General features: G+C 44.4%; 3 protein-coding genes and 1 pseudogene across 6 annotated transcripts; all 4 read right to left on the bottom strand.

Moving 5' to 3' along the window:
• Positions 1 to 14839: 14839 nt before the first annotated feature.
• On the bottom strand, positions 14840 to 17976 carry LOC136521499 (protein RDM1-like). Of its 2 annotated transcripts, none has more exons than XM_066515250.1 (4): positions 17866 to 17976; positions 17639 to 17776; positions 17147 to 17296; positions 14840 to 15515 (listed from the first exon to the last, which is right to left on the bottom strand). In XM_066515250.1, the coding sequence occupies exons 2-4, from the start codon at positions 17772 to 17774 to the stop codon at positions 15118 to 15120; spliced, it is 684 nt and encodes a 227-aa protein (XP_066371347.1). In that variant the 5' UTR covers positions 17775 to 17776; positions 17866 to 17976; the 3' UTR covers positions 14840 to 15117. The 2 variants fall into 2 exon arrangements, with proteins under 2 accessions (XP_066371347.1, XP_066371348.1); XM_066515251.1 differs by lacking the exon at positions 14840 to 15515 and adding an exon at positions 15606 to 16086.
• Positions 17977 to 19724: 1748 nt separating this feature from the next.
• LOC136521971 (uncharacterized) lies at positions 19725 to 24131 on the bottom strand. Of its 3 annotated transcripts, none has more exons than XM_066515762.1 (6): positions 23740 to 24131; positions 21473 to 21815; positions 21149 to 21365; positions 20473 to 21010; positions 20272 to 20370; positions 19725 to 20148 (listed from the first exon to the last, which is right to left on the bottom strand). In XM_066515762.1, exons 1-6 carry the CDS (start codon positions 23792 to 23794, stop codon positions 19898 to 19900), a joined length of 1503 nt encoding a protein of 500 aa, XP_066371859.1. In that variant the 5' UTR covers positions 23795 to 24131; the 3' UTR covers positions 19725 to 19897. The 3 variants fall into 3 exon arrangements, with proteins under 3 accessions (XP_066371859.1, XP_066371860.1, XP_066371858.1); XM_066515763.1 differs by having other exon boundaries at positions 21473 to 21812; XM_066515761.1 differs by having other exon boundaries at positions 19726 to 20148; positions 21473 to 21818.
• Positions 24132 to 37327: 13196 nt separating this feature from the next.
• Positions 37328 to 38973, bottom strand: LOC136524186 (vegetative cell wall protein gp1-like). Its single transcript, XM_066517642.1, has 3 exons — positions 38942 to 38973; positions 37770 to 38293; positions 37328 to 37425 (listed from the first exon to the last, which is right to left on the bottom strand). Exons 1-3 carry the CDS (start codon positions 38971 to 38973, stop codon positions 37328 to 37330), a joined length of 654 nt encoding a protein of 217 aa, XP_066373739.1.
• Positions 38974 to 45839: 6866 nt separating this feature from the next.
• Positions 45840 to 47405, bottom strand: LOC136524185 (putative B3 domain-containing protein Os06g0632500; annotated as a pseudogene).
• Between the last annotated feature and the right edge of the window lie 24316 nt (positions 47406 to 71721).

Raw genomic sequence — 71721 nt, 5'->3', positions numbered from 1 at the left:
GGCCGGGAGGCGCGGGCACAGTCCTTGGCGGGCAGCCGCCGTGCGTGGCCGAAGGGGGTGGCGCGCTGGCGTGCGGGCTCGGCGGCCGCACCGGGCGAGCGGCGGCCGTGCCGTGCTCGGCGGCGGGCTAGCACGGGCGGGCTGACTGCCACGGGCGGACGCAGCCGCGGCGGCCGGCGGGCTCGACGGCGGGCTGGCGCGGGCGAATGCGGGTGTGGCGGCCAGGCGGCCTTGCTGCGCTGCTCGGACAACGGTGGCTGCTCGGCCACTGGCGAACACGGGCCGCGGTGGGGGTTTTATTCGGCTTTACCGCGCCACAGATCAGGGCGCGACAGTGCCGCGCCAAGATCGGTGGCGCGGCAAGCCCTACCCCATAAGTGGTCAGTGATTCCGGTCGCCGCCACGTTAGCCCTCTGCCGCGCCACCATACATGGCGCGGCACAGGCATTTGGCCGCGCCAGGACAATAGGGGGCGGCCAAAAGTGTTAGTTTAAAAAAACCGACCGTGTTAGATTTGAAATTAGTTTCCAAAAAGTGTTAAAATTAAAAAAAATCCAAATTGCACCATGCCTCCTCCATTTCAAAACACTTGGCAATTTTTTACCAAGCCACGCTTATACCAAGATGATCCATTTTTTTACAATAAAATAACTAGAGTACTCTTCTACGGTTATAGTTTAAATGTTTCTAGGACATTCATGTAGTACTTTTATAGGGGGGCAAACAAGGGGAAAACTGGTATTTGAAGCTCCATGAATTTGAAACAAATAAAGTGGTATAATTTAAATGTTTCTAGGACATTCATGTAGTAATTTTATAGGTGAAAGGTCCTAATAGTTAGAGGGGGGGTGAATAGCCTATAAAAATTTTTATAACAACACTAAGCAATGTGGTTAGACAAATATGAGGCGAAGCAATTCTTACGCTAGCCTACTAAAATGCAATCCACCTACCATAATTCTAGTATCTATAGTCTCTAAGCACACAAAAGGGCTATGTCACTACCACTAAGTTAGTGAGCTCTCAAAGACTAACTAAAGAGCCTCACTAACCACTAGACCCGATATAAGCTAGCTCTCAAAACTAATTATACTAAAGAGCTTAGCTACACTAGGAATGTAAGTACAAGAGCAAGGTAGTGAAGTTATACCATCGTGGCGAGAGACAATCAATCAATCACAATGAAATCTAATGAAATCCTCGGAGACAATGATGACACAAGATTTTTTTCACCGAGGTTTATTTGCTTGCCGACAAGCTAGTCCCCGTTGTGGTGATTCACTCACTTGGAGGTTCACGCGCTTATAGGTATCACACGCCTAACCTGCAATCAGGTGCTGCACAACCAACATAAGATGAGGATCACACAAGTCACAAGCAATCCACTACAGTACCTTTTGGCTCTCCACCGGAGAAAGGTCAAGAACCCCTCACAATCACCATGATCGGAGCCAGAGACAAGGACCTTCCGAAAGGTCCTAGTATGGCTAGAGGAGGGGGGTGAATAGCCTATTTAAAAATCTACAAATCAACTAGAGCAATTTGATTAGTATGACAAAAGGCGAAATGCAAACTTGCTCTAGCTCTACAAGGGTTGCAAGCCACCTATCCAACAATTCTAGTTGCAATAATTACTAGGCACACAACTTATAATGTTACTACTCACTAAGAGCTCTCAAACTTGCTACTCTAAAGAGCTCCACTAAATGAACTTAAAACAACAAAGCAAGCTCTTAATTCTAATTACACTAAAGAGCTTGCCACAACTAGTTTGCAAGTGTATAAATGAGTGAGTAGGATGATTATACCGCCTTATAGAGAAATGAACCAATCACAAGATGAAGATTAAGTCAATCACTGGGAGAATGCAAATAACAAGAGACAACCGATTTTCTCCCGAGGTTCACGTGCTTGCCAACACGCTACGTCCCCGTTGTGTCGACCAACACTTGGTGGTTCGGCGGCTAAGAGGTGTTTCACAAACCTCATCCATACGATTGGACACCGCAAGAACCTCCCCACAAGTGAGGTAACTCAATGACACGAGCAATTTACTAGAGTTACCTTTCAGCACTCCGCTGGGGAAGGTACAACTCCCCTCACAATCACCAAAGGTGACCACGTACAATCCCCAACTTGTGCCGATCCTCCACCGCTGCACCAAGCCGTCTAGGTGGTGGCAACCACCAAGAGTAACAAGCGAAATCCGTAGTGCAACACGAATACCAAGTGCCTCTAGATGCAATCACTCAAGCAATGCACTTGGATTCTCTCCCAATCTCACAAAGATGATGGATCAATGATGGAGATGAGTGGGAGTGCTTTGGCTAAGCTCACAAGATTGCTATGTCAATGAAAATGTGCAAGAGTGTGAGCTTCAACCGGCCATGGGGCTTAAATAGACGCCCCCACGAAATAGAGTTGTTGTACCCCTTTACTGGGCACAACGTGGGCTGACTGGATGCTCCGGTCAGTTGACCGGACGCTGAGCCCCCAGTGTCCGGTCGCTCGTAGTCAGCCATGTGTCCTGACTTCAACGGTCATTAGTCTTGACCGGACACTGCGCTTGAGTTGACCGGACGCTGAACACCAGCGTCCGGTCGTTTATAGTAAGGTTCCAAAATCGACTTTTGCCGACCGGACGTGTTCGGTCATGCTCGACCGGACCCTGCCAGCGTCCGGTCACACTGTGACTACTTGCTGTGCTGACTGACAACACGACTAGATGCAGCCCTTTAGCGTCTGGTCGCTTAGCGACCCAGCGTCCGGTCAGTTGACCGACGCCAGCATCTTTGCGACCAACTCCATTTCACCTCTAACTTCTTTACCCTTGCTCAAATGTGCCAACCACCAAGTGTATCACCTTATGCACATGTGTTAGCATATTTTCATAAACATTTTCAAGGGTGTTAGTACCTCACTAGATCCTAAATGCATATGCAATGAATTAGAGCAACTAGTGGCACTTTGATAACCGCATTTCGATACGAGTTTCACTCCTCTTAATAGTACGGCTATCTATCCTAAATGTGATCACACTCACTAAGTGTCTTGATCACTAAAACAAAATGGCTCCTACATTTTATACCTTTGCCTTGAGCCTTTTGTTTTTCTCTTTCTTCTTTTCCAAGTTCAAGCCTTTGAGCATAACCATGCCATCACCATTGTCATGATCTTCGTCATTGCTTCAACACTTGGAATAGTGCTACCTATCTCATAACCACTTTGATAAACTAGGTTAGCACTTAGGGTTTCATCAATTAACCAAAACCAAACTAGTGCTTTCAATCTCTCCCTTTTTGGTAATTGATGACAACCCTTACACAAAGATATGAAATAAGATTCAATTGAATTCATGTTGCTTGCCCAAGCATATTTACCATGTGTAAAGGATATGGACAAGTTTCATGAACTCCATATGGTAGCAATTGCTCCCCCTACATATGTGGTAAGAGTTTGGATTGTAGCTTTGCATATATGCTTAGATAGGAAATATAGGAGACAATTTCTACCAAATGATGCCAAGGTATAAGAGATGGACCTTTGAAGCGTGATACCAATCGGAGTGCACCATTATACCATCCTTAGCACCATTAGTAACTAGACATACATAAAAACTAGAATACCCCATAAGATCAATATTACAAGTAAGGCTCTAGTTTCCATATGATGAACATAAGTCTAATTACTTTAGTTAAATACCATTTAATAGCTAGATACCACTTGTAAATACATGGGAATGAAATCATTAGATATCCTTATGCATGCTAGTTTTTTTTTCATTTTATCATTCAAACCTACAACTAGCATACACCACATAAGCATGGATATTTGAAATTTAAAACTTGTGCCATGCAAGCAAACATATGAAATGCATATTCAAATGCACATACAAGTTCATGAGCTTGCTCCCCCTACTTGTGTGCTCAAGATTTTAATTGATCCCCTTCCTTTGTCATATCTTATCTCTCTACACTATTTCTCCCCTTATCACTTATCTTTGTTTCTCTCCCCCTTTGTCATTAATGACCACAAAGGCTTAAAGTAGAGATAGGTTCAAATTATGTGAAACTTATCGTTGGGGTGAAACCATGTGAAATGAGGATCATTTTTCAATTTGGTTCAATCTAGTTTACTTGCAAAAGATATTTAACTTGGTTTGATCCAAGGACAAGCTTCTTCACACCTCCAAATAAGGGTTATCTTGTACCATGTTGAGTTAAACACTTATAGCTTATTTTATAGATCAAACACTAGGTTTACAAGCCCACAAACATGTCATATGTTACCACTAGATCATTTCAAGCACACAAGCAATAGTGGTACCATATAAGCATCAAATTCATTTGATTTTCATGAATGAGCCTATTCAAATGTGAAATATGTCTAGATGCACTAATCATGTTCTTAGCAAGGATAAATGTCATGCCAATCAATTTATACCTTGTATTGCTCGAAGGAGAGGCATGTCATATAATGGGGTTGCATCAACACATATTGGTGAAGTCAAGTATGTTCAATTTATTCCTTAGCTTGTAAAACCTCTTCTCATCAAGTGGCTTGGTGAATATGCCGATAAGTTGATCTTCGGTGCCTACAATCTCTATGCAAATGTCCCCTTTTTGTTGGTGATCTCTTATAAAATGATGTCGAACATCAATATGCTTTGTTCTTGAGTGTTGAACCAGGTTGTTTGTGAGTTTGATGGCACTCTCATTGTCATATAGCAATGGCACTTGTTTGATCCTAATTCCAAAATCACTCAAAGTAGCCTTCATCCAAAGCAATTGAGCACAACAACTACCGGCCAAAATGTATTCCGCTTCAGCGATTGAAAGTGCTATACTGTTTTGCTTCTTTGATGACCAAGATACAAGTGATCTTTCCAATAGTTGACATGTGCCCGATGTGCTCTTTCTCTCAACTTTGCATCCTGCATAATCAGAGTCCGAATATCCAATCAACTCAAACCTTGCTCCTTTGGGATATCACAACCCAACATTTTGTGTATGCTTCAAGTACCTCAATATCCTTTTAGTTGCCTTCAAATGACTTTCTCTTGGTGAGGCTTGAAATCTAGCACACATGCATACACTAAACATCACATCCGGTCTTGATGCGGTCACATAGAGTAGGCTTCCAATCATAGACCGATATATCTTTTGATCCACCATGTTGCCACTTGCATCACTATCCAAGCTTCCACTTGTCCTTATTGGTATACTAATAGCTTTACTATCATCTATTCCAAACTTCTTGAGCATGTCCTTGATATACTTGCCTTGACTCATAAATGTGCCATTCTTCATTTGCTTGATTTGAAGACCAAGGAAGTAACTAAGTTCTCCAATCATGAACATCTCAAACTCACTTGCCATCATCTTGCCAAAGTCCTCACAAAAATCTTGATTTGTTGACCCAAATATGATATCATCAATATAGATTTGCATTATAAACAAGTCATTTCCAAGCTTCTTGGTGAAGAGAGTGGTGTCAACCTTTCCCATCTTGAATCCCATAGAGAGTAGGAAATCCCTCAATCTCTCATACCATGCTCTAGGTGCTTGTTTCAATCCATACAAAGCCTTTCTCAACTTGTAAACATGGTTGGGTTTCTTTTCATCTTCAAAACCAGGAGGTTGCTCAACATACACAAGCTCATTGATGTACCCATTGAGAAATGCACTCTTTATATCTATTTGGTACAACTTGATGTTGTGGGCACAAGCATAGGCTAACAAGATCCTAATTGCTTCCAATCTTGCAACCGGGGCATATGTTTCCCCAAAGTCAAGACCTTCAACTTGAGTGTAGCCTTGAGCCACTAATCTTGCTTTGTTCCTTATTACTATCCCATCTTGATCTTGCTTGTTCCGAAAGACCCACTTGGTTCCAATCACATTATGATCCTTAGGCCTCTCAACTAACTCCTATACTTGGTTTCTTGTGAAGTTGTTTAGCTCTTCATGCATAGCATTGACCCAATCAACATCCTTCAAAGCTTCATCTATCTTCTTAGGCTCAATGGATGACACAAATGAGAAATGCTCACAAAATGAAGCCAATTTTGATCTAGTTTGAACACCTCTTGAAATGTCACCAATGACAGTGTCCAATGGATGATCTCTTGCAACATTGATTGGTTGAAGCACTTGCACTTGATTGCTAGCATTTGATTGATCACTTGGTTGAGATGGTGAACTAGCCACTTGTTGATCTTACACATTGCCATCACTAGTGCTTGCTTGGATTTGATCATGAGAACCACTAGCTTGCACATTTGAGTTAGAGAGTACTTGATTCATGTCATCTTCAATATCAATCACCTCTCTAGGCCTTAACTCACCAATGTCCATATTTCTCATTGCCTTGATCAATTGAGTGTCTTTCACATCATCTAGATTCTCATCTTCCTCTTGGGAACCATTTGTTTCATCAAACTCCACATCATGAACCTCCTCAAGAGTACCACTAGCCAAATTCCAAACTCTATAAGCCTTGCTAGTAGTGGAGTAACCAAGCAAGAAACCTTCATCACATTTCTTTTCAAACTTGCTCAATCTAGTGCCTTTCTTCAATATGTAGCATTTACAACCAAATACCCGAAAGTATGCTATGTTTGGCTTTCTTCTATTCAATAGCTTATAAGGTGTCTTCTCCATCATGGGATGACAATAGAGTCGGTTGCTATAGTAACAAGCCGTGTTGATTGCTTTGGCCCAAAATGAATGACTCACATTGTACTCACTCAACATTGATCTTGCCATATCAATTAAGGTTCTATTCTTTCTTTCAACTAACCCATTTGATTGAGGAGTATACTTGGCCGAGAATTGATGTCTAATTCCAAATTCATCATACAACTCATCAATTCTAGTATTCTTGAATTCACTACCATTATCACTTCTAACTTTCTTAATGGTTGTTTCAAACTCATTGTGAACACCCTTGACAAAAGATTTGAATATTGCAAACACATCACTCTTGTCACCAAGAAAGAAGACCCATGTGTATCTAGTGAAATCATCCACAATCACAAATCCATATTTATTTCCACCTATGCTAGTGTATATGGTTGGTCCAAACAAGTCCATGTGCATCAACTCAAATGCCTTAGATGTGCTCATCATGCTCTTCTTAGGATGTGTGTTACCAACTTATTTTCCAGCTTGACATGCACTACATAGCTTGTCTTTCTCAAAAGTGACATCTTTCAAGCCTCTAACTAAGTCATGCTTAATCAACTTGTTCAATTGTTTCATTCCAACATGACCAAGCCTCCTATGCCATAACCAACCCATGCTAGATTTAGTGATCAAACATGTTGACAATTGAGCTTCTCTAGCATTGAAATCAACTAAGTATAGATTCTCATATCTAAATCCTTTGAATATCAAGTTAGATCCATCTACACTTATGATCTCTACATCATCCACACTAAATATGCACTTAAAACAAAGATCACATAATTGAGCTACCGATAAAAGGTTGAAGTTCAAGCTCTCTACTAGTAGCACATTTGAAATGCCCAAGTCATTGGATATTGCAATCTTACCAAACCCTTTGACCTTGCCTTTTCCATTGTCACCAAATATGATACTATCAAACCCATTGCTCTTGTTTTCATTAATTGAATTGAACATTCTTGAATCACCGGTCATGTGCTGTGTGCACCCACTATCAAGCACCCAATGCCTTCCTCCGGCTTTATAATTCACCTACAAAAGAAGATCAATTCCTTTTAGGTACCCAAACTTGCTTGGGTCCTTGTAGGTTAGTCACCAAGGTCTTTGGTACCCAAATGGCCTTCTTCTTTGGGCCTACAATTGGTGTACCAATGAACTTAGCCTTCACACCGTTGGCACCCTTATAAAGCATGTAACAAGAATCAAATTTGATTGAGGATACATTAGGTAGCTTATTCTTGTTAGTCTTGCAATTTTGCTCTATATGCCCAACTTGCTTGCATCTATTGAAAAACCGACCATTGTCTTTCATAAAGCTAGCTTTGGGAGTGACAAAGGCAACCTTGCCTTTCTTGGGGGTATAGCCTAATTCCTCTTTGTTTTGAGAAAACCTTTGGCTATCCAAGCACTTTAGCAAGCGAGCTTCTCCACCATAGGCATTGCCTAAGGCATGAGTGAGCTCATTCACCTCCTTCTTGAGGGTCTTATTTTCCACTTTTAGTGAGGCATCACAAGTGGTGGTGCTACAAGGAGTGTTAGTGGGAGCAACAAAAATAGATTCATCAATAAGATCATATGTTAGTCCCACATCACATGATATGATCACTTGCTCCTTCTTGGCTTCCTCTACTTTGTATTGCTCAATGAGAGAGGAGTGAGCCTTTTCAAGCTTAGAGTGAGCTTTGCCAAGCTTCTCATGGGCCTCCATTAGCCTCTCATGAGTAGCATTTAGCTCATCAAAGGATGGCTCAAGAAGTTTTACTTTCTTGCATAATTCTTTGCACTCCTTTCTCTTTATCTCATTGCAAGCGTGCACTTGCTCACACATGTCCAAGAGCTCCTCCTTGGTGTACTCTTCATCATCATCATCATCATTATTCCTACAAGAGTCACTTTCACATTCATCATCATCACTCTCATCATATTTTACCTTGGTAGGCTTTGTCATGAGGCATGTCGATGGAGTGTCAAAGATGGAGAGCTTCTTGTTGATGGCGATGCTTGCAAGTGCTCTTTTGATAGATTTCTTGTCATCGTCACTAGAGCTATCACCATCTGAGGAACCATCACTATCCCAAGTGACTACATAGCCTCCACCTTTCTTCTTCTTTTGGAATGTCATTCTCTTCTCCTTCTTTTTATTTTTATCTTTCTTGTGCTTCTTCTTCTCATCTTCATCATTATCACTATTGTAGGGGTAATTTGCTACAACATGATCAGGGCTCTTGCAATTGTAGCATCTTCTCGCATATTCTTTGCTCTTGGTGTGATCTCTTCTCTTTCTTGCACCATAGCCCTTCTTCTTCATGAATTTGCCCATCTTGCGCACAAATAGAGCCATGGCTTCATCATCAATATCACTAAGATCATCATCATCTCTTGATTCTTTCTTGGACTTGCCCTTGTTCTTGGATGATGATGAGCTAGCCTTGAATGCTATACTCTTCTTCTTCTTATCCTCTTCTTCCTTCTTGTCATCCCCCTCCCTTTCCACATGGTATGTCTCTTGTGTCATGACATCACCTAGTACTTGGTTGGGGGTAATGTCCTTCAATCCTCCTCTTATGATGAGCAATCTCAACATCTCAAATCTTGGAGGTAAGCACATCAAGAATCGATAAGAGACATCATCATCCTTGATCTTCTCTCCCAATACCTTCAAGTCGTTGACAATGACTTGCAATTGATGGAACATCTCCGGAATGCTCTCATCATCCTTCATCTTGAAACTTGTCAACTTGTCCTTGAGGATGTACAACTTGGCACTCTTCACCGCCGGTGTGCCCTCATATGTTTTCTCTAATCTCCTCCACACTTCATTTGCTCTTTCACAATCTTTGATTTGCTCAAACACCTTGGAATCAATAGCATTGTATATGGTGTTGAGAGCCATTGTGTTACATTGCTTGTTGATCTTGTCTTGGTTGGTGGGATCATCGGGATCGATGATAGCATAGTCATTCTTGGTCACTTCCCATACTTGATCATTCATTAAACCAAGATATATTCTCATCTTTCTCTTCCAATAATCATAGGATGTGCCATCAAAGAATGGTGGTTTGCCCCCCATATGGTTGAACACAACTTGAGCCATAATTTGACACCGAGGTTGTTAAGCCTTCAATCAAACGGTGACCACGGCTCTGATACCACTTGAAAGGTCCTAGTATGGCTAGAGAGGGGTGAATAGCCTATTTAAAAATCTACAAATCAACTAGAGCAATTTGATTAGTATGACAAAAGGCAAAATGCATAATTGCTCTAGCTCTATAAGGGTTGCAAGCCACCTATCCAATAATTCTAGTTGCAATGAGCTCTCAAACTTGCTACTCTAAAGAGCTCCACTAAATGAACTTAAAACAACAAAGCAAGCTCTCAATTCTAATTACACTAAAGAGCTTGCCACAACTAGTTTGCAAGTGTATAAATGAGTGAGTATGATGATTATACCGCCTTATAGAGGAATGAACCAATCACAAGATGAAGATTAAGTCAATCACTGGGAGAATGCAAATAACAAGAGACAACCGATTTTCTCCTGAGGTTCACGTGCTTGCCAACACGCTACGTCCCCGTTGTGTCGACCAACACTTGGTGGTTCGGCGGCTAAGAGGTGTTTCAAAAACCTCGTCCACACGATTGGACACCGCAAGAACCTCCCCACAAGTGAGGTAACTCAATGACACGAGCAATTTACTAGAGTTACCTTTCGGCACTCCACTGGGGAAGGTACAACTCCCCTCATAATCACCAAAGGCGGCCACGAACAATCACCAACTCATGCCGATCCTCCACCGCTGCACCAAGCCATCTAGGTGGTGGCAACCACCAAGAGTAACAAGCAAAATTCGTAGCGCAACACGAATACCAAGTGTCTCTAGATGCAATCACTCAAGCAATGCACTTGGATTCTCTCTCAATCTCACAAAGATGATGGATCAATGATGGAGATGAGTGAGAGTGCTTTGGCTAAGCTCACAAGATTGCTATGTCAATGAAAATGTGTAAGAGTGTGAGGTTCAACCGGCCATGGGGCTTAAATAGACGCCCCCATGAAATAGAGTCGTTATACCCCTTCTCTAGGCACAACGCGGGCTGACCGGACGCTCCGATCAGTTGACCAGACGCTGAGCCCCTAGTGTCCGGTCACTCGCAGTCAGCCATGTGTCCTGACTTCAACGGTCATCAGTCTTGACTAGACACTGTGCTTGAGTTGACCGGACGCTGAACACCAGCGTCCGGTCGTTTACAGTAAGGTTCCAAAACCGACTTTTGCCGACCGGATGCGTCCGGTCATGCTCGACCGGACCCTGCCAGCGTCCGGTCATACTGTGACTACTTGCTGTGCTGACTGACAACACGACCAGATGCAGCCCTTTAGCATCTGGTCGCTTAGCGACCCAGCGTCCGGTCAGTTGACCAACGCCAGCATCTTTGCGACCAACTCCATTTCACCTCTAACTTCTTTACCCTTGCTCAAATGTGCCAACCACCAAGTGTATCACCTTGTGCACATGTGTTAGCATATTTTCACAAACATTTTCAAGGGTGTTAGTACCCCACTAGATCCTAAATGCATATGCAATGAATTAGAGCAACTAGTGGCACTTTGATAACCGCATTTCGATACGAGTTTCACTCCTCTTAATAGTACGGCTATCTATCCTAAATGTGATCACACTCACTAAGTGTCTTGATCACTAAAACGAAATAGCTCCTGCATTTTATACCTTTGCCTTGAGCCTTTTGTTTTTCTCTTTCTTCTTTTCCAAGTTCAAGCCTTTGATCATAACCATGCCATCACCATTGTCATGATCTTCGTCATTGCTTCAACACTTGGAATAGTGCTACCTATCTCATGACCACATTGATAAACTAGGTTAGCACTTAGGGTTTCATCAATTAACCAAAACCAAACTAGAGCTTTCACCTTCCTCCGCTTGACGATCCTTGCTGCATCAAGCCGTCTAGGTGGTGGCAACCACCAAGAGAAACAAAGCGAAATCCACAGCGAAACACAATCACCAAGTACCTCTAGATGAAATCACTTAAGCAATGCACTTAGATTCACTTCCAATCTCACAAAGATGATGAATCTATGATGGAGATGAGTGGGAGGCTTTGACTAAGCTCACAAGGTTGCTATGTCAGTGCAAATGGCCAAGAGAGTGAGCTAGAGCCAGCCTAACGCCTTATATAGGCGTTGATGTAGACAAGGCCCGATCTTTCGAAAGGTATGATAGCGTCGATTGGTGGAGACTCGACGTTCATGATCTAGGCTTCGAACCAAGACTGATTTGAACCCCCGCAACCGTTACACCACTGCTCCATTGGTTATCAACCATGCGAACGCGATTGACCTCGTCAAGAAGGCTTTCCTACAAACGAATCGAGAACACAAGCAAGAACGGGATGAACGCAATCTGAAATTGCAAATAAATATGAGGTTTATGAAAACAAGAAGGAGTTCAAGTCTTTATTCGAAAGGACTAATCGCCACAGGCGAACAAGATCAAGAACTGAGGCCCTGGTTCACAGCAAGCAGCCTTGGTGGCACAGTTGCAGCAAAACGACTTCTGTTTCACGAGGAAATCAAGAACTAAACAAAACCCCAAACCCTAAGAAGAGCAATGGCTGCTAATTATAGAGTCTTGGGCGTCACCCCCCTGGACGTGCAACCTAATGGGCCCAAACACGATACACGGTCCAACCGACCAAAAGACGGTGTCGCGGCACCCTGGCAGATTCTGTACGCTGACTTGTTTCGACGATTCCTGTTGATTCCGAAGGACTTTTGATGTGAGACCACTTGCATTGGCTTTCTTATCTAATTAGCTTTCCATCCATATGTGGATCATAAAAACGGAGCCTGGACGCGCCCGTGTGATCAGTTTTATGACAGACTGGTCCTGGAACCCGAGATGGGCTCCAACTTCAGTTGGACTGGGCCTCCACCATGAGAAAGATGAATTGGACGCCCATGCTAGACCTCCTCCTCTCCTTGGCTTGTATGTGACGGAGTGATGTCCACATCAGGTGTTCCCTCGAAATTGAGCCGTTGGCTCTCTGTCAGCACCTTTCTCAGGCGACCGGACGCGCAGGTCTAACCGACCGGATGCACGTCCACCAGTGTCCGGTCGTTGGATGTCGTCCACGTGTCCCCCGCTTCAAACCACGTTCGTCGATATCCAACGGTCGATTCCAGCCGCGCCAATGAGACAAGTGACGACTGGACGCGCCGAACACAGGATCGGGCATGCCGGTGCCAGCCCTGCCCGCGCGCGCCCACGCCACCAAGCACTGACCGGACGCGCTGCTCCCAGTAGCTTCCCAGCATCAGGTCACTTCTAGTAAGCATCCAGAGAGAAAAATCTGTGACCGGACGCGTCCGTTCATAGGCGACCGGACGCAGCCCCAAGTCCGGTCCTCTCTGGCTCGCGAAGATGCACACATCAACGTACGTCACCTGTGATCGGACGCAGGCCCTGCGCATCCAGACACAAACACTGTTCAGCGTCCGGTCGTTCACAAAGACAACGCCTCCACTGCTCAACACTAACCGGACGTAGGCACAGAGTTTGGTCGCTGCGAGAGCAGCGTCCGATCACTGAAAAATAGTGCCTCAACTTCACCAACTTCTCCACCCTTACTCAAATGTGCCAACCACCAAGTGTATCACCTTGTGCACGTGTGTTAGCATATTTTTACAAAATATTTTCAAGGGTGTTAGCACTCACTAGAATCTAAATGCATATGCAATGAGTTAAACCATCTAATGGCACTTTGATAACCGCATTTCACGATGAGTTTTACTCCTCTTAATAGTACAACTATCTTTCCTAAATGTGATCACACCCACTAGGTGTTTTGATCACCAAAATAAAATGGCCTTATGGATTTTATCTTTGCCTTGAGCCCATTTTATTTTTCTCTTTCTTCTTTTTTAAGCCCGGGCACTTGATCATAACTATGGCCATAACACCATCATCATGATTTTCACCAATTGCTCCATAACTTGGAATGTGCTACATATCTCATGATTACTAGAGCAATAGGTTAGCACTTAGGGTTTCATTAATTCACCAAAACTAAACTAGAGCTTTCAATAGGGGCAAACAAGAAAAAATGGTATCCAAAGCACCATGAATTTGAAACAAATAAGGTGGTCAAAAAGTATAGTTTTGTGAATCGGATGTTAGTATTTATTTGACGCAAATTCTGGTCAACACATAGAACCGAGGGTGTGGAACTTAAATATTTTTAAGTGAACCTCATCAAATATTTTTTGACTCTTAATCGTATTGTCATTCAATCCACCGAAAACTCACGTAGAACCTAAAATACACTTTCGAAGTTGTTTGTGTCAATCATGATATTGGAGAAAACTACATAAATACTCCCTCCATCCTAGAATCTATAGCATAACATAAATTGTAAGGCGCATTAAGAGCTAATACAAAAGACACATGTACCATCACTTCATTTTCTAATCGATTTAATTCACGTATTGGATATTACATTTGTAGTAGTTTTTATGACTACAAAAAATGATCGTGGGATATTACATGCTATTACAAATATAACTGTATTAAGTTTGTATTTTAATAGTTGGGCAAATTATTATCAGTCAAAAATTGTAATCCTTGAACCTTGATAGGCTTGCTAATAGACCTAGGCCAGCCAATAATTATTTCATTAGCTAGTGGAAGGGCTAACAGGTGCCAATAATCCTTTGTACCTCCAACCAACTATCCAACAACATACAGCCTGTTCGGGAGGCCGTATCGTATCGTGGATTATTTACTGCTGGCTGGTTTGATGTGAAAGAAAAACACTGTTTCTGGCTGAAAATTTATGATCGTTTACGAGCAAGCGAACAGGCTGATATCAATCAGCCCCGCTAATAATTAGGGCTTCATCTTAATGTTCTTATTAGTAATGCCAATGTTCTTATCAGTAATGCATACATGGATAATGGATTATGCCACAGAAGCAGAATGACATGCCATAGCTCTGTGAGTTTGCGAAGAGCTTTAACTATCCGTATAAGTTTGTAAACTCTTCATATAAGTGTGATGGACAGCATGGTAGACTACTCACTGAGCAAGCCAGTAAACTCTGACATCAAAGGTAACTTCCAATTTCAAGCAAAAACTTTTTGAATTCAAAATTGATGTCAATCATTGCGGCAACTCGCAAATGCAGCAAGACATGACATACAGAATATGGCAGTGGTGCTATTTGACCACAAGTCCGCAATACATAGCCACATCCAAAGCCCAAACTAAACACAACCCCAATCAGCTCCCCAGTACACACCGAAGGGTCAACTTACCAGCCACACAAAAACAGCCAAAGCACACGATGAAAGCTAATCCTCAGTAGGCATACATACATGTTAAAAGTCTTGCTGTATTTGTACCTGGTACTGTTAAGTATCAAAGCCAGAGTACACGCCGCTCCCCCTCAGGAGCCGCTTCTCCTCCTCAACATAGTTCTTCCCCCTGCTGGCTTGCCCACGGTCCCTCTTCCGCTTCTCCTTCTGTGAGAAGGAAGCATCCTTCTTGTCTTTCTCTAATAATAACTGGTTGGGGGGCGCGTTCTGCAGACCGATAAGCTTCTCTCCTTCGGTCACTGCAGCCCTGGTCCGCTCGCGTTCTTCATAGGACTCAGGTGCATCTTCTTTGTCATTGCGGTCTTTCCCAGTGGACCAAGACCAGTTAGCTTCCTCTACTGGACGAACTGTCAAGACAGATGGGCCACCATGGTATCCATGCCGGCTCAAAGCACTAAAATCCACACCAGTTTTCTTCTTCTTTGACTTGGCCGCTGTTCATAGAGCTAAAATTAATGTTAAAATAAACTCAACAACAAGATATCATACTCAGAAGTCAGAACAAGCATCATCTGGAATTCATATCACTGTATTGGTACTTGCTATTTAGCAAATCAAACTGTGTCAGGCTTACAACATGGAAACCCCAAAATAGACAGAATAAGAAGACCCAACTCGTAAACGTCTGCTAGTCCAACTTTATGGAAGGAAACACTGGATCTACGTAAGCATGGTACATGGGATCCGAGGCCCAGAGACTAGCTAAGTGCTGGCCAGAGGTGGTCAGCCTATGGACCTCTTCAGTGGTCCAAATTAGGGTCTCAGCTCTGACAGGGTGGATGATAGCATCCAGACGCCGGTGCTCATCATCACTCCCAATCCTTTGCTGATCCCACTTTTTTAGGAGGACATTGGTGAGGTAATGCAAGGGTTGTTCATACAACTGCTTCAGCGATCCAGCGAGTCCCAGCCATGATGTGAATGTGATTACAGAATCACAGTAAGCAGGAACAGGAATGTGCTTCATGTATTGCTGATACATTTCGGCCCTCCTGATCAGAGCACCTGCATGATCCCATTACCGCATTAGAAAGATCATCATTCCCGAGGATCGATGACAGCTCAGTCCATGTCTCAGAGGTGCCCAGTTAAAAAACTAGTTTTTTTTTTCTCAACGGACATTTATAAATCTAAGAATTTAATCTTAGTTGTAATAACTGAATTGAGGGTTGTAGTTACCAAAAAAAAGTTGCAACAAAAAACACTAAAGCCATATTTTAAAAGCATCTTCCTTATTTGCACAAACTATTCCTTGGAAAAATTCAGGAACAAATTTCCTAAATAAACCAGTTAACCAGATACAGGTGTTGACTGGTAAACCGGCAGCTGCAGCTGAAAGCGAAACTTTGGGGTAAGGTAAGGCGAGCTTGTTTAGTGCCATTGCAATTGCAATCTGTAAAAAAGAATAGGAAACCTAATCTTTCCCAAAAATCCAAGCTGCTGTATTAATATGCTGACCATCAGTTTGGGAAACTCAAAACTTCAACTATCCAATTAACTCAAGGACAAGACTACATATAAGCTGACAACTTTCCATGGAAAACAAGTCAATACACCAGAGTTCACTCAATCACATGAAGACCACCATGTTCAAAGAGAGCTCTTGTTATGGTGATTACGTTGCTTAAGTAGCTTTCTTCATTTTTTAAGCAAAACTTGTTCAGCCTATTTTTCAGTTGCAAACCAACTTTTGTAAGGCAAATAAATATCAACTAAGCAAATCTCTCCAGTAACTAGCTTTTTATTATTCCCTCTACATTCAATTTGATCTGAGAAGACCACAGTCCTAGACCAATAAGCAGTAGTCTTCATACAGGGTTTCCAAACAGTAGTGTTCATGTATTGATGCAAATATAAGTCTTATGACCTGAGCTGCATCATTGAGAAGGTGAAACCTGGAGACTAGCCTACTAAAAAATCAGGTGTCAACTTAGGTCCAATCCACAATACACAGAACTTCAACAGTCACAGTACATCATCAATCAGCCATATCAATTCGTCGCCTAGTCCTATCCACAAGTGAAACACACAAAAGCGAAGTCATTCACGAATCAAAAGATCTCACCTTCTGCCACCGAAGAAGCATTGGAGGAATTGGGCAGCCCAAAGGCACTCCAACCATTCCCCTTCCCAGCACCGTCGTCAGAATCCGAGCTCAAGTCATCATCGGAAGATACGTCATCGGATTCCTTATGTAGCACCACCCTCTTCGTATCTTATAATCAGAAACAAGGTCAGCGCCACTCCATTAGGAGACAATCTTCATAGATGGTTAAAAGGTAACCTTTATATATTAGTTTGTTAATATTAAACCTATGGCAGTATGGCCTATGTTGCATCTATGGAAAGGTGAAAACTGAACAATAAGCACTACGTGACCACACTCATAATTGGGCAATCAATCATCTCAGGGCCAATGGAGACTAAATAAAGGTTTCAACAGTCACAGTGAACCAGCAATCAACCATACGAAGGCATCAGCCTATCCGCGAGTGAAACACCCATATGCAATGAGATTAGCGGATCTAGAGTCAGCAAACAACAGGAGAGCTCTCACCTTCTCCCGCAGCAGCAGCAGAAGCTTTGGAGGCGCTCCCGCCCTTCTCCTTCCCGCCTAATTGGTCGGAATCCGAACCCGAGGAGTCGCCGGAAGACACGTCGAGTGGCTCCACCGACGGCGCCGCCCTCTTCATATCTGATACCCGCAAACCCGCAAACGCGGTCAGCGCCACTCAATCCGAAGTCCGCAGAGAACGCAGAGGAGCAGGGGGTTTGGGGACTCACCTATATGGGAGCGGAGAAACCTCGCCGGATGGGGGTGAGGTTGAGGACAAGGCGGAGGACTTGGTGGCCGGTGGGTGGTGGCTTGGAGGCGTTTTGGCCTTGTGGAGGAGAGTAGAGACTGGCTGATTATATTCTTGGGCTCAGTAGACGACTTTGGCCCATATGGATCGATTGTCTTTCGATAATGCTCCATCACGGGCCCGCCTCGCTGCTCCCGCCCGCGCCGCTCCCTCACACCCGCATGCGACATGGCTCCTCTGCACTGTTTGGTTAGCTGGTTCGTATCGTCACTGGTTCGTGAATAAGTATTATTGGTTGGTTTGTGTGAGAGAAAAATAATATTCCGGCTGAAAATTTATGATTGTTTATGACAAGCCACAGCCAAACGAACAGGCTACTTGTCGCCCCGCCTCCACTGCGCCCCGTGCTCGGAATCGCGTCTCCTGCTCGGACTAGCGCTGCCCTTGAAGCTGCGTGCGTCATTCGCCTGCTGAAACCACTGTCGAGGCCCGTGCCTCGCACGCCGGACTAGTGCCGCCCTCCGCGTCACCGTAGCATCGAACTCCGCACCGGCATCAAGCTCCGTGTCAATGAGCCTTTTGCAACCATATGTTTCACGCGTTTCAATCTGTATGTTTCATGTGTTTTATGTGTTTCATCTGGATGTTACAAAAGGATCTGACGTTGCATATGTTGCAATAGCTATACACGTATGTTTCCAGTGTATGTTTCACATGTTTCAGTTGTTTCATGCGTATGTTGCAAATGTATATTCCATATGTTTTAGCTGTTTTCAGACGCATGTTGCAAGCGTTCATCTGGATGTTGCAGTGACTATACATATATGTTTCAAGAGTATACTGCATATGTTGCAACAGTCGGATGGATGTTGTAGACAAGATGAGACATTAGGACAGGGAAGGGCGCGGCGGGGGATGGCGCGGCGGCGAGGGGAGAGTGGCACGACGGGGGGAGGAGCGCGGCATGGTTGGGATGGAGGTGGCTGGCTTGACGCGGGGGCGCAGCCGTGGTGGGTTTGAGGCGCGGGATGGGGCGTGTAGACGGACGCAGTCACTAGCGTGAGTTGGGTGGCAGGCTACCGAACGCAATCGCTGGCGCAGGATCTGTGCGAGCGCGGAGGCGTCCGATATGCCGTGGGTGTAGGCGCCGTTAGCCCCGCCCGTTGTCTTTCGGGCGTAGAAAGCTGTTAATTTGGTTCATACATGGTCTGCATATGAGGGTCATTTTGGACTCTGAAGGGAGGGCTTCTCCCAGCTACAGTCAGTATTCGACGACTTGCGTCTTGCGGAAGGGAAAAACAAGATGCTCCTTTAGGGCACGTTCGTTTCACACGGAATGGAGTGCCGGAACAGATCCGGCTAGAAACGTTGATGTATTTTATACGAGCCAACAAGCACCGGGAAGTATTCTGGTCGGGAAAACGAACGGGCCCTTACCAATACGGTTTTCATCTGATTAAAAAAATCGGTTTTCATCAGTACGGTTTTATCAGTACGCAGTTACTAGTTCAATTTACTTTTTAAAGATGAAATGGTCAAAATCAGCCTGTTCGCTTGTTGGTTTCAGCCAGCCCAAACCAGCCCAGAAACTAACCAGCGAACAGGCCGAATGCCCCAGCCTGTGTTTTTTTACTGGTTTTCATAAAGGCAAAATAGGAAAGTGTTTTTGATACGTAAATTGCCAAGTATTTTCTAACAAATAAAGTGGTAAAAAGCGTCAAGTATTTGAAACTAAATCTTAGTATATTAGGTATGAGATGCTATTGGGTTTCTTTTTAAAAGATAGCATCTCAAGTTTAGTGTTCAAACTAAAAAGTGTATAGTGTATCAAATAATGCCCTCAAAAAGAAAGATCAAGCATATCCATGAATAGGATAAATTAATCCTTTTATTGAAATTTTATTCATGCATTTCATATGGAACGCAAGTATCTCAGCTGCCAAAATCCACTGCCGATGGATCACCACAAGATTCAAGAACGCGATATCAGCGGATCATTTGCTCCGATGCCATCAGACTTTGGGCACGGCGGCGAGGGAGGCCTCCAGCTTCTCCGCCGGGTGCGAGAGATCGACCATGTCGCCCCTCAGGTACTTCTCGTACGCGGCGAGGTCGAAGTGGCCGTGGCCGCACATGGCCATCAGGATGACCTTCTCCTCCCCGGTCCGCTTGCACTCCAGCGCCTCCCTGATCGCCGCCGCGATCGCGTGCGTCGGCTCCGGCGCCGGGATGATGCCCTCCGTCCTGGCGAATTGCAAGGCAGCTGCTCCACAGTTCATCAACAAACAAGTGACGCCAATGTCATGGTGTTGTTCTTCTTTCATCCATTTCCTTGTTGAAATAAAAGTCTCATTGTCATTGACGAAAGGTAGAGTAAGTAGGATACCTTGGAAGCATTCAGTCTGCTGTATAGCGATGGCATCCATGAAGCCCAGCTCGTAGACATGCGAGATCAGAGGTGCCATTCCATGGTAGCGAAGCCCACCTGCGAATTGAAGTGCCTCACCTCGATCAGCAAGAAGAAGAAGAAGAACAAACAGCAGACCGAGTAATCGAGGAGGCAAGAAAGCGTGTGAAGAAAAGAAACCTGCATGGATCGGGTCAGGGACGAAGCCGTGGCCGAGGGTGTGCATCTTCATCAGTGGCGTGAGCCCGGCCGTGTCGCCGAAGTCGTAGGCGTAGACGCCCTTGGTGAGCGTGGGGCACGCCGCGGGCTCCACGGCCCTGAACGCGGGGCTCATGTTGCCGCGCAGCTTCTCGCGCAAGAACGGGAACGCGAGCCCGCCGAAGTTGGACCCGCCGCCGGTGCAGCCGATGACGACGTCGGGCGTCTCGCCGAGCGCCGCCAGCTGCTCCAGGCACTCCTCCCCGATGACGGTCTGGTGGAGCAGGACGTGGTTGAGCACGCTGCCCAGGCAGTACTTGGTGTCGGCGTTGGTGGCCGCCACCTCCACCGCCTCGGAGATGGCGATCCCGAGGCTGCCGGGGCTGGACGGATCCTCCTCCAGGATCTTCTTGCCGGCCTCCGTCGCCGTCGACGGCGACGGGTGCACCTTGGCGCCCCACGTCTCCATCATCAGCCTCCGGTACGGCTTCTGGTCGAACGACGCGCGCACTTGCCACACCTGCATTCGTCAGTAGCGCCGGCGCCACCATCGCAAAATTCAGCAATGAACCTAATGTTGCTCGAGCAATCAATCGATCACGAACAGAGGAGAGGAGTGGCCACGCGATCTCGCGGCGAGAAAGAAACGCGCGCTCACCTCGCAGTTGAGGCCGAAGAGGCTGCTGGCGAAGGACAGCGCGCTGCCCCACTGGCCGGCACCGGTCTCGGTGACCACGTTCTTCACCCCTGCCGCGGCGTTGTACCACGCCTGCGGCACGGCGGTGTTGGGCTTGTGGGACCCCGCCGGGCTGGTCCCCTCGTACTTGTAGTAGATCTTCGCCGGCGTGCCGAGCAGCTTCTCCAGCCTCCTGGCCCTGAACGTTGCCAGCATTGTTTTCACTCACTCCATACTCTGAAAGTCTGAATCTCTGATCGCAACAGCAGCTATTGATCGACACAGAAAAAAAAAGTCATGAAGTACCTGATCAGAGGCGTCGGGCGCCAGAGCTTGTACACGTCGATGACCTCCTCGGGTATGTCAACGAAGCGCTCGTCGGTGACCTCCTGCCTGATCAGCTCGTCGGGGAACAGAGGGGAGAGGTCGCTGGGATTCAGAGGCTGGTGCGTCTGCGGGTGCAGCGGTGGCGGTGGCTTCACCGGCAGGTCGGCGATGAGGTTATACCATTGCTTCGGGATGCTCACCTTGGCGCCCGGATTCGAGCTGGCCCTAGCGGTGAATCTCAAGCTTCTCCTGCTGGCACTGGCAACCACTCGGTGTCGGTGCTTCGGTGTGCACAGCAGTGAAGCTCTCTGCTCTGGCCCTGCTGCTGCGTAAGAATGTATGTCATCACTCATCAGGTCGGTGTTTGCACTGTCATCCACCAAGATTAACAAGATTTAACGAAACTAGTCATCAGTAGGACCAACTATTTTTCCAATGTCGATAAAAGCTCTAGTCTATCCTTGTAGTTTTTTAGAATTCTAAGGACAAATCCCTGGTCCATAATGTGTTGCAAAACAAGGCTAAGAATACTAAGTGTTTACACAACTCGGCCTCGCTTTGCTAGTAGCACTGAAGTATTCCTTAACCCTCCTTGTAAGATCATCTCGAGTAATTGCAAATCAAATGTTGTATGGCAACAAATCTGAATTGTTAGATTATAAAAATCAGCTAAAATAATTTAATGGTGATCAAAACATAAAAGATTACTATGTGATAAATTATGACTGTACAATCCAAGCATCAGAATATAGTAATTTTGTAATCCACTTGAGACCTACTGATTGGAGTTTTATTTTTGCAAATACTGAGAGGAGATTATGAACTCTAAAAAACAACAACTTGCCCCTCCATCCTTGGCACCACAAGAAAAAGCTGCAGTATGCAAGGGCAACTAATGTAGTTCAAGAATCCAAACAGTTTATAGTGTCATAATCCATAATCTAGATTGTTATAATTATATTGTAATCTAGATTGGGATCCAAACATGTATACGCCTGGTCTCAAATCAGACTAGTGATGGTAATGCCCTTTCACAGCCAATTCAACCATTTAACCATTTTGAGGCCTGTTTGGTAGGACTATTCTCTGCTTTGGATCCTCCCCAAACGATTTAGTAGGATGAGCCGTTTGGAGTCTTTTTTAATATCTGACTCCTCCGGATGATCCCTTAAGGAGGAGCCCCTAGCTCCCAAATATGTAAAAAATTCAACCCGGTTTATTTTGAACCTAAAATTCTTGAAATTTGTCGGCCAACTTTTAATGCCTGGCCTAGCTACGACCCAACTACATATTTATGAAGTATCCAACTATCCGATCAGAACACAAAAATGGTCCCTTCTGCGACTTGGGTTTAGTATTCCAAAGTCGTCAAAACTCCACCCCATGCTTTATGCAATCATGGATGCAACCTAAACATGCTTCTGAAATCGTCAAAAATTTGAACCGTCCTTTATGCAATCATGGATGCAACCATGCAATGGTTCCTGTTATCCGATACTCCCCAACTATATATCTGATGAAGAAACAGACACGGTACTACAAATAATAATAATATTCAGATGCGTTGAACAACTAGATATTATGGCTTTTTTTTTTTTTTTTTTTGCTTTAGCTCCACGAACAGTTCCACCGGTGGAGCTGAAGCGATTTTGGTAAACCGTTTGGCAAAATGGCTTCCCAGTGAGAGCATGTTTTTAGAGGCCTGGAGGAGGAGCCGGGAGAAGCCACTTTTTTTTTTTGGCTCCATCCCACCCCAAATCACTGTGAGAGCATGTTTTTAGGGGCTTCACAAGTGAAGCTATTTTACTTTACCCTGTTTGATAGAAAATAGCTTCAAACGACTCCTGAAGCCGGTGGAGAAGCCCTGCCAAACGGGGCCTATATATTGCTACTGGATGCTGGGATGGGGAGTGGCCAACAAACAGCATCAAAAGTTCAAAACGATAACATAGTATACTCCTGGAGATTTGTGTTGGCAGAAAGAAAGCTAAAAAAATTGCAAGGGCGGCACAAGTTTGCCCAAGCTGAACCTGACCGAGCTAGGTAGAGAAGAAGAGGTTCTTGCTCCCACCTATCCAAAGAAGAAAGACGAAGCAAGAAGTACCTGGGAAGGTTAATGAGGTCGACGAGCTACTATCCAAGGTCATCAATAAAACTAGCCAGGATCGGAGTGACGGAGTCGGAGAAACAAAGCAAACGAATCGGCGGGAGGATGGTGAAGCGGGTGTGTGTATCCATGGGCGCACCTTGGGAGAGAGCAGGACGAAGGGTGGAGGTTGAGGCTGCGGCGGCGGCGGCCATTCTCGACTCCTGGAGCTGTGACTGCCTGCCTGCCTCCTGGGAGAAGGTGGTAGTTCAGCTGCTGGTCTGATGCTCGCGGCCGGTGACTGCCGAGTGGTTTAATTACCGCGTCTCACGGTCACGGAGCGCGCGGGCGGACGCAGAAATTTTTATGCGGATTACGGTGTAGTAGTAGTTTATTCAGAGGTTGCTTCAGGGAATCAGGGGCTCCCTTTGGAGAGGAGACCCGAAGAGAAGAGGAGCGATCCACCAGTCTGAGTGACCGCTGACCAGCCTGTCGACGTCGCTGTCCCCGCGCCTGCGCTTTCAATGGCACGGCGGCTGCGGCAGGGCACTTTCGTACCAAGCACACGCCGTCCGGCAAACGGAGTCCGTGGATGCGCACTTTGACCCGCTCGCCCCTCCATTGCATGCTCTGACCCCAACGAACTCGCCGGCGGCGGCGGCGGAGTAGGGCCGCAGGCGTATCGGTTGTTCGCTTCCTTTTTGCCCCCCACCCGCCCGCGGTTGGTGCAGCAGTTAACCGCGCAGGTTTACGCCCGTTGGCTTCGCCTGTAAGCCGTATTTTTTTTTTTACCAATGAATAGTATTTTTCTCTCACTACATATTAGCCAACAGCCGCCATGACTTATCAGTCAAGCGAACGGAGCATTAGGCTGAAGGAAAAATGTCGAAACTAAACTCGCGGTTTTTTTAAGATGTGTTGAGGTGTAAAATTTTAGAATGGATTGTGATAGGTGTCTCCAAAACAAGCAAGTCCTCGTTATGCTACGGTTAAAATTAAAAGTTGTGCACGTTTCGAAACACAGTGGAGAGATGCGCATGTCTGTGCGTCGAAAGGAACGGAGTGCGACCGTCGTCGGTTGGGCGTTGAATTTTTACGCTCACGATGGAGCATGGACCACGGTCATTGGATGATGCATGCCACGTGACGTCGAAGAAGGGTTCAAGCAGGCCACACGTCACCTGGCTTCCTTTCTTTCTTTTTTTTGGCATTGTCCGCAAATTTTAGCTCTCGTTTTCTGGTTTTTTTTAGCAACTGTTAGCTCTCGTTTTCTTCTCCGTGTCATCTTGTGGAAGGCTGGCAGCAACAAAGGAGCCAAACACCAGGAATCCGCCATTGCTCTGGACAAGTCAAAACTAGGATGGAAACGGTTGGGAAAATGTCTTAACCATTTTTGCTCCTGTATTTTTTTTTTTGCTGAAAACGGGAATGGGAACAGGAAGGTCAGACGGGAAAACAAATCCGGTATTACGGGATATCGGGAACGGAATATTTCGAACAGGAACGTGTCGATTACGATCAGGAAGCGGTAACACAAGACGGGAACATCGATATATGTAACCACTTGAAACATTGAGCTCGATGCAACAATAGCAACCATGTATAATCCATATGCAAACAATAGCAAACAGTGCGCGTCTCCGTGGCATAGAAATAAAAATTTGCACGGATGACGGATGATCGTTGCAAATTAGGCAATTAGCAATTAAAAAAATTTAGAAATCGTATCATATAGTTTATACTTACTTTGCGGCTGCTTGCACCTTGCACAGTTGCGCTTGCGTCTGCAGATTTGCTTGCTCACAGAGTCGCAGCGAATCAGTGGTCGCTCGGGCTCAGCTGCTTGGTGCTCGCTATTGGCGGCCGCCGGCCGGACGCAGGCACGACGGCGCAACACAGACTGCAGCTCTGCCTCTGATGTCTGCCTGTCCTCAGTCCGCTCCGCTTCTGAATGACTGAATCGCTGATCGGGATCGCTCGCGGGGAACTGGAAGCGACGCCGAGGCGAGTAGCGAGGCGTGAGGCGCCGCCGCCGCCGTTAATTTCCTCGCTGCGACTCCTGTGAGTCGTCTGCGGCCTTAAAAACAGGAATTTCCCGCGGGAGTTTTCCTGACCAAATACGGGATCCGCTAATTCGGTCGGGAAATCACTCTAACCGATTTCGATCCCGGATTCGCCGAATTTTCCTAGATTTCTTCCCGAATCCGTTTTTCCCGAGAAAATGATATCCGGTCGAGAATTCCGGTGTTCGGTGTCGGTCGGTACAGGAATTTCCCGTTCCCGCTTTCATCCCTAGTCAAAACATTAGCTCGCCGGTTTTCTTAACAACTCCCCCCTTCATCAATGGGCCATAGGTTTAGGGGGGAAAGTATGGGCTAACCTGAGCCCAAAGGCCGAGATAAAAATTGCTCCATCCATTTATTAAAATCCTTGTTATATTGAACCCATGACCGCCCAGCCCAATAGATTGCTCTTCCTGGGTATCGCCCATGTCCCATCGTTTTTTTTTTGTTATTATTTATAGAAATTTCCAGGGGCGGAGCCCGTACACATAGAGGATGTATTAAAATTAAATTAGCAGATCTATAACCTTCACCTAATCAATCTAACTCCTAGGACAAAAAGAATCACGATAAGAAGATATGGAAGATAACAGGAAGAAGGATCCTAAATAATATAGATGCCATTAGAGATCAATTCGGAGAGAGCAAACAAGGAAAGGACTAACTACAATTAACTAGCTAATTAGAGGGTGTACAGACCAATTAGATGTTTAATAAAAAAATACAAATTGCATCATTAACTAGCTGATTGTATAAGATGCTATAGAGAGTCTAATATGGAGAGACAAAAGAGATGGAGAAAAAAATAGAATGACCTAATTCTTAATTATATAAGATGCTATTAGAGACTAATATGGAGAAAGGATATGGAAACAAACACAAATAGCATCATCAACTAATTATTAAGTAGCTAACTAAGAATATGCATTATGGGGGCATAGAAATGATGGAGGGGTGATTAGCCCCCTTAGTCCGCCTTCCCTCCACCAATGCTCTCTTCAACTATAGTAAGAGTTTGGGTTCCCCTTTAAACTACAGATTTTGGTACTCCTCTGACTATCTAAACCATGTAAATAATCTCCGATCCTTTTTCAAAAGTGGTTTTGCTCTAATGTGGTACTGACACTCCACGTGGCATTAACGACTTCCCCTTAGTCGCCAACATCTCCCGTGCCACCACCAAGTGAGAGCTGCTAGCGTCCGACTAGTCGAAGGCAAGTAAGCCTCTGGCCATACATGTTTCTTTGACTATTTTTTTCTTTCCACCAAACTAAGTTGCAAACATATCATGCATACATCATCATATCTCAGGAATTCTAGATACAGGAAAATAAAATTCTAAGTTTAGGTGAATGATATTACATAATATTTATGTCTAGTAGTAGAAAAAAGAAATCTCATAGAGCATCTCATGAATACTATAACAATTCAAATATCTCATTGAACATCCCATGGATATAGTATATAAAAAGCATAAAATATAACATAGAACATCTCATGGATATGTTTTGTATGAACAATTAGAAACATATCATGGAACGTCCTATAAATACTATGCGAACATCCTTTTAGTCATTCATCCAAACAATCTTTCAAGAGCATTTATCTAGATTCTAGCTAATACGTATTGCCGACCACTTAGGGCACAACATACACACCTCTATTAGGATCGATGAGCCAACTAGAGGGAGGGGGTGAATAGCTGTTTCTAAAATTTAATCGCAAGTCTTGGTCGAATCAAATACGGAATTAAACTAATGAGTCGGCTAAGCAATGTGGCGACTAGGGTACTAGCAAGAGCTCCTACATAGGTTTAGTTTACAAGGTCAATCAGTCTAAGCAACTAGAACAACAAGGCACATAAGAGCTCCTACTCATCTTGTGCTTTCTTCAACTCATCTTGTGCGTTCTTCAACTGCTCTATCTCTTCTATCTGCCTGCGTCTTTCATTTTCTGATTCCTCTACCTTCTTCTTCAAAGTCTCCAACTGATCCTTAAGTTCTTCTTTGTCTTGCTTCCTAGCTGCAACTTCTACTTCAAGTTCTATAACTCGTGCATCATTAATGGCTTTGGAGCTTCTCTTGGGGGATGGTAGCTAAAGGCCGAAATTTTAAAGAAATTTTGATTTCGGCAATAGTTGAGCAACAACTTTAGCAGGGGTCTTTGATACTTGGCCTTCTTTTGTAGGTGTAGCCTCGATGGATTCCATTGTAGCCTAAGAATATCAACATATCAATGACTTCTGAAATTAATATACCAACTAATGTGCTAGGATCGGAAGTGATATATCTCAATTAAGCTTCCACATTTATATTGTGTACTTAGGTTGTGTGCTTACTATTCTAGTTTAGCTTGCTAGGCTAGTTGATAGGATTTGAACCTAGGTTGCATAACTCTTTTACGGTAGAGATAACAACACACTTAGCAAAATCTTAGTTGCACATCTAGATAGATTACTTTCTTGCATAGGTATTGATAAGTGGAATTAGTGGCCAAGTTTAGAGTAGAAGTTTTTAGAAAACTCAATTCACCCCCACTCTTAGGCATCATGATCCCTTAGATAGTACGACTATCTATGCTAAACCTAACCAATGCTCTACTCTAAACACCTTAAGTTGATGAAATGAAATGCCCTACAAGTACCTTTGTCTTGCGCATTTCCATTTCATCTCCATTTTTGTAATGCCCACGAGCATCCACTCTCCATATCATCATCTTCCATATGATAAACAATGGTCAGCATTATGTGTGGCCAACCTTGCCACTCGACTATTGTCCATTGCATGGATAGCTCCTCCATCTTCACTCCATCAAGCCATTTGATATCTTCACATATCACAACTTGGCTTGATATCCATAAAACAATATGGTCCTCTTCATAGCTTCACATGGCTTTCATAGTCCATCGATCGTAGCCTTGCTTGCTCTTCTCCATTGCCTTGGTCCATTGGCACCAATCCTCTACTCACACTTCACTGCCCAATGGTTCGTCGTGTCCGGAGCTCTAGCTTGCCCTCCACCCTTGCACACGGTCTATCGAGCCAAGCCTTGCCTTGATCTTCACCAGCTTGCCATATGAGACTATGTCATGTCCCATATTCAATATGCTTCTATCATATATTGATCTTCCATCAGCTCTTCACTAGTTGAGCCTTCACATGCACATGCACATGCCATGCATCTCTCCGCACCATGGCCTTCATGTTGCCCAGTTAGCTTTGTAGACTAATCACTTGTCCATCTCACATGAAACCTTATTAGTCCATCTAAGGTTGTCACTCAATTACCAAAATTAAACTGGGACTTTTAACTTCGCTCTTCGACTAGACCACTAGACATAGGGCGTCTTGCACAAACCAATATAGATATTTGTGTCATGTGTGATATCCGTTGGGAACCCATGCTTGAAATTAAAATTTACTTGGCTGTGATATGAAATACCGATAAATGGCGCGCTTGGTAGGGGCTTGTAGCTTTTAAATTCATGGATCCCAACCCATGGGTTTCTCCTTCGCAATGCCAACGGTCTTGCTCCTGGCAACTGTATGTCCTTCGACAGCTTGGATTTCGCCACCTTATTGTCTCACCCCCATCTTTGCCCCACACCAAGCCTTCCGCTTCAAAATCCTAGACTTCTTCGACCGGCTCGGCAAACTCTGTCTCGGTGTCACAACCGGCCACGCCCATCTAACAGGACGAGCTTGTCCATCGGATAGAGATTATATAGAGTATTTCCATATGCCAATGACATCTTTGATTCTAGGAGATGAAGAGCAGCCATGCTCGGTTGAGTTAATAACGGTTAGGCTGGTCAAGTTATCATTAGTTCAAATATTGGCCGCTTATTCTAGGAGATTATACAGAGTATTTTATGGGCCGGCCTCGTTAACTGTGACCAAGCAATCGTTCAAATATTGGTCCTTGTCTCATTTCTCAATTTATTCACATAGTTCATCGAGGAAGAATCTATGAACACTAGCTATTGCAATGAGGAGTATTTTTAGCAATATGGTACTCATTGAGGCAGACCCTCAACACTGGCTAGTGCAGGTTTAAAAAAAACACTAGCTAGTAATAGCGTCAATCTAAGAAACTTATAAAGTATAAACAGCACTAATTTCCTCCGATCTGAGTTTATAAATAAATATCGATCATGCAAGAAATTAGAAATAAAGCTCAGCCGGTCCTCACCAGTTCTCACTGTATGCTGCCGCCGTTATCTCGGCGCGAAAACCAGCCCTTAGCCACAGCCTCATCACAGGCTTACCCATCTGTAGACAGTTTTGTTCAGTATCGTTGCGCTGTTTGCGTCTTAGCCCCTCTGCCGCAGATGTACTGTACAATTGAGTATGGTCGATGAGGTTGCGTTGCACGGTGGCCGCCGTGACTCATGGATCGTTACGTCGCCGTCGTGATTGAGACGTGGCCGTACGTGGTGAGGGCATCGTTAGATGCCTGCTACAATATGCGGCAGCGGCGCCCGTAGTAGGGGACTGCCGGGCATCGGCATAGTTACAAATCTACAGTATTTTTCTCTCGTAATAAAATAGTTTTAGTTAGCTTATCAGTCGACTTTAATACCAGCCGAATAGGAAATCCAGTAAGGCTAAAAACATTTAATTTGAAATTGATTTACAGTAACACTACTTGAAAGCGACATGGCTATATCTATCTCCAACAAACATAAACTAACTTCAACTGATGATATATATAGGACACAAACTACTCGTTGCTTATATAGTTTAGAAGCCATGCTCATAGAATCTGGTTGAAGTGGCTCGGTGACACTAGGGAAAGGTGGTCAAGGACATTTTTCCCGTACGTGCGTGATGATCTAGTCTACGGATTGATAATCACTATACTCTGCCTATGTAGTATTTGTTTTATTCGAAACTATGTGTGTAATAATTGTTATAAAAAAGGTACGAACACAAATACAAGTTTTGGAAGGTCCAAAAAAAATCTAACCAGCTCATCCATAGTAAACACGTCCAAATATAAAGTTGGAGGAAAATCTTAGATGTTGCAGCACTGGCTGTATACTATAGCAGAATAGAGAACGCCGCCCAAAAGGGTTTTGAGGTTTGAACTCTATCCGAACCTAGGGGAATAATTAACTTCTAGGTTACCGATCGACTTGTGGCATTCACACAAAACCTATCCGAACATTATATCAGCAAAAGAGGAACTAACCAGAAAAAAGCAAGCATACGAAAAGCAATTTTTGAGTGGCGAGGTAAAAGGAAAGCATCTTTTGGAGCAAGTAGCAGCGAAGCTACTTTGGGAATTGGTGAGCCTAGAAAAGCTTACTTCGTTCCTAAATCCTCTTTGTCCACAGGTGTTGCTTTATTCGTCTCTCTCCAGGAAGGCCAAATTCCCAAATGTAGTTGTTGGCCAACAACCGTTTTGCTTCTCATCTTATAATTTCTTTTGTATATATAAATTTCTCATCGTATAGTTAGACACCATATCAGAAATTCAATTTAAGTCCAAGCAAAAAAAACAACGTCCCGGTCAAACCCAATGCAAATGACTAATGTCCAATTCAAATACTCTTAAGTCTAAGTCTACCAAAGATGATCTAATCTTATCATTACTAATTGAAGGCCCTAACGGAGCCTCCATATTAATTCTCACGATACGCGCTAGAAAAAAGATTTAGGTCTTGTTTGGATGCAAAGTATTTTAAGAATTTTAGAAAATACCATAGTTTTATGAAATTCTTTGGTTTTAGAGTGACGTGAAATATTTGGATGCAACAAATTTTAGAGTTTTGAATACAATAGTATTGCTAAAATTGTAGTCTTTTAGGAGTTTTAAAAACTCTAGACCACTTTTTTTCTAACGATAATGATACCCCCAGGGCGTTTGGACGGATGGACGGGATGGACCTGCGTCGCACCGTGCGCCCCTGCGCCTCACGCAGTCGCGCCTCACACCGGACCTGCCTAGCGCCGTGCGCCCCGCGCCTCGTGCCTCGTGCCACGCACCATGCTCATGCATCGCGCTGCGCGCTGTCCACGCCTTGTGCCTCACACCCCCGCTCGTGCCTCGTGCCGTGCGCCGCCCGCACCTCGCGCTGCGCTCCACCGCACCGCGTCAACTAGCCTCCATTGGGCGGTAGCGAGTAGATGAGCACATGTTGCAACCGTATCTTTCATGCATTTCAGATTTATGTTGCATATGTTTCATCTGGATGTTGCAAAAGCAGATCTGGTGTTGCTTATGTTGTAATGGCTATACACATATGTTGCAAATGTATATTTTAAATGTTTCAGCTGTCTCAAACGTATGTTACAAAGAGTTTTATCTGGATGTTGCATATGTTGCAATGGCCATACACGTATGTTTCAAACATTTCATCTGTTTCAGTGGCTATACACATGTGTTGTAAGCGTTTATTTAAAATGTTTTATCTATTTCAAAAGTATGTTGTAAGCGTATTTATCTAGATATTGTAGTTGCTATACACATATGTTGCAAACGTATGTTTATAAATGTTTCACCTGTTTCAGACGTATGTTGCAGAAGTATTTCATGTTGCAACATTAGCAGGCGTAGGAAGCAGGTCCCCACAGATGTAGCAGTCCCCAGGTGCACGGCAAGCGAAGCGGGCGTGGATGGTCCATAGTAAACACGTCCGAGTATAAAGTTGAAGGAAAATCTTAGATGTTGCAGGGCTCAAACTACACTGGCTGTATGCTATAGCAGAATAGAGAACGCCGCCCAAAAGGGTTTTGAGGTTTGAACTCTATCCGAACCTAGGGGAATAATTAACTTCTAGGTTACCGATCGACTTGTGGCATTCACACAAAACCTATCCGAACATTATACCAGCAAAAGAGGAACTAACAAGAAAAAAGCAAGCACATGAAAAGCAATTTTTGAGTGGCGAGGTAAAAGGAATGTATCTTTTGGAGCAAGTAGCAGCGAAGCTACTCTGGGAATTGGTGAGCCTAGAAAAGCTTACTTCGTTGCTAAATTCTTCTATCAAAAAATTATATTTGTAATATTATGGTTTTATTGTCATAGAATTTTAATGTAATTTAAACTAAATTGCAGTGTCATTCAACCTAGTTTGTTAAGGGAACATTTTCTTTTCAATATCGATAAACTATAATATATACTTGGTATACATATGGTGACATACTGACATATAGCATTTATGTTTACTTTGAATTTAACAAGGGCAAGCCGAGTAAGTTAGAACAATATAAAGTGTACTTTATAGCTATTTAATCATCAATTCAAGCTCTAGCGCTAATTTTGAGCATAGTGGTGAAGCTTAAATGATTGTTTATGTCATTCTAGTAACAAACTATGCAAACTACTATCTAAAATTCTTACGTTTAAAAAAGTACAAAAATAAAGTTCTGAATAAATACAATAAGAATAAGTTTCATGGTATTATGAGACCTGTTATTCAACAAGAGCCACCATAACTTACGTTAAAGTTTGCCATACAGAGGGAGAAAAACTGTGGATATCGATGGAAAAAAACATACATATTTATTGATAAGTTTACCACACCCAGAGATTATAGAGTATTTATATACCTATTGTGTTAGAAAATGAACATGGTGACACATAGCATTTATGTTGTGACAAACTAGCACATGTAAAGATTTTCCATGTACAAATCTAGTTGACGAGAAAGATCTCCACTCCTTCAAATTCTTTCTTTCAGTGCGTGCTGTCTGTCCGAGCCTCCAAAGGCCGCAAGGTTTGCATAACACTATGACAGCATATACGAGGGACTCATCTAGTGCCTGATCTTTTATAATGACAGCTGGAGATCAAAACAGACAAATAGAATTGGTGCAACTTCAACCCAAATAAATATATATAGCTAAAGCAACCTAGCTACAAATAAATATATCTATCAACTACTATGTCCATCTACACGCATAGCTCTCGCCTAACACTATTATGGACCTCCTGACGATCAAGAGCTCACGATCACAGGATTCTGCCCAAAAGTTGCCATCTTAAAGCATTGTGGTTACAGCGTGCACTGCATTACCATGCACTGGTTATACATTCATTCATTTAGGCGTGTAGGAGAGGAGCCAACGCAAGCCGTGCAAGTACTCTTTCTCAAAAGGTTGCAGCTAGGCAGGCATCAGGGGTCGCAACTTGCACTTTGCAAATGGGATTATTAGTGGCAGCTTTTGGGAAGTTTTGTTCTTCTTTTGACTGGTCCTACCAAACTATTGTACGTACACATGATGATCGTCTTAATTCTTATTTTACTTGCATTGACCTAAATGTATATATAGCTTGTTGCTGTGGGATACATGTGCGATAATTATGCAAGCTAAAGGTAAGAAGCTAGAACAAGAAGAATTTGCTGCGACTATATATACCGGCCCTATATGGTAAGGAATAAGAGAAAGCACTACTGGATTCAGGTTCTTTATCGAGTGTCTGAGGCACTCGGCAAAGAACACACGATAAAAAATTGATTGGCAAAGCCCTCTTTGCCGAGTGCCCCGAGAGCCCCGGGGGCACTCGGCAAAGAAAAGCGACCGTCACGGCGTCGGTCCCGTTGACGGTCTCTTTGCCGAGTGCCAACCCTGTAGGCACTCGGCAAAGATTTTTTTATTTTAAAAAAAAAAATTCTTTGCCGAGTGTCCCATGGCCGGCGCTCAACAAAGTTTGAAATTTTTTTTAAAAAAAAATCTTTACCGAGTGCCCTCTGGCTAGCACTCGGCAAAGTTTGCATTTAAAAAAAATTGCCGAGTGCCCTCTGGCTGGCACTCGGCAAAGTTTGAATTTTTTTTAAAAACAATTTCTTTGCCGAGTGCCCTCTGTCTGGCACTCGGCAAAGTTTGAATTTTTTTTTAAAAAAATCTTTGCCGAGTGTCATGGTCATGACACTCGGTAAAGCTGGAAAAACGGTTTTTCGAGCGCCTATTTTTTCAGCTTTGCCGAGTGCTGTGACCATGGCACTCAGCAACGGGGTCCTTTGCTGAGTGCAACACTCGGCAAAGTGACCCAAAACAGTAATTTTTTATTTTTTTACATTCCATCATGACAAATAAATTCATACAAACATATATCTCATTCATCACATATATATATCTCATCTATCACATATACATCTCATCCATCCGCACATATCACATCCATCACAATATATATCACATATATAATAATAAGTGATCAAGTCCATCCAAATAAATCCACAAGTCCATCGTCCACAAGTGCATCGCAAGTATATCACAAGTCCATCACCAAGTGAACAACAAATGAAAAAAATACAACGTGCACTCATCTCGGCCACTGCGACTGTGGTGAAGGCCCAGCTCCATCATTCGGAGGTGCATGAAGTGGATTATTCGAACCACCGTCCGATGGAGACTACATAAAGGAGAAAAGATTGCATGTAAGATTATTTGGATAGCTAATCTAGGAAGGTAGAGGCCATACAAGCAAAGCACAAGCGAAAGTAAAAAACTTTCATACTCACAGGAGTAGCTGGAGCTGCAGGATACGGAGGCGGAGGTGGAACCAATAGCCCAGTTGGCAGAGAGTGTTGCCCTTAGACTTTTCAGTGTCCATGAGTGTTGCCTAAAGTGCCTCGGCGATATTCTTTTCAGTGTGCATTACATCAATGTTATGTGGCAGAAGAAGGTCATCGAAATAGGGGAGCCTCGTCATGCCCGAGATATGAGTCCACATATGTTGCTCACCATATTCCATAAAACCACCTTCTTCATTGGGCACAAGAGCATCTATCTAAGCATGAACCTCGGCACCAGTCATCATCCGCGGTGCAGGATTTGTCACTTTGACACATTTCGTAAAGTTCTTGATATCTTGTCTGAATAGATGGTCAAGAGGTAGGAATTGACGATGTCTGTCGAATGACGAATACTTGCCACCCTTCTGCAATCAAATGAACCTCACACCTTCCTTGCATATTGGGCATGGAAACTTCTCGTGAACACACCAAGCGCAGAATATCCCATACGCCAGAAAGTCATGCAGGGAGTAGTGGTACCAAACGTGCATTTTGAAGGTTGTCTTTGTAGCTCGATCGTATGTCCATACCCCTTCGTCCCAAGCATGGACCAATTCATCAAACACAGGCTCCATGAACACACCCATATTTCTCCCTGGATGTCCAGGAATTATCAACGACAAGAATACGTTATGTCGTTGAAAGGAGACACCGGGGGGAGATTAAGGGGGATAACGAAGACGGGCCACATGTGTATGGGGCAGCCATCATTTCATAAGGATTGAACCCATCTGTTGCCAGCGTGACACGTACATTATGAGCCTCATCTGCTTTGTCACGATGTTTGTCATTAAAGCGGATCCAAGCTTCACCATCGGATGGATGTACCATCTTATCAGGATTGTACCGTTTGCCATTTTTGTGCCATGTCATTTGTTTCGTGGATTCCTCGGTCATGTATAGCCGTTGGATCCTCGGTAGGAACAGAAAGTACCATAGGATTTTTACGGGGATCGTAAGTTGCCTCTTCTGGCCATCATTAGAGTCTACCTCCAGTTATCTGGAGGATTTACACTTTGGACAGAACTTTGCATGCTCGTGTTCTTTCCTAAATAGGACGCACCCCTTCGGATAAGCATGTATCTGCTCATACGACATCTTAAGTGCACGAAGGAGTTTCTGTGACTCGTACATGCTCTTTGGCAGAATGTGGCCCTCCGAAAGCAGGGTGCCAATCACAGCCAACATCTTATCGAAGCCAGGTCAACTCAAGTTTAACTCGGACTTCAACCCCATTAAGCATCTAATGGCATCCAGTTGAGACACCGTTGACCGGTCGTGAAGGGATTTCTGTGCCGAGTCCATCATGTCGTAGAACGCCTGTGCGGCTGCCTCTATCTCCTCCTTCTCACGTCCCTCATCGAACTATCCTTGGTGAAAGTCATCTAACATGTCTGCTACCCTGGCATCAGCATCAAAAGCTTCCACCCGTGGTCTCACCACCTCCTCTATAATACGATAGGCTTCACCATGGTGGACCCATCGAGTGTAGTCCAGCATAAATCCATGCTTCACAAGATGTTTACCCATTTCCACCTTGTTTACCCTTCTCCTATTTCCACATTTGCTGCAGGGACACAAAACTAGGCAATGTCCTTTAGTAGCCTTGCCAAATGCACTGTTTAAGAAAGCATCGGTCTTGTTCATCCATTCCGTGGTGTAATCACTCTGACTTCTCCAGCCCATGTACATCCACTGACGGTCATCCATCCTCTAACATATGTATCAGCCATCAATTGCATCTACATGGTGTTCCTACTGTCTAATAGGTGAGGATATGTCATAATCCCACCCGTGGATGCGTAGATGAGGTTAGTTTCTATGCTCTACTCCTATCCGAGACAGAATTTTGGCAGCACCTCCCCGCTGTTCTCCAGATACACGTCCTGCCAAAGAAGAGTGTGTATCTAGAGAATAACAGGGAGGTGATGCCGAAACTCTGTCTCGGACCGGAGTAGACCATGGAAACTAACCCATCTACGCATCCGCGGGCTGTCCAAAAAACGTGGACAATCTGAAATAGATACGGTCATAGATATGCAAAGATCTGCATACCTCCAACCGTATCTCTTTCGAATGGGAGACGCCTAACTGGGTTACACGATCTACGACCATGATACGGAAAGAGGGGTTATACCTAGGGTGGTGGTAGAGTCAGGCTAGCGGGGCCGTGGCGGGTCGGTGCAGTGGCGAGGCGACGTGGTGCAGGCAGACCAGCACGGCGACAGGAACTTGGACTCCGCTCCGACGGGCTCTTCTTTACAAAAATGGAACAAAATAATGTCATTTAAAAAAATCGATAGAACCTCCCCTGCATGGTGAGGTTTCCAAAACTTGCAAAAAATAGCGGCACGATGGCCAACAAGCACATATGTCTCAAGAGAAGCCATGTAGTTTGGATATCAATCCATGCAGAAGAATATATCAAGTAGTACCACTAGTTCTACTACTACTACCACTAGTTCTACTACTACCACTACTTCTACTACTACTACCACTAGTTCTACTACTACTACTACTACCACTAGTTCTACTACTACTACCACTAGCACTACTACTACAACTATCACTACCACGACAACAACAAGAGAGAGGGCAAACCTGACGGACGCCGGGGGTAGGGGCGGGTGGCGTCGGGGTCGGGGTCAGGGTCGCCGGAGTCGGGAACGGGGTCGGGCACCGGCGGCGTCGGGGCGGGCGGTCCACGGGGCGTGGCCGGGGGCAGGGCCGGCTCCTCGGCGTGGGCGAGTTGGCCACGCTCGGCCACACGCGAGCTCAGGGGCGGGGGTAGGCGCCGGCGCGTGGCCCGGTGGCTGGCGGGCGCGGGGGCGGCCGTGGGCGCGACGCACAGGGAGGGGAGGGCGGCACGCGGCTCGGGGGCGGGGCAGGCCGGCGTGGCTGTGGAGGGCAGCGCGCGACGCGGGGTGGGCCGGCATGGGCACGGATGGCGGTGCGCAGCGTGGGGGCGGGGGCGGGCCGGTGTGGCCGCGGATGGCGGCGCGTGGGGGGCCGGCGTGACCGCGGAGGGCGGCGCACAGCGCGGGGGCGGTGGCGGGCCGACGTGGGAGCGTATGGCAGCGCGGGGGCGGGGGCGGGCCGGCGGGGGCGCGGGGCTGGCTGGCTGTCTGCTTGGAGGCACTCGGCAAAGATTTTTTTTTGAAATATCTTTGCCGAGTGTCCCAGATCTGGCACTCGGCAAAGTTTTTTTTTGGAAAATACTTTGCCGAGTGCCCCTGACACGGCACTCGGCAAATATTTAATTTTTTTTGAAATGTCTTTGCCGAATGTCCCAGATCTAGCACTCGGCAAAGTATTTTTTTTGGAAAAATACTTTGCCGAGTGCCCCTGACACGGCACTCGGCAAAAATTTAATTTTTTTGAAATGTCTTTGCCGAGTGCCCCTGTGGAGGCACTCGGCAAAGAGGAAATTTCTAAAAAAAAATAAAAATCCTCTTTGCTGAGCGCCTTATTTTTGGCACTCGGCAAAGACCCCCTTTGCCAAGTGCCATACCCGGCGCTCGGCAAAGTTTTTTTTTGTTTTTTGTCTCCAAATTTTTTGTGCAGGCCTTTTAAAGTACCAGGAACTCCTAATTAGAATTTGAGGATTTTTTGTGGCTTTTTTATATATTTAGTTATTTTATTTCGTTTACTTGAATTTTTTCGAAAAATATAAATTTGAACTGCACGTGGTGGTATGAATAATGGAATTTAATGATTCAAAAATTGATAGTCATATTAGTGAGTGTAGTATGAGGCCGTATCCAGGAACGGACCCAAAATTTTGGACATCTTGTTCACGAAACATGACCGCGAACTTGCGTGCGAAGTGTTTTTAAATTCTATAAAAAACAAACGAAGTCCGAAAATCATAAAATTTGTTGAGATGTTGTGATATCATATGTTAAGTGAACGATGTTCTCTGTCTCTTTGAGGCAACAAGTTTGCTCATTACAATCTGTACTCTACAATCTGAGGCAGGTAGCCTAAGCTGTGAAGGAAAGTCGTGCATATCTATTTATACTTGTACTCATCCCTTTATTTACACAAAAAGTCGATCGACAAGATCACAAACAAACAGTGGTTTGGGTACAACAATAATTAGGGTACCAAAGTAAACCAAGACTGCCAATGCAAATCAAGCCGCTACCGTCCAACTTGTACTGTCGATTAATTGACATGAGGTAGTGAATAGTGATCACCACAAGTAGCTAGACCAAATCTCTTGATGAACAACGTACATCAATTAATTATAAAAAATGACCCTGAAATGACCGCACGTATTAGTGACTCTGAGAGATGCCGGCTTATCGCCATAAACTTTTCAATTGCGGAAAAGGTTAAAAAATTGCTCTATATCGTACCTTAAACCCAGGACTAGCTAGCTAGCTTCAGGTGATCGTGTGAATGTATCGAATTGAAGCCCAAATACTATCTGCCTTCCATTATTACCATAATATATTCATGACATCTCAAATCCAATTACGCCATCAGCAGCACTACACTTCATTGTTCGCAGAGCAACTAACTGTTCAGACCTTGCAGTGTTCACAGCAACGGCTAAGCTATAGCTGGAGAAGTCTGAAGAAGAAAGAATCTGCACCCAAGCTCGACCGTCAGAAGAGCAGTCTATTCGTCGTCTCGTCTCGTCCCGACGTGCACAACACGTAGCCCGCTCGATGAGCTGATCGATCCCGGCCGTCGGACGCCGCCGCAGAGGTGATTCCGGGCATCCTGGCCGCCCGCTGTGCGCCCACCCTCCGCTATAAATTGGGGGAGGACCCGGTTGCCCCAGCACATAAGCAAGCAGCAGCAGTTTCCTAGTGAGCTTACTGCTAGCTAGTGCCTGACAACTGTCGTCTGTGCTCTGAGAAGCTTAGCGTCTACAGCCGTCAGGCAAGAAGAAGAAGAAGCTTCGGGTGATCGATCGCCGGAATGGGAGCCAGCCTGTGTTGCATCGGGTCAGGAGGCGGGTACTACGCCGACGACGAGCCGGGGTACGAGCAGCCGCGGCGGTCGTCCAGGACGGTGCGGCCGAGCGACGAGGACGGGCTGTGGTACGTCAGCGAGCGCGACGTCGACATGAAGGCGTCCGAGTTCATCGCCAGGTTCCATGCCACCGCCTCGACCTAGGTTCGTGGAGGCCTGGTGTCCATCCATGCACGCCGATCACCATGCATGCATGTGAAAGCTTTGGTCTAGCTATCTGGATCTCTATCAGGCTGATGTCTCTATTCTAGCTAATATAATCTCTAGTCTCTAGCTAGTGCTTCTCTGCTTCCCCGGTTGATGATAGCTAGTTGGTGTTGGTTACTACTCTACTTGGTTCATTCTCCATTAATTAGTACGTGCTTGATATAATTAAGCCCCATGCATGTCAATAGATCGATCTACGCTCAAATAACTGTAACTATGTATGTACGGATGTGTACATCTGTTCCTCCTAAATATATAAGGGCAATGTTGGATGAGCTTATGGATGTATATATATGGATATATAAGGAGTTGGTTTCCAAAATGAAATGCTTAGCTAGTTTTTTCTTTCTTTTTGAGAGCTTTGTTGAAAATTAAGGAACGTCGTCATTACATACGAGACTGCTCACCAAGTCCCAGACTGAATAAAAGAACACTTTGACTCTCACAACGCTAACTCATGCGCAAATTTATTCTGCTCTCTCCCAACTTTGCCAAAGGAAATGCTTCCCTAGTTTTCTGCTTTATTTTATTTTTGTCATTTTTTTCTCCTAAATAAGGGGATACTTAATTATACAGTGATGGCCTGTGAGTGTTATTACGATCTGAGAGGAACAAGGGATGATATGGCCTGAACAAGAAATTGGCAATCTTATATGAAGAGATGGACTGTTGATCAGGGTTTTCAATTTCGGTATTACAAAAATTTCGGCCAACACCGAAACTACCGAATTTCGCGAAATTCGGCCGAAATTTCGGCGAATTTTTTTTAGAGACTAACACATGAAGTATGCTTTTTCTAAAAAAAAAACATTTAAATCTAAACAAATATTAGTATGATTTATGACTACACATCTATTGAATACAAAAATATGCAATATAAACAATAAAAAATTGAGTCTAAAGTTATATAACACATGTATTAGTGTATTACAAAATTTCGGATTTTTCTTTCGGCCACCACCGAAATTACCGAATTTCGCGAAATTTGGCCGAAATTTCGCCAAAATTTTGAACCCTGCTGTTGATTGGTATACCAGGCTAGCTACCAGCTTCCACCTGTATCTGTTTTTTGTCCTCATCAGGAATGCTAGCTTATAGCTACTTGTTCTGATTAACAAAAAACTACAGTCGCCTAGTCTTCAACAGTTTAACTTGTATATATGCTGGATAAATCAATTAACTATATTCAGTTTTAATTTGCAGATAGTATCATCTATAACTTCATCATTAAAACCTAGATCGATCACAACATGACGTTTGTTTTTAACTGAACTAATTTTTAGTTTGCAGAGCCACTAAAACCAAGATCGATCACAACATGATGTTTGTTTAACTGAACTAATAAAAAAATTTGATTCCATAATAGAATCTAAGGCCACCAATTACCATCAGTGAACAAAATAAAGCGGTTTCTTAATTGGCTATCCAATGACACTCGAGATGAAAAAATAAAATAAGTTTGCAGGGAAACTAGAAATCAACTTGTGTGCAAACATATGTCTATGAGTTTCAATCCAGTGGTGTATTCATCTTCCAGCCTTCCACATAATATTTAGGATACAGTGGAAGGACAAAAATTGGAATTTAATTAGACAGGAATCTTAGTTTAACATAGTGACCAAAAACAACATCTAGTTGATCAGTAATAACTTATTTAACAATTTTTATATTATTCTTCCAAGTGAGACTCGCAAAGATGTTCTGCTTCTCATTATTTCTAGAGATTCGTTGCTTTGGATCATTAATTTCCTTTCCTACTATTAAATTTGGTTTGCAATTAATTTTGCAAAATATTTATGCAACTTTTATGTTTCCGTTCATTGAAATATTTTATTTATATCTGAATAGCTTCTGAAGAAAACGGACCAAAAGTGATCATTTCTCAAAGCTCAGATAATATATATCACATGACTAAACTATTTTCTAATTACGGTTGGCTTGATATTTCCACAAAAATGAAATGAAAATGCTTGTCCATTGACTTTTCTTTTCATAGTAATTTTGAAATTAATATCTGTGCTGCATTACAGAAAACAATTTCGCCCACAAATGGAGTGGCATTTTGGTTTTCGATAGTATAGTCTTTTCAATCAAGTGAACATATTCTACAGCTATATACCTCCACGCCGTTTAAAACTCTTATAGCCGCAAAATCGGCCATTGAAGAATTTATAAAATGTGAAGATGGCTATTTTCTCCGACAAAAGTTTGATCAGGAACACATTTGTCCCGTGAACTTCTCCCTGTTTCATGCATTGATGCATAGTGGTATCTCATAGCCCAGAACCGTGTTCCAGCCTAGCAATGTAACCTAACCATGTCAGGATGTCCTTGGCTCCCTGCCGATCACGGTGTCACGTTAGATGACCAATCAGTCTTTGCATTAGTCACCTCTCGTGCACGCTGCCATGACATTTCCTCCATGCCATCACAATGCAAGTTGGCAATCAGATTCTGAATTCTGATGAGCGCAATTTTTTTGATGTGTTGCCTCAATTTATCTCATTCTGCATGCATATGTTCGACTGCTATCTCAATCCATCACAATATATACAAATCAGACTTGACATATTTTAATTAATTTCACTTAAACTGCAATTTTTTTACACCTGAATCAACACACATAATAATATAACATGGTCAACAAGGATCACCAGCATCCAAACTCTTAAGAACATGTGATGCGAGTTCCCGGCAAAAAAAATTCGATCCAACTTGGGGATCACAAGAATTTGTCTTTGAGCTCTCATCCTTTCTTTCCATTAACGTTCGAAATTCCCCCTCTATATAGCCATCATCACTTTAGGGGTATCAAGCTTCTCGAGAGAGAAACTTTAGGGGTATCAAATATTCCCAGGGCAAATGTCCTCCTGTTAGATAAGAACGAGCCAATGATTTGTGACAATTCATTGGACCTCTTGTTGGAAAATGACCCAAAAGGATCATCGCTTTGTGCCGAATCAACTGTCCTGGGGATCACTTATTTTCCAGTGCCGTGCAATTACAAATTACTGTGTCTTTGACTGTCAATCCACATATTTTATGAACAGAGTCTGAATATGCCCAAGAGATGGTGGAGATGTCGTTCTGAGAGAGTAAAAAATTCCCAAGGCATATACCCAAACACTTTCACTTTCAACAGTACAAATTGTGAGACATCTACAAGATTTCGTGTATACCATTGTATGCAGATACTATAATGTATATATGCAGATATACCATATATAATTCATGATCAGATCAAGCGAAATTTGTGCAAAACAGTTATGAATCACTGAATCCATTTTTTTTATGTAGTTCTGAAAAGCAAAAATATATTAAGCAGATGTCTAGAGTACACTTCAAGGAGAATATCACAATATATGTCTCCATAATTCATATTTAAAATGGACACTTTATGAAAGTCTAAGCTTCAAACAGCTTCTGCGACTTCTTTTTTGTTTTTCTATTGTTGAAGGAACAAAAGGTGATAGAGAATTAGGTCACCACTTGAGACAACATTGGATGGAGGAGAACCATCTTCAGACTGTGTTGTACAGCTAAGAGAGTTGCTGCAAGAGCCTTTTCTGTACTTGGGGAGTACCAGTTTCCTCTGAAAAAGTACACCAGGTTTCTGGAGGATTAACCATTGTTAATGCTATAGTCTTGCTGGAACAATCCTTAATTTTTACTAACCTAGTTATTCTGGTAGTTATCAAGTACGATTTAACAAACCTTTTCACCTAATAAAGATTCTGTTTTTTAATAATTATTTAAGCACCCTGAAGCTAATAAACTATCGTTCTTGATTTTGACATCATAGGCATTATCTTATTGTTCAGTGAACCAAACTTAAGAACCTAATTCTCACCTAGTTCAGATAGCTCCTCGGTGGCACAATCTTTACTCCAAATCTTCAACTTAATGCTGCCATATGGCAAGTGACAGGAACTTCACTGTTGGTTCTAAACAAGATTTATGCTGATCTTACCAAGCTGCAAACCAAAGAATCTGAAGAAAGTAGAAGGAAAAGAAAAGGTGAGCTGTTCTGTGAGGCAACCATCAGAACTAGTAGGTTTTATCAGACCTGCGCAGTCGCGCTCATCTGAAAAGAGTGTCATTCCATCACCTTAGTGAAAAAATTAGAGGACAAAGCTTGCATTGGGTCAAGAACCACTTCCATATTGAAGCCACACGAGAGATTTTACTTTGAACCAGCAAAAAAGCTGTGCTAAGCATCGATTCCCTGCACAAAACTAGCTCTCAAGTACCATGTGTTCTTATCCTCAGAACATCTGGGTCTTATTTTCCATTCTGCTTCTTAAACAGAATTCATGTACAACTGATAAGTGACCAACTTAACATTAGCAGGTGCAGAATGTGGACATGTCAAGAAATGAGATTAAAAATCTACCGGTGTGCATCAAGTAATCTGCCAACATTATAAATAAATATACTGATGCTTCAAACTTTCAGTGGCCCAATATTCCTTAGACTACCATACTTTGAGTTCTATATTCTCAGACTAACAGAGACTAACATCCACATGAAAATAACTAACCAAGAACTGACCTGTCACAAGTGGACTTGGCAAGCAAAATATTGAGACTAACTCCTAGCCTCCTACTAGCTGGACACAATTGTGACATGCCAGACAGTTGTTTCGATGACTCTGAAGGTGCAGCAGTCGCCTTCTTTTAGGTTGTTTTCGCTGCAAAACCTTTTCAAGCCTGGTCCACTTAAGTAGCCATAGTTGATGGCGTTTTTGAAGCATACAGACCAAGATCTTGTGTTGCCCACCTATGTTTTCAGTGTGATTTCACATGCTTCCAAAAGACCAACCGAAGAGCAAAAGGACCCTTTCAAACTCTGCATTATTACCACAGTTTGCATAAATGCTTCAGATAGGGGGATGACAGCTTTTGCGAATAACAGAGTTTGCAAGTACCACTAATCGAATATGATGAAGAGTAGGAGTTACGATGTAGAGCATGGACTTTTGGTGTTTTTGTGTATTGTAAAAACACATTTTCCTAGCTTGAAACAAGTGTAAGATGGTAGTGGTTTTGTTGCCTTTTCTGAAAACAATAATTCTTAGTCCGAATTCAAGGGTTTCAATGAACTACCTGAACTAGTCCGTTTTGGCTAAGGTCAAGAACTATGTATTTTAAGTGTGTTTTTCATTTTTAGATCAGAATGAGGTAAATATATTGCAATGGGTCCAAACTATTAATTCAGGTCACTATAATCATTTATCCCAAGGTATTGCACAAACACTTTCCTGAATAAGGTATTCTAAAAAATCAGAATGAACTAAATTACTGTGTGTCGATGTGGCATGCGTTTTAAAACAGAAATTGAAATTTGCATGTTTATTTGTTAAACTGAGAAAATCCTCAGTACAAAGACCTGAATTGCAAAATTCAGTGGAGCAAGGAGACTGATTTGCACTGGTTTAATTTCTCATTCGTTGACAAGTATGTTTATCAGAAAATTAAACTAAACACAGTTGCAGGAATCATAAGTGCTCACAAATAGGCGCGTAAGATCAAAGCCAGTAACCCGCTTTGTGAGTGAATGACAAGGCATGGTGCAGACAAGTTTCTTCTGCGATACAGCCTTCTTCGCAGAAATTGGGGAAAGATTTGGTTTTCCATGATATACATCCACACGGGTACTCTCATTCCTGGTCTTCTTTTTCTTCTTGACAGGTGAAACACCAAGCTCTTTATCACCTGCACAATCAATATAATGTCACATTACCATAAGTGACAGTTCATAACTAAAGCCACTCAAGACTTGTACACTGTGCTGACTCACCTTGTTGCGGCACAGTGCTTGGACCTATCACTATCAAGTCATCAGTCATGTCTGCAGCTGCTGCTCCATACTCCTTCGAGTACCCGTTCTGCAGGAACGCCTCAACTATGAACACCATGTTATCTTCATACCGGAACAGAAGGATGTTCCCTTCAGAGAGATTGTGAGCGGTTAGAAACTGCGCCCAGCCATCTCCAAGTAGCACCCTCGGCTGACCACGGTCTAGTGCAACATGCGCCAGAACTTGCCAAGAGGGCTGAAAACCATGGCCTTCTGCGTGTTTGAACAACTTCCAGTCAGGTGTTCTTGCACGAATTAGTCAGGAATTTTCTGAAAGAATGGGCAAACAAAAGAAACAGTGGCCAATGTGGCACAAATAGCTACATTAGAATGGTGAATGTTGTTTTTATCTTTAATGGCATATGCCCCCATGTGTATCAACATTAGATACACATGGAGATGCATGTGGTCTCAATGGCAAATTTTCCAGGTTCCATTAGAACATTATAAACTACACATGTGGTAGCATGCTAGTTGGTGTATGTATTCAGTGAATAGAGATTAGAGAGGTGCGTGAGAGCTTGGTCACCATCTTTTCCAGGTCTTCCGTGTGAAGCACTCTCATGAACCGCTGTCACACCTGTGCAGCCATGCGAAAGAATCGTTCAAACAATCAGCACGAGTTTGCCGATTTGAATATATATAAGCATGTCCGGTGAAGTTCACCAGCGTGAGGCGTGCAGAACCGCGATAGGCAGCCGGCCACGTCGAACGCCCTAACCGTGGCCACCCCGCGCCGCTCCAGCCTGAACACCACGCTCCACCCGGCGCCGATCCCGTGCGCGGCCGCGAACTCAGCCCAGGCACCGCCGAGCTGCCACGACGACCCCCCGCCACCTCCGCCCGCACGGCGCAGCTCCGCGCGCCAGACCTTACCGAGCCGGCTCACCAGCAGCACCACCACCGCCCTGCCATCCCCCATGGCCATGCCCTCCTCACCGCCGAGCTGCGCCGCGAACTGGCCCGGGACGCGCTGCATGGATCAGGCACGCAGCAACTTAGTAGCGGCAATGTAGCACGATGCGTGTGAAAGAAACGAGGAGCCACCTCGTGAAGGTGTAGCGGCTCATTACCAGGTGATGGAGGGAGGACGGCGACAGCAGCGCCGCCGCGTACTTGCGCCGCGCGCGGTGGACGGAGGACGACATGCTCGCTCGGACGGCTAGGTGGACCGTGGAGGCGTGGACCGTGGACGGATACGATGCGGCGTGAGTGCGCGCAGGCTGCAGGAAGAAAAGGAGACGGGCGGCGACGCTTGGAGTCCCCGAGGCGGCGAGGCCCCGACGACAGCACCGAGGCTACAGATTCATTCCTAAAATAAGTTTTTTTTTGGACCAGGCCACCGGGGAAGACTAGTCTATACCTGTCCCGAATATATGTCGTTTTGATCTCTGAAAAATAACTTGGACTAAATATATATTAAAAATATTAAGATTTATGGTATATAATTAGTATCATTGGAAAGATCTTTGAATCTAGTTTTTTTAATAAATTTATTTAGAGATATAAATGTTGCACGTATTTTTTACAAATCGAGTCAAACTCGTGGCATGCACACCAACGACGACAGTTATTTAGGAACGGAGGGAGTACTCGCCAAATTATCTAAACACTTTATATATTTCCTAATGCATAATTTTTTGAAAATAATTTTTTGTCTAATCATGTCTTCTCTATGATTTATCTACCACGTCTCTTTGTATCAGTTCCCTGTCGATGTTTCACCACCGATAGCCTACCACGGGGGTACTCGGGGCAGTTTGTTCAGGCTTCAGCGTATGCAGAACTCGACGGTAAACGCAAGAGACAGTCGATTTATCCTGGTTCGGGCCCTTGACCGTGATCGAGTAATAGCCCTACGTCCAGTCGGCGTTAGCCTTTGCGTTGGATTGATTGTCAAGTGTTGTGTTGCGTTATCTGTTCTCCAAGAACTCCGCCCTTCTTTATATAGTCAGGAGGCCAGAGTCCTAGTCGGTATACAATGTAGAGTCCTAGTACGATTACAGGATAATATTACTACTAGGATTACATGAGAGGAATCCTAATCAAACTAGATCTCCTCTCTTCCTTGTGGTGTATCCCGTGGGTTCCGCATCGATAAGCCCCCGAGCACTTCATGGTTGAACTCTGAAAGCCTTGTCTTGTTCCTCCAGGTCTTACCGAGCAGGAACAAGCGTCGCCCGAGTGCTTTCTTGAGTGAAACCATGTAGCGCTTCTTGGGATCTTCAAGTGGTGTGTGCTTTTTTGAAGAAAAAGTACTCCCATCTTGGTGTAACCCCCGGGCCTCTTGCTATTTGGGACAGAGAGCTGGAGGGTCTTGTCTTGAAATTGCTCTGATTCTTCATCGAAGGGCTCTTGAGCATATATCCGGGTTCTTTATAAAAAAGAACTCGGATATAGCTTGATCCGGGTTCTTTTTGTCGTGAGGCCTTGAAGTGGTCTATCTTAAAGAAGTCTTTTTGGTAACGTGCACTTTTTCGAAGAAAAAAGTGCACTCACTGAGTGTAGCCTCCGAGCCTCTTGCTATGTTTCACCACCGATAGCCTGCCACGGTGGTACCCGGGGCAGTTTGTTCGGGCTTCAGCGTATGCAGAACTCGACGGTAAACGCAAGAGACAGTCGATTTATCCTGGTTCAGGGCCTCGACCGTGATCGAGTAATAACCCTATGTCCAGTCGGCGTTAGCCTTTACGTTGGATTGATTGTCAAGTGTTGTGTTGCGTTATCTGTTCTCTAGAAACTTCATTCTCTTTTATATAGTCAGGAGACCAGAGTCCTAGTCGGTTTACAATGTAGAGTCCTAGTAGGATTACAGGGTAGTATTACTACTAGAATTACATGGGAGGAATTCTAATCAAACTAGATCTCCTCTCTTCCTTGTGGTGTATCCCGTGGGTCCCGCATCGACAAGCCCCCGAGCACTTCATGGTTGAACTCCGGAAGCCTTGTCTTGTTCCTCCAGGTCTTGCAGAGCAGGAACAAGCGTCGCCCGAGTGCTTTCTTGAGTGAAACCATGTAGCGCTTCTTAGGATCTTCGAGTGGTGTGTGTTTTTTTTTGAAGAAAAAGTACTCCCATCTTGGTGTAGCCCCTAAGCCTCTTGCTATTTGGGACAAGGAGCTGGAGGGTCTTGTCTTGAAATTGCTCTGATTCTTCGTTGAAGGGCTCTTGAGCATATACCCAGGTTCTTTATCAAAAAGAACTCGGATATAGCTCGGTCCAGGTTCTTTTTGTCGTGAGGCCTTGAAGTGGTCTATCTTGAAGAAGTCTTTTTGGTGATGTGCACTTTTTTGAAGAAAAAAGTGCACTCACTGAGTGTAGCCCCCGAGCCTCTTGCTATTTGGAACAAAAAGTTGGAGGGTCTTGAATCTTATGTTGTTTAAAAACTCCTATCTTGAAGAATTCTTCTGAGTGATGTGCGTTTTTTTGAAGAAAAATTGCACTCACTAAGTGTAGCCCCCGAGCCTCTTGCTATTTGGAACAAAGAGTTGGAGGGTCTTGAATCTGAGTTGTTCAAAGAACCGAAAACCTCTCCTGTTGCAGCCCCCGAGCATATATCCGTGTTCTTTTATTCAAAAAGAACTGGATCTTGACATATTCTCTGGTAGTCTGCTGTTGTCAGATGTAGTTGTATGGTGGTGGTTGAGTGTAAATGCTATTTATTCACGAGTTGTACAATGTTGGTATATTCTTTCGAATATGCTTGTTCTTGAGTACTGTTCCTTCACGCATGAGTCCTCTTTCATTAAATTCTGTCTTTTCACTGTGTCCTTTGTTAGGTTTGTTCTGTTGGTGCTTCCGGTCTATGTGCACCACTTCTTTGGTCTATAAATACCCTCCTGGTGTGCTGTTTTGATTCATCGAGCATTTTGTTGCGTGGTCTGAAATCTCCGTAGTCATGAATATGATAGTTTCTGATGTAGAGCAGCCCCCAGACATATTTTGTAGTTCTTGTATATCTTGAATGTACCAGAAATGTTCTTGCCCAGGTCCGAGTTCTTGCTCTGGAGGTCCCTTTGTCTAAGATTGCGGAGGAAGCCGAGAGTCAAGAATATCTGGATGCCGTTGAAAAGGTGGAGCCTGAGGTCGAAGATTTAGCCAGAAGGATTGTGGATAATCTTAATATTGATATTTCTTCTCCTGATGACGATGCTTGATGTAATTGACCTTTGTACGCCAGCCTCTGTAATAGGATATTATACTCCTTTTTGAAGGAAGATTCTTTATTTTTTGTTGATGTCTTCTTTGCATGGATGTTGAAAGGATCAAGATGCCCAAGAGGGGGGGTGAATTGTGCTAATTCTAAATTCTCTTTCAATAATCAAATCCTACGGATAGCCCAATTAACCCCTTGTGCCTAGAAAAGTGTTTATATCAAACTAATGCACAACAACCTCGCAACCTATGTTCCAAACTTACTTTAGCAAGCAATTCTATGGATGTAAAACAAGTATTGAATTGCTCAACGTAAATACTCAAAGTAAGTGCTCAAAGTAAATAGAGAGAGAAAGGAACGCGTCGATGTTTTGCCGAGGTATCGGAGAGTCGCCACTCTCCACTAGTCCTCGTTGGAGCACCCGCGCAAGGGTGTAGCTCCCCCTTGATCCGCGCAAGGATTAAGTGCTCTCTACGGGTTGATTCTTCGATACTCCATCACGGCGAATCACCCAAAGCCACTCACAACTTGAGTTGGGTCACCCACAAGCTCCGCCGGGTGAACACCGAACTCCCGATCACCACCAAGCCGTCTAGGTGATGGCGATCACCAAGAGTAACAAGCACGAACTCTCACTTGACCACGCGAAGCCTAATGAGAAGATGGATGCACACTTTGCTACTCTTGATTTGCTAGTGAGGCTACTCTCTTGGATTCTCAAATCACAAACACCTCGCTAGGACCTTGCTCTTCTTGGCACTCACAAACGTGTTTCTCAGCTGTTGGAATGAGCAAAAGTTACTCCACTCACAAGTGGAGCTTCTATTTATAAGGCAGCCTAAAAAATGAACCGTTATGAGCTTCTGCGGGATGACCGGACGCTCCGATCATTTTGACCGGACGCTCCGGTCAGTTCAACCCGCGAACAGTTTTCAAGTGATGAACGGATGCTGTCAGGGTTCGGTCAGTACCGACCGGACGCGTCCGGTCGCTCTTGGATGCTTACTGTAAACGACCGAACGCTGGATACTCAGGGTCCGGTCACCACTGATCGGATGCGTTCGGTCACTCTTTTCCAAGTCTAGACCCTTACTAGAGTTGACCGGACGCTAGCCCTCAGCGTCCGGTCACACGACCTTCCAGCGTCCGATCACACCAGACTTGTTCTTCATGGTCAAATGAACTGACCGGACCCTACGGCCAGCGTCCGGTCGCACCGGAGCCAGCGTCCGGTCAGTGTTTGACCCTCCATTCACTTTCAACTTTCGAACATATGTGAATGAAGTTTGCTCCAAAGGATCTTAGGTATTCATAGGAGCTACCTAGAGCTAGTTTTAACAAGTGTGCACCACACCTAACTCACTAGACTCAACTAGGTCAAGCTACCCGTTCATACCCCCCTTAATAGTATGGCCAAAGGAAAAACAAAGTCCTAAACTACTCTAAGTGTCTCTCCAACTCCAATCGACACTTAGAACTAGTTATCCTTAACCTTGTCGTCCATCCTTTAAAAATCGAAACAATTTCCATCGTAGGGCATGACAACCTTGATTGCCCAATCGATCTCCATTACCATGACCTAACTTAATTGCCTCTGCAAAACACACGTTAGTCATAGTAATCTTGTATTAACATTAATCACCGAAATCCAACTAGGGGCCTAGATGCTTTCAATCTCCCTCTTTTTGGTGATTGATGACAATACCACCTCGAGTATGTTATGGAGTGAGGTTTTTAGACAGGCTTGATTCATATAAGCTTTTGTCAATAAGAACACAAGAGTTAGGCAAGCTTATATGATCCAAGCCATCACAATGTACTCAAAGGATATGAATAACGCATGAGTACAAGTAACAAAGCTCATTTGCTTCAAAGTGTAAACGCGGAAGCAAAAGCAAATGAGCATTACACAAGTGATATGACATATAGATAATGCAAAGTAGAAATCACACATGTCAAATATCACAACCACGTAGATGGCACTATCACATATATATAATAGTATGCATAAAAGTAAACTCACAAATGCATAAGTAATAGTGTATCACACAAATAAAACTCCAAATGTATATAATAAGCTAATACTCGATAACTAGCTCCCCCTAAAACTCGCCTGAAACTCGCTCATACTAGATAACTAGCTCCCCCTGAAACTCGCTCCCCCTAAGTCTATATACTCAAACCCTCTCCCCCTTTGGCGTCAAACACCAAAACCTAAGGGTCGGACGGCGGGGTAGCAGCGGACAAGTCGGGCACTGAAGTACATGGAGCAAGATGGAACTGGGCGCCATCATCATCTGACCCTGAGCTCTGAACTGACTGACCCTCTGAGGCAGGAAGTGTCGCTGAAGTGGTCTGGGTCTGAGCTGGGGCTGGTGCTGCCTGTGAAGCTGCAAGTATGTCTGTCGTAGGATCTGACAAGGCGACAGACGAGGGGAGCCTCTGAGTAGTCATGATAGCTGGAGCTGCTGTAGACGGACCGGTAGTATGCATGTGAGGTGGAGTAGGCATGCCGGTCAACTCGCTGAATGATGCTCCAAGACTCCTGGAGACTCACGTCTTAGGCACGAATAGCGAGGAAGACTACTCTGGTGAGAAACCTGTGTGATAAGGAGTGAACTGCAGGGCTACACTAGGTGAGGCTAACCACTAGGACACCTATACATGAGGTGAAGTAAACTGAGCTGGAGGCTGTCCCTGACTCTAGAGCCCGATGGGCTGTACTGCTGGAGTCGTCGAAGTGGTAGGAGGCTGTGCAAGCTGGGGCGAAGTCTATGGCAGTGGGATCCCAATGGCTGTCACTACATGCTGCATGAATCCCATGAGCTGCTGCTGCATAAGTAACTGCTAGTGCTGAAGGAGCTGCTGCTGCTGCCGCTAAAACTCGTCCTGACGAGCCTAAAATTGTGCGAAGTTGGCAGCTGTCTTCTGTGCCTGTCGTGTCTGATCCTGCTACATCCGCTCAAGAATAGCTATGAGAGCGGGGTCTGTCTGCGGAGCAGGTGGTGCAGAATTGGAGCTACCTGCCTCTACATCGTGTCTACGTGGAGGCATCTGAGGTATAGGCTGGTAGTCGTCGTCAGAGCTATCACTATACTCGCTCACCTCCTACTGTGCATCTAGCTCCTCCTCAGTGGCTGCAATCCCTCTGATGATCTCATCCTGCTGAGCTACGGACTCTGGCACATCGGGACGACGGCTAGGCTAACTAGGTGCCTGAGGAGTGGTGTGTCTGATCCTCTATGACAGGTTGTAAGCTGGGAACTCTATGGTAGCACCTGTATACTCATCCATCATGCCAGGGGGCTTATCAAGCACTACTCTACGGATGAGGAACGTGATCCAGTGAGCATAGGGAAGCTACCTGCGACCCTTGAACCCCTCAGCTATAGTATCCTCCATCTCTGAAAGAAGGAGGTCCCAGATATCAAATACTGTCCTCTGCATGATGGCATTGAGAAGCCAGAGCTATAGGCGAGTCAGGCCCTCCCTGTATCCCAACCTGGGAAGCAGTGTCCTCCTGATGATGGCCTCTAGTACCCTCGCTGTAGGAGTCAAGTCACTGGGGTTCCTGCTCGACCCCTCACCAAAAGACTCCTTAAAGCAATGCCGCACTAAATCTATAGGGGGCACTTGCCCTCCATGAGGACGCCTGGGAGGCTCCTGCTGACCATAGCAAACCTCATGCATCTTAATAGGCTGCTGCTGTAGCCTCAGTATCTCTCTAGCTCTGCCACTCGTCACTCTGTAGTCTTTGCCTTTGAAGGCAAAGTGAATGAATCTGTGATGTGGATCGATGTAGAGTGAAGCATAAAACTGACGGACCCAAGATGGTACATATATGGCCGTCCGTCCAATCAAATCTGTCAGTCCTAGCAAATATGACAAGTATGGCCGAATGCTCTCTCCGGCTGCTGCCACAATAGACTCTATCTGACAGACCCTCTGAGATCTGAACACTGCCCCACTGTTAAGATATGCATTGTAGAAATCCTCCTGCAGTGGCGTGTAGAAACCCTCAGCTGCTCTCTCATCCCTCCTCGGAGGAAACCAGACCTCAAACTCAACAAACCGTAGCTGCTGAACCTGCCTGGCTGTAGCGGCCCTCAAGTCGAGGTGAACCACTGGAGGCGGACCCTGAGGTCTGGGCGGAGGGCGTGAACCCCCGCGCTGTGTAACTAGCCTCGGTGGAACTGCAACACTGGTATGACTCGAGCGGCGTAGCTAAGGTGTCGGCTCGGTCTCCTGACCCTCCTAAGTCTCCTGGGCTAGCTAAGGCTCTGCTGGTGGGGGCCTCTGATCGTCATCACCTGGGCCACCACCAACGTTCTTGGTGCGAGCCATCTGAACTGACAAGATAGTGAACTGTCGCTGATGAAGATCAACTGTCAAACTGCCACTTTCGAGGCTTGGCCTCGATCCTTACTCGTGAGCTTGGCTCCGAGTTGACTGCCAACTGCCAGACGAAACACAACGGAACCGACTCGCTGCACGATAGAATAGATGGATATACAAATAAATACCATATGTCTAATAGATGCGAAATCCTAATAGAGAAAGCAATGTAGATGCGAACTTGAATCGAGTGGCTTTCTACCTGACGACCAGCGATCCGAGAAGAGATAAGATGTCACGCGGGGGATCTCGAAATCGGCTAGGGTTAGGTCAACAGCCCTAAATGCAATGGGGAATCAGTGCATTGAAAATTTGATCTAGGTCACAATTGTGGAGATCAAGATTGAAAAATAAAACTTGCCTTACCAATCAAGGGGATGGTAGGGCTAGGGCACTCGGCGTGAAGACCGGCAGCCTTGGCAACGGCGGAGCGGCGAGCTTGGGCGCGAGGAAGCCGGCACGGTGCTGTAGAGGCACGGTGGCGCGCAAGAAAGCTCGGGCGCAGTGTCGCGGCGGCGCTGGTGTGGTACGGCGGCGCGCGGCTAGCGAGGGGCCGGCGTTGGCGCGGTGGCGCGCGAGCTGCGAGGGCACGGCGGCGCGGGCGCGAGGTGACCGGTGCAGGGTTGCGGTGGCGCGCGGCTAGGCTGTGGCGGCGTGGCTTGGCGGCGGTTTGGGCTAGGTCACGGCGGGATGAGGTCGAACAGGGGTATGGCTTGCGGTGGTACGGTTAAATATCCCCAAAACGCGACAGAAAAGGAAACGGAGAAAAGAGTCCTGAAGTCGCGCGAGATCCACTGACCGGACGCTCCGGTGGTAGCGACCAGACGCTACCACCCAGTGTCCGGTCGATTCCAGAGAGGTCCAAATCCTCTGGAATCAGGACCGGACGCGTCCGGTGGTCCATGACCGGACGCAGGCAGGGTCCGGTCAGTACAACTTGGTCTTCCTCCGATCGACCGGACGCTGAACCCTTCCTGATCGGACGCACAGATGCAGCGTCTGGTCACTCCTTCAGTAGCAGTTCACCTCCTGTGAACTGACCGGACGCTGGACAGCAGCGTCCGGTGCAGCGTCCAGTGCACCTTTTCTAGCAAACCTTCAACCTTCCTTCGCGCTGCCTGTTCCCAATCAAATCCCAACTTGAATAAGATCCAAATAAACACCAATTGGGACTGATGTGAGTGACCTCTCTCAAACCCTCATATTTTTCAAAATATTTTGCCTTGGGCTATAATTCTTTTTAAGAAAATAGGCAACAAGAGGGCAAATGGAACAAAACGACAAAACAACATTCATGCATATGCAATTCTTGTAAGTAAATCTAGTTGCTTGTCAAGTTTGATCCAAGGTTAAGCTTCTTCACACGCTTTTCGGCGGTTATCTTAACCATGTTAGACAAGCCCTATGTGCATTGCCACAAATTAAACATGTTGTATATTACAATGAATGCAAGGGACAACACAAGCTCAATTTTTTGTGAAGTTACTAAAATCAAGTACATTGAGCTCATTCCGCAATCTATAAAATGTAGCCTCATCTAGCGGTTTAGTAAAGATATCCGCTAATTGATCTTTGGATCTTACACCTTCTAGTGATATATCATTTTTAGCTACATGATCTCTTAGAAAGTGATGGCGGATATCTATATGCTTGGTGCGAGAGTGTTGAACCGGATTATTTGCAAGTTTTACCGCACTTTCATTGTCGCACAAAAGAGGTACTTTCTCTAGAACTACTCCATAGTCTAGTAAAGTTTGTTTCATGTATAATATTTGTACACAACAAGCACCCGCGGCAATGTATTCTGCTTCGGTGGTGGACAAAGCCACACTATTTTGTTTCTTGGAGGACCAAGACACAAGTGATCTACCAAGCAAATGGCACCCTCCGGATGTGCTCTTTCTATCAACTTTGCATCTGGCATAGCCCGAATCGGAATAGCCAATTAATTCAAATAAAGCTCCTTTGGGATACCAAAGGCCAATGCTTGGTGTGTGCTTAAGATACCTAAGGATTCTTTTTATGGCAATTAAATGTGTTTCCTTAGGACTAACTTGAAATCTAGCACACATACACACACTAAACATAATGTCGGGCCTAGATGCGGTTAAATATAACAAGCTACCAATCATAGAACGGTAGAGAGTTTGATCAATTGAGTTACCTCCCTCATCTAGGTCGAGATGTCCATTGGTAGGCATTGGGGTCTTCATTGGCTTACATTCATCCATCTTGAATCTCTTGAGAAGATCTTTTGTGTATTTCTCTTGAGAGATGAAGATGTCTTCTTTCATTTGCTTGACTTGAAAACCAAGAAAGAATGTAAGCTCACCAATCATTGACATCTCGAACTCCTTAGACATCAATTCACCAAATTCTTTGCATGAGTCTTTATTTGATGATCCAAAGATGATATCATCAACATATACTTGACAAATGAAGATATGCCCATCAAGCTTCTTGGTGAATAGTGTGGTGTCGACCTTCCCAATGGTGAAGCCCTTCTTAATAAGGAAATCCCGAAGGCGCTCATACCAAGCTCTTGGGGCTTGCTTAAGCCCATATAGTGCCTTGGACAACCTATAAACATGATTAGGATATCTAGGGTCTTCAAACCCGGGAGGTTGATCAACATAGACTAGTTCATTAATAAAGCCATTTAAGAATCCACTTTTCACATCCATTTGATATAGTTTCATTTCATGATGTGATGCATATGCAAGAAGGATATGGATGGCTTCCAATCTTGCAACCGGTGCAAAGGTTTCTCCAAAATCTAAACCTTCAACTTAAGAGAACCCCTTTGCAACTAGTCTTGCCTTGTTCCTCACAACAACACCTTGATCATCTTGCTTGTTGCGGAACACCCACTTTGTTCCAATGACTCTTGCACCTTTTGGTCGCTCTTCAAGATTCCAAACTTCATTGCGAGTGAAGTTGTTCAACTCTTCATGCATGGCATTGATCCAATCCGGATCTTTAAGAGCTTCTTCTACCTTGGTAGGCTCATAGCAAGAGACAAAAGAGTGATGAGCAATAAATGAAGTAAGTTTTTGAGATCGAGTCATCACCCCCTTTGTTGGACTCCCTATGATGAGATCTTGTGGATGATCTTGTAGGAGAGGTGTATTTCTTCTATTGACCACTTGAGAAGGAGGTTGTGGAGCATCAACATCTTGTGCTTGTACCACCATTTGCTCATGGGAGATATGAGTATCTTCATTTTCTACTCTCCCATCTTTTTCACCATCTTGTGGTACACTTGATGAAGAAGGTTGGTTAATAATTTGTACATCATCTTCATCATCTTTTGGCTTGATGTCTCCCACCGGAATATTCTTCATAGCCTCCCTCAATGGTTCATCACCTACATCATCAAGATTCTCATGTGCTCCTTGGGAGCCGTTAGATTCATCAAATTCCACATCATATGTTTCTTCAACCAAGCTGGTGGCATGATTAAATATTCTATATGCTTTGGACTTCAATGAGTAGCCAACAAGAAAACCTATATCACAACGTCTTTGAAACTTCCCTAGGTGTTGCTGCTTCTTGTAGATGTAGCACTTGCAACCAAACACCCTAAAGAAGGAGACGTCTGGCTTCTTCCCATTGAGCAACTCGTACGGTGTCTTGACAAGGAACTTTTGAAGAAATAGGCGGTTGGATGCATAACATGCGGTGTTGATTGCTTCCGCCTATAGAGCTTCGGGGGTGTTGTACTCATCTAGCATTGTCCTTGCAAGGGTGATCAAAGTCTGGTTCTTCCTCTCAACTACACCATTTTGTTGAGGAGTATAGGTTGCGGAGACTTCATGTTTGATTCCAACTTCATCACAATATGATTCAATATTTGTGTTGTCAAACTCTTTGCCATTGTCACTTCTTATCTTCTTGAGCTTCACTTCAAATTCATTTTGAGCTCTCTTGGCAAACTTCTTGAAACAAGATGCAACTTCGGATTTGTCATGAAGGAAGAACACCCATATATACCTTGAATAGTCATCCACAATCACAAGACAATAGAGATTTCCTCCCAAACTCTTGTATGTTGTTGGTCCAAATAAATCCATGTGTAGGAGTTCTAGCACTCTTGTGGTTGACATGAAAGCTTTGGTTGGATGAGTGTTTGCAACTTGCTTGCCGGCTTGACATGCACTACAAAGCTTGTCCTTCTCAAATTTCACATCCTTCAATCCTCTCACCAAATCATTCTTCATAAGCTTCTTGAGTGAGCTCATCCCAACATGAGCAAGTCTTCTATGCCATAGCCACCCAAGTGTTGTTTTGGTGAATAGGCAAGTCTTTAAGTTTGCATCTTCGGAGGTAAAGTCAACTAGATATAAGTTGTTGTATCTAAATCCATTGAATATCACTTGATTGTTATCTACCTTAGATACAACCACCTCCTTCTCGATGAACAAGCATTGGAAGCCAAGATCACACAATTGTCCAACGGATAGCAAGTTGAAACTCAATGAAGCAACATAGAGCACATTGGAGATGGAATGATCATTTGATATTGCCACTTTGCCCAATCCTTTGACCTTGCCCTTTGAATTATCTCCAAATATTATTTTCTCTTGTCCATCTACCTCTTCATCTAGTGAGGTGAACATACGAGGATCACCAGTCATATGTTGAGTGCAACCACTATCAATAACCCAATAACTTCCACCGGTCTTGTAGTTCACCTACACACAAGAGATTCAAGCTTTAGGGATCCAAACTTGTTGAGGGCCCTTCACCTTCTCAACAAGTGACTTAGCCACCCAAATTTTCTTAGGCCTACTCTTGTTGGGGGGACCTAAGAACATGACTTTCATCTTTCCACTCGAATCTTTTCTAAGCATGTAGTGAGCATTGAAAGCAAAAGGTCTAGCATGCTTGGGCAAGGATTGTGGTGGTGGAGTTTGACACTCATGAGCAAAGTGGCCTTTTTGTCCACACTCAAAACATCTCTTTGGCTTTGGCTTTGGCTTTGATTGTTGGTGTTGAGCTTGAGCCTTCTTCTTCTCTACACTTGCCATATATCCAATGCCACTTCTATCCATCTTCATGACGGTATTCATGAGTAGCTCACTTTGGAGATGCTTGCCTCTAGCAAACTTGCTCAATCCCACCTTGAGATGCTCTTTCTCTATTTTGAGCTTCTTGTTCTCTTCCTTGAGAATATCATTGTTCTTCTCTTCCTTGAGTTTCTTGTTTTCTTCTTTGAGCTTCTCATTCTCAAGGATCAACTCTTTGTCATGATCAAGAGTTTCTAACACAATGGTGTTGTGACTTTTCATCTCTTTAAGATCTTTCATGAGCTTCTCATTGTCACTCTTGAGCTTGACATACTCATCATAGTCATTGCACTCAACCACTTGCTTGCCCTTGCTACTAGATCCATGCTCAATGCTTTCATCAATTAAATCATCACATGAGGTAGCTATATCAATCTTAACAACATGGTTAGTAGCATCATGTGGCTCATTTGGTAAGAATTCTTGTGCAATAATAAGGGTATCATAATTGATCTTTAGAGTTGTATATTCATCTTTTAGCTTATTGTGACTAGTGATAAGCTCATTGTGCACCCACTCAAGTTTATCATTTTTATCTTTAAGCTCTTTCTTAGAAGATTTGAGCTCCTTGAGTTTGGATGATATAGAATCATTTGTTTCTTTGAGCTCATCATTAGCCTTTTCTAATGTATCACACTTAGCTAAGAGTGAATCATTTTTAGCATCAAGTTTTTCATTTATAGCTCTACTCTTTCTAATGATCTTAGTATATTTTCTTAGTATTTTGACAAGATCATCATATGTAGGTGAGTCATCATCATCGCTATCGCTATCATTATCGCTAGCATGTTCATCATCACTACTATCATCACTCTTAGTTACCTTGCGTTCACCTTTGGCCATAAGGCATAGGTGTGTAGAGGATGATGGCGATGATGGCGGTGAAGATGCAAGATCGATTGCAATGGCGGCCACCTTTTCATCGTCACTATCATCATCGGATGATCCACTTGATGAATCAATGTCCGTGAGCCAATCACCGACAATATAGGCCTTGCCACTCTTCTTCTTCTTGTAGAACTCCTTCTTTTTGCCTTCTCTCTTCTTGTAGGGCTTGTTCTTTTTCTTTTCATCTTCATCGCTTGAATCATCTTTCTTGCCCTTGTTCTTGAACTTGTCTTTCTTGGGCTTTGTGCATTGATGAGCTAGGTGGCCAAGTTCGCCACAATTGTAGCAATCCATCTTGGAGATTGGCTTTCTTCTTGAGCTAGTGAAGAACTTCTTCTTTTTGCCATCAAACTTGATGCCACTCTTGTTTAGCCTTTTTAGCATCTTGGTGGTCTTCTTCACCATGAGGGCAAGGCTTTCTTCATCATCTTCATCACTTGAGCTCTCATACTCAAGTCTTGCTTTGCCCTTGTCTTGGCTAGCTTTGAATGCTAAGTCCTTCTCTTTCTTCTTTGTAGAGGATGAGCCATCTTGTGGTGTGATGTGCATGTACATCTCATGAGCATTGATCTTTCCCAAGATTTGTGTCGGTGTAGCGGCGGAAAGATCACCTTGATGTAGCACGGTCACAATGTGCCCATATTTGTCAATGGGGAGGACACTCAAGATTTTTCTCACAACGTCGGATGGTGACATTTGAGTAAGTCCAAGCCCATTGACTTCCTCTACAAGAACATTTAATCGAGAATACATCTCATTAGCACTTTCTTTGGGAAACATCTCAAAAGAATTTAGCTTTTTAATTACAAGATGATAGCGTTCCTCGTGCTCACTCTTGGTTCCCTCATGGAGCGCACAAACGTCCGACCATAGTGCATGGGCGTCTTTGTGGTTCCTTACACGATTGAACACATTTTTGCAAAGGCCTCTAAAGATTGTGTTGCGAGCCTTGGCATTCTATTTTTCATAGTTCACTTCATCGCCTTGAAGTTGTGCGGCATTCTTAGGTGTTGGGAACCCTTGAGAGGTGGCTCTAAGTATTCCAACGTCTAGAGCTTCTAAGTATGCTTTCATGCGGATTTTCCAATATGGAAAATCATCTCCCTCAAAGATAGGAGGAGGTCCATCCCCGCGAGACATCTTGCTCTAAGCGATTAAGCTTAAAAACGTGAGCACGAGGCTCTGATACCAATTGAAAGGATCAAGATGCCCAAGAGGGGGGGTGAATTGGGCTAATTCTAAATTCTCTTTCAATAATCAAATCCTACGGATAGCCCAATTAACCCCTTGTGCCTAGAAAAGTGTTTATATCAAACTAATGCACAACAACCTCACAACCTATGTTCCAAACTTACTTTAGCAAGCAATTCTATGGATGTAAAACAAGTATTGAATTGCTCAACGTAAATACTCAAAGTAAGTGCTCAAAGTAAATAGAGAGAGAAAGGAACGCGGCGATGTTTTGCCGAGGTATCGGAGAGTCGCCACTCCCCACTAGTCCTCGTTGGAGCACCCGCGCAAGGGTGTAGCTCCCCCTTGATCCACGCAAGGATCAAGTGCTCTCTATGAGTTGATTCTTCGACACTCCATCATGGCGAATCACCCAAAGCCGCTCACAACTTGAGTTGGGTCACCCACAAGCTCCGCTGGGTGAACACCGAACTCCCAATCACCACCAAGCCGTCTAGGTGATGGCGATCACCAAGAGTAACAAGCACAAACTCTCACTTGACCACGCGAAGCCTAATGAGAAGATGGATGCACACTTTGCTACTCTTGATTTGCTAGTGAGGCTACTCTCTTGGATTCTCAAATCACAAACACCTCACTAGGACCTTGCTCTTCTTGGCACTCACAAACGTGTTTCTCAGTTGTTGGAATGAGCAAAAGTTACTCCACTCATGAGTGGAGCTTCTATTTATAAGGCAGCCTGAAAAACGAACCGTTATGAGCTTCTGCGGGATGACCGGACGCTCCGATCGTTTTGACCGGACGCTCCGGTCAGTTCAACCCACGAATAGTTTTCAAGTGATGATCGGACGCTGTCAGGGTCCGGTCAGTACCAACCGGACGTGTCCGATCGCTCTTGGATGCTTACTGTAAATGACCGGACGCTGGATACTTAGGGTCCGGTCACCACTGACCGGACGCGTTCGGTCACTCTTTTCCAAGTCTGGACCCTTACTGGAGTCAACCGGACGCTAGCCCTCAGCGTCCGGTCACATGACCTTCCAGCGTCCGGTCACACCAGACTTGTTCTTCATGGTCAAATGAACTGACCGGACCCTACGGCCAGCGTCCGGTCGCACCGGAGCCAGCGTCCGGTCAGTGTTTGACCCTCCATTCACTTCCAACTTTCGAACATATGTGAATGAAGTTTGCTCCAAAGGATCTTAGGCATTCATAGGAGCTACCTAGAGCTAGTTTTAACAAGTGTGCACCACACCTAACTCACTAGACTGAACTAGGTCAAGCTACCCGTTCATACCCCTCTTAATAGTACGACCAAAGGAAAAACAAAGTCCTAAACTACTCTAAGTGTCTCTCCAACTCTAATCGACACTTAGAACTAGTTATCCTTAACCTTGTCGTCCATCCTTTAAAAACCGAAACGATTTCCATCGTAGGGGCATGACAATCTTGATTGCCCAATCGATCTCCATTACCATGACCTAACTTAATTGCCTCTACAAAACACACGTTAGTCATAGTAATCTTGTATTGACATTAATCACCGAAATCCAACTAGGGGCCTAGATGCTTTCAGATGTCTTTGCCTTGTTTATTCTTCAAATGAGTTGTCCAAGTGATCAGAATTTTTTCTGAGTAGTCGTTTTTGGGCGTGGCGTGCATCCACAGTTTAGAGTGGTCGTGTTCTTTCATCCATTGTAGGATAATTCCTTGATAGGTCGAGCGTTTGTATGGCTTTTATCTGAGCCTTGACTTGTCAAGTGCTTATTTGGCTTTTATCTGCGCCGTGTAAACAACTCGGGGTATGTAGATCATTGTCTTGTCAGAGTCCCTTGATTTGTCGAGTGTTTGTGTGGCTTTCATCTACGCCATGTAAACAACTCAGGGTATGTAGATCATTGGCTTGACAAAGTTTCTTGATTTGTCGAGTGCTTGTCTGGCTTTCATCTGAGCCTTGACTTGTCGAGTGCTTATTTGGCTTTTATCTATGCCGTGTAAACAACTCGGGGTATGTAGATCGTTGTCTTGTCAGAGTCCCTTGATTTGTCGAGTGTCTGTGTGGCTTTCATCTGCGCCATGTAAACAACTCAGGGTATGTAGATCGTTGGCTTGACAAAGTTTCTTGATTTGTCGAGTGCTTGTCTAGCTTTCATCTGCGCCATGTAAACAACTCGGGGTATGTAGATCTTTGCCTTTTTGTTCTTGTCAGTATTGAAAAGACTTAGGACCGGTGATCTCAAGCATCTTCAGTTTCTTTGCTTTCGTCCGGTGAGCTCAAGCAAGTTTTCAGCTTTTTGCTTAACTCGGGGTGTGGCCAGCATCTGGCTCTTTCCCTGGTTGTGAAAACAACTCATGATCGGTTTGAGTGTTAGCTTATCACCTACCCTCATCGGTGGGCTCAAGCATCTTTTCAGCTTTTTTTCTTGGTCGGTAGGCTCAGGTATAATTTCAGCCATTTTTCTCTTTGGTTTGGGTGTTAGCTTATCAGCTACCCTCATCGGCGGGCTCAAGCATCTTTTCAGCTTTTTTGCTCTCGGTCGGTAGGCTCAGGCATAATTTCAGCCATTTTGCTTTTTGGTTCGGGTATTAGCTTATTAGCTACCCTCATCGGCGGGCTCAAGCATCTTTTCAGCTCTTTTGCTCTTGGCCGGTATGCTCAGGCATAATTTTAGCCATTTTGCTTTTTGGTTTGGGTGTTAGCTTATTAGCTACCCTCATCGGTGGGCTCAAGCATCTTTTCAGCTCTTTTGCTCTCGGCCGGTATGCTCAGGCATAATTTCAGCCATTTTGCTTTTTGGTTCGGGTGTTAGCTTATTAGTTACCCTCATCGGTGGGCTCAAGCATCTTTTCAGCTCTTTTGCTCTTGGCCGGTATGCTCAGGCATAATTTTAGCCATTTTGCTTTTTGGTTCGGGTGTTAGCTTATTAGCTACCCTCATCGGCGGGCTCAAGCATCTTTTCAGCTCTTTTGCTCTCAACTAGTATGCTCAGGCATAATTTCAGCTATTTTGCTTTTTGGTTCGGGTGTTGGCTTATTAGCTACCCTCATCGGCGGGCTCAAGCATCTTTTTAGCTCTTTTGCTCTCGGCTAGTATGCTCAGGCATAATTTTAGCTATTTTGCTTTTTGGTTCGGGTGTTAGCTTATTAGCTATCCTCATCGGCGGGCTCAAGCATCTTTTTAGCTCTTTTGCTCTCGGCCGGTGTGTTTAGTGAAAACAACTTAGGAAAAGTCATAATAAGATATGTTGGCGAGGAACACCATCTTTATTGATCATGAACGTTTATCTCTTGTGGCTTGTACATATATTCTTCCTTGAGTTGTTTTCATGCGTAGAATCTTCTTAGTTGGCTGATGTGCCATGTATTATTGACTTCTTTTCCATCTTCAGTTATCAACTTGTACGTGCCTGGTCCGGTGACTTTTGTGACAATAAAAGGACCTTCCCATGGACTAAGTAGTTTATAGCGTCCGTCAGTTTTTTGTATTCTTCTTAGTACTAGGTCTCTAATTTGGAGTGATCAAGGCTGGGTATTCTTGTTGTAGTGGCGTCTTAAACCTTGGAGGTATCTGGTTGATTGAAGGGTAGCGTTTACTTTGACTTACGGCTTCTGATCTGTAAACTAGGAAGAAAGGTGAGTATCTGGTGGCTCTGCTTATTTGAGTTCGTAGCCCCCATACTACTTTGGATAATTCTTCAATCCATTTGGATCTATAGTCCACTAGTTCTTCATACAATCTTGGTTTTAATCTGGCTAGTATGAGTCCATTAGCCCTTTCTACCTGTCTGTTAGCTTCTAGATGTACGACTGATGTGTGATCTATGTTGAAGCCGCAATCCTGTGCCCAATTTTGGAATTCTGTAGCTGTGAAGGGAGAGCCCAAATTTGTGATGATTTGATTGTGCATGCCGAAGCGGTGCATAATGTCTTGAATGAACTCGACTAAATCTGAGTTGTTCAAAGAACTGAAAACCTCTTCTAAGGATATGTAGGATCTTGTAGACATTCTCAAGGGTGTATCCAAGTAACCCGCGAACTGCAGTAGGCTATCCATATACCATTGCAAGTCAACACAGTTGCGCCACTAAGTACTTTTCATAATTAGCTTGCGTGCTTGATGTCTCCTTGCATGCTGCTGTATGTCATGCCTCTTCCTTTGTTTCGCTTGAGTAATGAAAGTACATATAAATATGCACGTGCATCCTTATATTCGTGCTCATCTTGCTGACGCAAAATCTTCTTGTTCGACCATGATCCGATCTGAGTAAGGCAACCTAGATAATCTGTCAAAAGGCTTCGGGTGGGCAGTCCCCTCACCGGAGACCCCATATCACCCCCACCTTAGAATTTCCAAATCACCAATGAAGTAGTGGCCAAGTAAGGCAGCCAGCGATGGGCGAGCTCCTTATTTGATGATGTGGTCCAGAAAATAGTTCCCTTTTCGGTGAGTAGGCTTCACGGATTAAGGCCTCAGCAACCCAGGTAAATCAACTATAGTAGAGCTGCGGAGGCATATGGATAATATCCAGAGATATATGATGATTAAAGAATATTTGAAAAAATATTAAACCATGACTTAGCTTGATTGACGGCCACGTGGTAGAATCAGCACGTGATCCTGACATTTTGCGCTTAGGAGACCCCAGTGGTTGTAGCCCCCAAGCATCAGCTTGTGAGTACTTGGACGTGAGTTGTTGAGTAGTTGGTCACCGTAGCCAAAGTAGTCGAAAACTATGACGAGTAGTAAGACAACTGGCTTGCTTCTGGCTTGGGATGCAGCCGGACAACCGGCTTACCCCTGGCTCGGACAGCTTGACGTAGTCGTACCATGACCCGACTTCTTGAGGGAACTCTGAATGTACTTCGAGTTGTATTCTTGATAGGCCGAGGCTGCGTTCTGGAGCCCTGTCGGAAAAGAACTCGGACTATTCTCGAAAGAACTCTGATTGCTTTCCGAGTTGAATTCTTGATAGGTTGATGCCGCGTTCTGGAGCCCCACCAGAAAAGAACTTGGATTATTCTCGAGAGAACTCTGAATGTTCTCCGAGTTGAATCCTTGATAGTAAGTCTCCATCTCAGATGCAGAGCCTGAGTTTGAGTGGGATGCGCAAAGCCACGAAATCTGAGTTGGATCGGACATCACGAGCTGCACGAATCTTCCGGCGAGTTGATCTGTCGTAGTCGCCAAAATAGAAAGGTCTTCATGGTGATCTGAATCTTTGAGGAGACGGCCTTGGAGCTTGCCATTGTCTCCTACCTCGCAGATCCATGAACCGAAGATGAAGGTTGATCCTATCGAGAAGATCATGTTGTCAAGATCTGTCGAGCTCTCGGATGCAAATTCGCTGAAAGCCTCTACCTGGCGCACCAGCTGTCGATGTTTCACCACCGATAGCCTACCACGGGGGTACCTAGGGCAGTTTGTTCAGGCTTTAGCGTATGCAGAACTCAATGGTAAATGCAAGAGATAATCGATTTATCCTGGTTCGGGCCCTCGACCGTGATCGAGTAATAGCCCTACGTCCAGTCGGCGTTAGCCTTTACGTTGGATTGATTGTCAAGTGTTGTGTTGTGTTATCTGTTCTCCAGGAACTCTGCCCTCCTTTATATAGTCAGGAGGCCAGAGTCCTAGTCGGTTTACAATGTAGAGTCCTAGTAGGATTACAGGATAGTATTACTGCTAGGATTGCATGGGAGGAATCCTAATCAAACTAGATCTCCTCTCTTCCTTGTGGTGTATCCCGTGGGTCCCATATCGACATTCCTAAGCAAATAAGAATATGTTTTTGATGTGACTCAGATATGCTAAAATGACACAAAACATTAACCGGATAAAATGCCAATGCGAATGCACAATAGCTCACCATCTTGGATTGTATGCTCTATGCTATAATGCTTTTTCAACCCTATTTATTTCATTTGGCAAAACTTTTACCCAGCACTTTTAGCCCATGTTTTGGGCAAATGGATCTAAACAGGTGGAGCAAAAAAGAGCAAATCCAGGAATGCTAAACATTTGCCATTTGCTACTCAAGAGGCCCAAAACTGGGCTAAAACGCCTGGGGGCGCGAGTTGGACGCCCACTACCCCTGTACCCACCCACCCCGCTTGGTACCCTTATCCATTCCCCCACACCCACCCCCCGCCGCTCTCGCTCTCTTCCTCCAAGCGAACCCTAGCTCCGAACGCTGCTCTCGCTTGTGGTGGAGGAGGTGCCATGGCTAATCGCGCCGTGTCATCATCCTCTGATGGTGACCGTGGCCCTCCCTTGCCTCCTATCAATGCCGATGTTCGTGGCATGCATGGATCTATCTCCTTCGTGCCTGCCGAATCGAGGAGCCATAGTGGACGTCGAGAAGCCTCGATGAGTGCTGTTGCAGAAGACAACTTCAACATCAACCCCCAGGATGTCGCTGTAGATGACGAGATCAAAGAGATCTATCCATCGAACGCTCAAGGCCCGATACATTCTCAAATCCTAAAAAATATACTTGTTGTTTGATTTTGCCATGTTCATAATGTATGTACGTATTCTTGTTATGCATGGATTAGGCTAGAACAAACAAGGCAAATTGGTCAGAACCAAATAACAAATTATTATGTAATTTGTGGGTTGACCAAATTAGCAAGGGTAACTACATCAAAGGAACAATGACGAAGATAGGGTATAGGAAGGTTCTACTAAGGTATCATGCAGCAACCAGTTTGGTCCATGACATTAAGCAGGCCGCCAACAGGATTAGGCAACTAAAGGGACTATGGCAATTCATAAGAAGACTGCATAATGACACTGGCTTAGGCCATAGAGATGATGGCACTATTGATGCCACTGATGAATGGTGGGAAGCCAACACTAAGGTACTTGCCAAACTGCTTGTTTGCTGTTTGACAACTAGTTAGTTGATCACTTGCTCACTATGATAAGTTGTGCAGGGCCACTCAGAATGGAAGAAATGCAAGTGGGGGTGGCTAGAGTACTTGGATGATTTGGGACAAATGTTCCATGATGTAGCTGTTGATGGTGGCTCAACCTCATTTGTTGCTGGAGAAAGTGTCACTATGGATGAGGAAGAGGAGGATGCACCTGACGACCTTGATGTGCAGACTCTAGTTAGCAGCAGTAGCCACAAGAGAGCAAGCAGCACAAGCACTACTGGCTCTAGTCCGCGCAAGAAGAGCCTAGCAATTAGGGCCATGAACAAGTACATGACCAACAACGCTAAGATTCAAGCTGAGAGGAATGAGTACTTGAAGCAACAGTTGAGTGCGAAGCAACAAAAGGAGGAAGCCAACCGTGAAAAGATTAGGCTAGTGCAGCAGTTGGCTAAAGAGTACGGGGTATCTGAGACAAACCCGGCGTGGTTTGCTGTACACAAGATCTACAATGAAGTAAACAGTATAAAGTTCTTCATTGGAATATCTTCAGCAGAAGGAAGGCTGGCCTTCATTCAGCACTATGCTAGGGTCAACAACCTGATCTAGATCCTGTTATCTTAATTTCAGTCTGTCATTTGAACTTAGCCTGTCATTTGAACTATGTCTGTCATTGCACGAAGTATGTCATTTGAACTATGTTTGTCATTGCACTAAGTGTGTTATTTGAACTATGTTTATCTGTTATGAATGTGATGTTGTACTGTGTGATGACTTTGAATTATGATTGTGATGTGAGCCTGTTTGTCATTTTAACAGTAATATATAACTGAGTTTGTGATGCATTTATGTGCCAGGATGGTAGTTCAATAAGGGATGGGAATAATTCAGATGAGTCAAGTGACGAGGAAATCTTCATACTTCTTGTTGAGGATGATGACAAAGAATTTCTGGACGGTATGCTTTTGTTTGCTGATCACTATGACAAATATTGCAATAGGGCTAAGAGAAGAAAACCACTTCTAACTGGATTGCAATGGGTAGAGAGGACTCTAGGAGATAGAAATAGATGCTACAACATGTTTAGAATGAGCCCAACTATGTTTCATCAACTTCATAATCTATTTGTAGAGTCATATGGCCTCAAATCAAGTACAAAGAGTATCTCTATGGAGGCTTTAGGCATGTTCGTCTGGATGCTGGGAGCACCACAATCAGTTAGGCAAGCTGAGGATAGATTTGAGAGGTCACTAGGCACAGTTCACAACAACTTCGAGAAAGTTTTGCAATGTGTGGTTAAGCTAGCTGCAGACACAATTAAGCCAGAATTTAGAACAATTTATCCTAGATTGAGGAATCCTAGGTTTCATCTCTTCTTCAACAATTGTATAGGAGCACTAGATGGCACTCACATACCATGAGTGGTGCCAACTGATAAGGTGGTTCAACACATGTGCCGCAAGGGCATAACAACACAGAATGTGCTGGTTGTTTGTGACTTCGACTTAAGGTTCACATTTGTTCTTGCTGGATGGCCCAATTCTGTACATGACATGAGAGTGTTCATTGATGCTATGACCAAATACGGCGACATGTTTCCACATCCACCAATAGGTAAACAACTTCCAATGTTTCAATTGTAGCTTCTAGTCAAACTAGTTGAAACTTACAAAAATGTTCCATTGTGTAGGAAAATATTACCTGGTGGACTCTGGCTACCCGAACCGTCCGGGTTATCTTGCGCCCTACAAGGGAACCAAGTACCATCTGCCGAAGTATCGAGAAGGCCCGAAGCCACAAGGTAAAAAAAAGATCTTCAACTTCGCTCATTCATCTCTTAGAAATGTCATCGAGAGGTTATTTGAAGTTTTAAAAATAAAGTGGAGGATTCTGTTGCATATGCCGAGTTATGCACCTCATAAGCAAAGCCAAATAATCGTAGCATGCATGGCACTCCATAACTTCAATCGAACGAGTGGAATAGTGGATAAGGACTTTGATCATTGTGATCGTGATGAGAATTATGTTCCACCTAAGACATCGACCTCTCAACCACGTGCTCGCCAGCAGCTGGCAAGGGATGATTCTGCGTACATGAATGGTTTCCATGACCAAATAGCCATTGGTTTGTTAAATAGATCATGACAATTTGTATTGTGTACTTGAATTGCAACGTGTGATTGATTTCTATGATTGAGGACGATTGAATTGTGTACTTGAACTATTGAATAATTGTGCAATAAAATATAATATTTGATTGTTTGGAAACGGCATGGCACGCTTTAGCCCGGCGAGCAGCAGCACCGGCGTGCAACAGCTCGGCGAGCAGCACCACCGGCGTGCAACAGCTATGAAAGGATCAAGATGCCCAAGAGGGGGGGTGAATTGGGCTAATTCGAAATTCTCTTGCAATAAACAAATCCTATGGATAGCCCAATTAACCCCTTGTGCCTAGAAAAGTGTTTCTATCAAACTAATGCACAACGAACTCACCACCTATGTTCCAACCTTACTCAAGCAAGCAATTCTATGGATGTAAAACAAGTATTGAATTGCTCAAAGTAAATACTCAAAGTAAGTGCTCAAAGTAAATAGGGAGAGAAAGGAACGCGGCGATGTTTTGCCGAGGTATCGAAGAGTCGCCACTCTCCACTAGTCCTCGTTGGAGCACCCGCGCAAGGGTGTAGCTCCCCCTTGATCCGCGCAAGGATCAAGTGCTCTTTACGGGTTGATTCTTCGACACTCCGTCACGGCGAATCACCCAAAGCCGCTCACAACTTGAGTTGGGTCACCCACAAGCTCCGCCGGGTGAACACCAAACTCCCAATCACCACCAAGCCGTCTAGGTGATGGCGATCACCAAGAGTAACAAGCACGAACTCTCACTTGACCACGCGAAGCCTAATGAGAAGATGGATGCACACTTTGCTA

Source organism: Miscanthus floridulus, chromosome 18 (genome assembly GCF_019320115.1).
Source record: "Miscanthus floridulus cultivar M001 chromosome 18, ASM1932011v1, whole genome shotgun sequence".
Taxonomy (NCBI): domain Eukaryota; kingdom Viridiplantae; phylum Streptophyta; class Magnoliopsida; order Poales; family Poaceae; genus Miscanthus; species Miscanthus floridulus.
This window is presented reverse-complemented; position numbering and strand designations above follow the sequence as displayed.

Bases quoted from the DNA above. Each gene is read 5' to 3' on its own strand.
- LOC136521499 (XM_066515250.1), bottom strand. From the start codon at position 17,774: ATGAAGAGGGCGGCGCCGTCGGTGGAGCCACTCGACGTGTCTTCCGGC. The intron at 17,297-17,638 runs GTGAGAGCTCTC...TCTGATTATAAG, and splicing joins TGCTGCTGCTGCGGGAGAAG to ATACGAAGAGGGTGGTGCTA. The intron at 15,516-17,146 runs GTGAGATCTTTT...CTCTATGAACAG, and splicing joins TGCTTCTTCGGTGGCAGAAG to CGGCCAAGTCAAAGAAGAAG.
- LOC136521971 (XM_066515761.1), bottom strand. From the start codon at position 23,794: ATGGCCGCCGCCGCCGCAGCCTCAACCTCCACCCTTCGTCCTGCTCTC. The intron at 21,366-21,472 runs GTACTTCATGAC...GGCAACGTTCAG, and splicing joins CGCCCGACGCCTCTGATCAG to GGCCAGGAGGCTGGAGAAGC. The intron at 20,371-20,472 runs GTTTCTTTTCTT...TTCAATTCGCAG, and splicing joins CCCTGACCCGATCCATGCAG to GTGGGCTTCGCTACCATGGA.
- LOC136524186 (XM_066517642.1), bottom strand. From the start codon at position 38,973: ATGTTTCGTGAACAAGATGTCCAAAATTTTGG. The intron at 38,294-38,941 runs GTCCGTTCCTGG...GCCTCCAAGCAG, and splicing joins CAAGATGTCCAAAATTTTGG to ACAGCCAGCCAGCCCCGCGC. The intron at 37,426-37,769 runs GTTTGCCCTCTC...ATTTTTGTAAAG, and splicing joins CTACCCCCGGCGTCCGTCAG to AAGAGCCCGTCGGAGCGGAG.